General features: G+C 41.3%; 3 protein-coding genes across 8 annotated transcripts in view; 1 reads left to right on the top strand and 2 right to left on the bottom strand.

Moving 5' to 3' along the window:
• Gcnt3 (glucosaminyl (N-acetyl) transferase 3, mucin type) overlaps positions 1-2,630 on the top strand; it is a 10,295-nt gene extending 7,665 nt beyond the window's left edge. For all 4 annotated transcript variants that reach the window (XM_032910371.1, XM_032910370.1, XM_032910372.1 and 1 more), the window contains one exon: positions 832-2,630. In XM_032910371.1, coding sequence (XP_032766262.1) covers positions 885-2,198 — 1,314 coding nt within the window. In that variant the 5' untranslated portion in view covers positions 832-884 and the 3' untranslated portion in view covers positions 2,199-2,630. The remainder of the gene's footprint in view (positions 1-831) is intronic.
• A 13,389-nt stretch (positions 2,631-16,019) lies between these two features.
• Gtf2a2 (general transcription factor IIA subunit 2) lies at positions 16,020-28,964 on the bottom strand. 2 transcript variants are annotated; one of them, XM_032911440.1, is made up of 5 exons: positions 28,851-28,964; positions 24,856-24,974; positions 23,574-23,678; positions 19,171-19,297; positions 16,020-16,323 (listed from the first exon to the last, which is right to left on the bottom strand). In XM_032911440.1, exons 2-5 carry the CDS (start codon positions 24,925-24,927, stop codon positions 16,298-16,300), a joined length of 330 nt encoding a protein of 109 aa, XP_032767331.1. In that variant the 5' UTR covers positions 24,928-24,974; positions 28,851-28,964; the 3' UTR covers positions 16,020-16,297. The 2 variants fall into 2 exon arrangements, with proteins under 2 accessions (XP_032767331.1, XP_032767332.1); XM_032911441.1 differs by lacking the exon at positions 28,851-28,964 and adding an exon at positions 25,147-25,318.
• Positions 28,965-29,608: 644 nt separating this feature from the next.
• On the bottom strand, positions 29,609-50,655 carry Bnip2 (BCL2 interacting protein 2). 2 transcript variants are annotated; one of them, XM_032911437.1, is made up of 11 exons: positions 50,434-50,655; positions 45,097-45,203; positions 44,452-44,519; positions 43,467-43,643; positions 41,481-41,657; positions 40,421-40,523; positions 39,307-39,438; positions 37,956-38,042; positions 37,755-37,853; positions 37,047-37,082; positions 29,609-34,340 (listed from the first exon to the last, which is right to left on the bottom strand). In XM_032911437.1, the coding sequence occupies exons 2-11, from the start codon at positions 45,144-45,146 to the stop codon at positions 34,289-34,291; spliced, it is 981 nt and encodes a 326-aa protein (XP_032767328.1). In that variant the 5' UTR covers positions 45,147-45,203; positions 50,434-50,655; the 3' UTR covers positions 29,609-34,288. The 2 variants fall into 2 exon arrangements, with proteins under 2 accessions (XP_032767328.1, XP_032767329.1); XM_032911438.1 differs by lacking the exon at positions 37,047-37,082 and having other exon boundaries at positions 50,434-50,654.
• Positions 50,656-71,779: the final 21,124 nt, after the last annotated feature.

The raw sequence follows: 71,779 nt of genomic DNA, 5'->3' as shown, positions 1-71,779 counted from the left end.
CTATGTAGCCCAGGCTAGCCTGAAACTCACTATGAAGATAGGTTTGAGACAGGGTCTCTCTATGTAGCCCAGGCTAGCCTGAAACTCACTATGAAGATAGGTTTGAGACAGGGTCTCTCTATGTAGCCCAGGCTAGCCTGAAACTCACTATGAAGATAGGTTTGAGATAGGGTCTCTCTATGTAGCCCAGGCTAGCCTGAAACTCACTATGAAGATAGGTTGGCTTCAAACTCAGAAGTCTGCCTGCCTGTGCCTCCTGAGTGCTAGGAGGTGTGAGCTACCATGTCCAGCTATTTAGTGTTTCTTTAAGGATATTTTAAAATGAAAGGTTAGCCAGAGACAGGATCTGAGTTTTGAATGATATGGGATGTGAAGAATCTTAAGGTAGAGATTTACAAACAGAAGCAAGAAATGTTGCTTCCTCTTAAAGGGGCTTGAGTCTGGAACTGACGGCAGAGTCGATTTTAGGTCATTTGTTTCCAGACCTGGATAACAGTTCATTCTAGGGCAGCAAGGGCTGGGAAGGGGGATGAGGGGTGGGTACTTCCACCAGCTAATTGCACCTTTAACTCGAAGAGCCCAGCTCCGTGCTTCCCTCTCTCCAGAGATAAAGGTGGAACTGGTCCCCGTGGCAGTCTGGGCTGCCTGCTTTGTAGGGCAATTTTAAGTCTCCCCCAGTAAGCCTGGTGGATGGGCTCCTTGCCTGGTTTTCACCAAGCTATTTCTCAGGAGAAGAGATCTCTTTTGCCGTCAGAAGTTTGGAGTTGAACTTTGACATTCCTGGGACCATGTTTAGTTGGTTTATAACCAGAGACTCTTTGTTCTGTTTAGAGAGCCCACCCCCTCCTCTGCTGGGCGAGGCTTGATGTTTCCCACCTGTGAAGATGGTTTCATGGAGGAGGTTCTGTTGGCACTATCATGGGTGGACCCTGGGCTGCTACATGCTGCTGGCTATCATTGCCCTGAAACTGTCCCTCAGATTGAAGTGTGATTTCGATGTCATGGATCTGGACTCAAAGGAATTTCAAAGCCAGTACTGCAGGGACCTCCTGTACAAGACCCTGGAGCTGCCAGCAAAGAGTTCCATCAACTGTTCAGGGGTCATCCGAGGGGAGCAGAAAGCGGTGACCCAGGCTCTGCTGAATAACCTGGAACTTAAGAGGAAGCGGCAGTCCTTCACGGAGGCCGACTACCTTAGCATGACGGCAGACTGTGAGCACTTCAAGACCCAGAGGAAGTTTATTCAGGTCCCGCTGAGCAAAGAAGAGGCCAACTTCCCCATTGCATACTCCATGGTGATTCATGAGAAGATTGAGAACTTTGAAAGGCTGCTGCGAGCTGTGTACACCCCTCAGAACATATACTGTGTCCATGTGGACCAGAAGTCTTCAGAAACTTTTCAGCAGGCAGTCAGGGCCATTGTGTCATGCTTCCCCAATGTCTTCATAGCTAAGAAGCTGGTGTCTGTGGTCTATGCTTCCTGGTCCAGAGTGCAGGCTGATCTGAACTGCATGGAAGACTTGCTCCAGAGCCCCGTGCCGTGGAAGTACCTCCTGAACACCTGTGGGACAGACTTCCCCATCAAAACCAACGCCGAGATGGTCAAGGCCCTCAAGCTATTGAACGGGCAGAACAGCATGGAGTCAGAGGTGCCACCTCCACATAAAACGTTCCGTTGGAAATATCACTATGAGGTGGCAGACACACTGTACAGAACCAGCAAGGAGAAGGCCCCGCCCCCTAACAACATAACCATGTTCACTGGCAATGCCTACATGGTGGCTTCTCGGGACTTTATTGAACATGTATTAAGTAACTCAAAAGCCCGGCAACTGATCGAATGGGTAAAAGACACTTACAGTCCTGATGAGCACCTTTGGGCCACCCTCCAGCGTGCCTCATGGATGCCTGGATCAGATCCCTTGCACCCCAAATTTGACCTATCAGACATGAGATCCATTGCAAGACTAACCAAGTGGCAGGACCACGAGGGAGACATTGAGAATGGGGCGCCTTATACGTCTTGCTCAGGAATCCACCAGCGGGCTATCTGTGTTTACGGGTCAGGGGACCTGCACTGGATACTTCAGAACCATCACCTCTTGGCCAACAAGTTTGATCCAAAGGTGGATGACAATGTTCTTCAGTGTCTAGAAGAATATTTACGTCACAAAGCCATCTATGGGACCGAGTTATGAGACTCACTGCAAGATGATTGTTACCTGTGTGGAAGGAAAATGCCAGGACCTACTGGGGCAATGTGGGGTAGGCAGCTGGGGCTCAAGACTCCATGTGTCCCTCAGGATGAGGGGCTGCAATTGGACAGTGGGTAAGTAGACCTCTGCCCCTTGTGAGCTGTTGCTGGTGAATGTGGCCGTTCTCCAGTTCTTTCCCCAACAGGCTTTCTTTAGCTTCCTCACAGAGCTAGGAAAAGAAATACTGTTATTTGGGAAAGTGACGGAGGGGACATGTGGCCAGGGACTCTGGATTCTGGCTGAAGGCTTCCTGTCAGGTTCTCTACAGAGACTTTGTTTCGAATTCCCCTGGCTTGGTCTTGGGAGGGGAACTTTAGTGCAAAGAGCCCTCCTCTTTTGTATTGTTAATTTAAAATAAATAGCTTCTAAACCAAAGTCCTACCCTTACAGTGTTGTCCATGAATTCAGAAGTAATGTAAACAGGTAAAATGTGTGAGACATTACTCGTACGTTGAGGACAGTTAGTGTAGTGGCTGGTAAGAAAGTCTCCGTAGCAAGCTGATGGCTAACGGAATCACAGAGCTAATTGTCTTGTTACCGAGAGCCTTCCTAGTTTTGCTTTCATTGGTAGACTGAATTTTCCATAAGGGGAAGAACAGAGTGATTTAACTAGTTTGCTATTATGTGTTTAGGAGAGAGGTAGCTTCATGGCCAAAGCTTAGCATCCTGTACCGAGCAGCCAAATTCACTGGAGTTCAGTTTGGTGGGGGTGGGGGTAGAGGCTGCACTGTTAATGCTTAGGCTGGGGAGTAAAAGGAAACCGTTGTGCTAACCCAAGATGCCTGAGATTCTGTGTTTAAACCTCTTAAATCAAAGTTTCTTGATTTCATTATGTAAATATCAGGCTCACTATTTGCCACTTTGTAGATTGTGCGTTTCCCTGTGGGGACACAGGGATGTGTGTAAATACATATGTACAAATGCTAAAATATGTAAATCTACAGGCACACATTCCCCAGTGAAATCACTTCCTCTCTGAAGACCCAGAGCTCATCTTTGGCCAGCATGCATTCTATTCTGTAACCAGCAGGGGGCACTAGAAACTATAGGCAGAACCTTTGACTTGGTTTAGCTGACTTTCTGTGTGTGTCCCTGAAGAGGGGTTTATGTACAAATCAACTTGCGTAATTTGAATGAGGCTCCCATCGATATGTTAGACTGTCAACAGGCTTCTTCATTTCAACCGTAGCCCTTGTCCCTTTTACAGTTAGTGGGTGATGGGAATGTCTTTTTTTTTCCCCCTTTTTGGTTTCAAGGAAGGTTTCCCCATATAGCTGACTGTCCTGGAACTCTGTAGACCAGGCTGTCTCCTCCCCAGAGCTGGGATTAAAGGGGTGCACCACCATGCCTAGTGGAATTTCTATTTCAAAGTGAGCAACTTCTTCTTCTTCTCTTTTTTTAAAGATTGGCCTCTGTGGGTATGGGCATTGTCACCACAAACTCACCCAACACCGCGATGTTAAGCCTTTGTTTGCAGCCTTACCTCAGAGGTGACTGTCATGAAATCTGCTGCTGGCAGCTGTGATTATTCCTGGCCCTTCCCTCAGGAGGAAAGTAGAGGGGTTGCTGGCCTGTGGGATGTGTGTAGAAACACCTTCCTGAAGACACATATCCTGAGGAGAGAAGCCAGATTCTTCAGAGTCAAGCCTCCCCCAAAGCTTTGGTAATAAACGGAGCAGCAGCTTTTCCCAGAAATACATTCAAGCTACTGGGCTGAGGGCCTGCAATGTTTTGGTAATTTTCCCAAGCATTAAAATTTTCTCTAGAAAGTATGTCGGGTGGACGAAAATAGTTTGTTCAATAGGATGAGGTCATCAAATCAGAAGGATCGAACTTCACCTGGTTTGTTTGGTGTTCTTTCAAGGTCACATGGGTAAGCCAGCCCATCTGTTGCTCTTTCCTTTTTGAGTCTTCTCTGTTCCATTAACCCTTCTCTGGAAAGGGAAAGCCCCGGAATCAATTGGAGCTTTATACTTGTGGCACCTTCCAAGGCTCAAGTTTCCTCCTCATTTTGATGTACGGCCATCCCTGAGCTGTGTTCTAAATAAGTTTTTGCTGCTTATTCTATTTGTTCTCAGTTTAGTGAACATTTATTAAGAGAAGACAAAGCAGTTGTTAACTTTGGGGCATCTAATTTAGTTGGAGAGGTCAGATATGCTGTTTAAAAATGGAGAGAATAACATCTTGCCCATGGGTCTAGTGCTCCTAGGTATTCAAATGCTAAATTCTGTACCCCAAGATGTGGTTGCCCCGAGATACGCAAATTCCCATGTACATCAGCTTTTGTTGTGCAAACTTTGCTTGTCCATTTAAAGTTAATTGGTTAAGTAAGTTTAAACAATTAAAATTAATTGTTTAACTAACAGGCCAGAGCCTGTGATTGGGCAAGATAATAACATTTTTCTGCTCATTCTTTTTGTTCTTGGTTTAGGGAAAGTTTATTGAGAGAGAGAAAAAAAAGCAGTTGCTAACTTTGGGGCTTCTAATTTTAGTTGGAGAGGTCAGATAAGGTGTTTAAAAATGGAGAGACTAACATCTTGCCTGCCTTAAAACACCTTCACTGACCAAACCAAAGGTCTATCCGTATGTTTCTCACTCAGTTGGAATTTATTGGAAAGGTAGAACATGTTATGATTCTTCATAAACCTTGATGTGCTGACAACCAATAAAACAATTCATTCCACTCATGTGAACCGAGTCCTTGGTGCTTGCCACACATTTATTCATTTGTGCATGGAGGGAGGCATGGCAGGACACACACAGGGGATGGCTTGGGCGTGGTGGTCAGGGGACTGTTTGGGGAGTAGGTGCTCTCCTTCCACTGTGTTCATTCCAGGATTGAACTCCTGTTCGAGGCTTTGTGGCAAGACCTGATCAGTCACCTGGCTGGTCCCACGCATTGTTATGGACACTGGGAATACAACAGTCATCAAAATGTGAAAGTTCCCACACTTACATTATCCATTAATTATTAAAAGTGCCAAGTGCTAGAGAGAAATTGAAGGGGGTGGTAGAGACCTTGGGAGAGCAGGGTGCAGCTGTACGAGGACCTTTCACATTTTATAAGGTGGTTGAGGAGGCCCTCAGTGAAAACACCATTTTCTAGTAGAGGTCTGAAGCAGGCTAGGGACAATCCATGGAGGTTAATGAAAGAAGAACATTCTAGGCCAAGAGGAGAGACTTTCAAAGCCTCGAAGCAGGATCGCCCAGGCCAAATTTCAGAACATCAAGGAAGCTAGTTTGCATGGAATGGACTGGAAGGCCAGTTGGATACCTACTAAAGAAAAGGGAGTGATCAGTTTAGCAATTGGGCAGCCCCATCGATTTGGTCTCTGGGGAGTGTCTTCTGGGCTGTGTGGGAGTGTCAGCAAAGGACTGTGGGCCTTGGATCGGGCTGTGGGTATGTCTGTGGGAGTCAATTCAGTTAATTGGACCCAATCTAATCTAGTGTCAGTGGCACCACTCCTTGAGCAGGAGGTCCTGAGCCATACAAGAGTGGAGAGATTTCTGTACTCCTAGAACTCAGGAGGCAGGGGCAGGGGAACCTCTGTTGAGTTTGAGGCCAGCCTGGACTACATAGCAAGTTTCAGGCCAGCTGGGCAACATAGTGGAATGAAAAAGGAAAGAAAGGAAGAAAGAAAAAAAAGGAAAGAAAGAAAGAAAGATGAAACATTGAGAGCTAAGACAGTCAGCCAGTCAGCCAGCAAGCATTCCTGCTCTGTGTTCTTCCTTGTGGATTTGATGCCAGTAGCTACCTAAAGTTCCTGCCTGGCTGGCCCCTAGTGATGAACTGTAACTAGAACCGAAAGCCAAATAACCCCTTCCTCCTTTTAATTGCCCTTTTCACCCTTTAATGGAAAGGGTGTTTTATCACAGTCAGAAATGAGAGGAGGTCAGGGCAGATGAAGACGTGGCCACTGGAAGGAAAAGTGTGATGGTGACCTCGTGACCTTGATAGAGATCAGTGTGTGTGGCGTGAGGAGGCAAGAACCTGACTGAAGGTGATTTGAGGAGAACGCTGGAGCAAAAATGGGTTAAAAGGGTATAGATAAATCACCTGAGGGGTTTTGTTGTAAGCTGAGGAGGAAGGAGATCCTCCGCTAACTGAAGTTATCTTGAACTTTTGAAAAGTGATCGTGTGTTTTTGTGTTGATAGGGGAGATCCAATCAGAGCAAAAATGTGGGAATCCTGGAGAGGCTTGCCAGAGTGCCAGGATGTGAGGAAGAGAGGGATGGCTAGTGAGCAGGATAGAAGCTTTATCTTCAATGGAGCCAGGGACAAGGCCCCCGTAGGACTGGAGGCAAAGCGGGTAGACTTAGCCATGGGTAGACGGGCAGACGTGGTGGGCTGCCCATACAGGTGAAGAACAGAACACTGGAGTCTTCTTCCTCAGTTACTCCCCACCTTCCCTGTTTGAGACAGAGTATGTCACTGAACATGGAGCTTGCCAGCTTTGCTAGTCTGGCTGGCCAGCAATCCCCAGGAGTCCTTCTGTCTCTGCTACTCCAGTGCTGGGATTAAGGGTGCATGACACATCACCTGGCTTTTTATAATGTATGGGTTGGGAATCAAACTCAAGTTCTCATGCTTTCCAGGCAGGCACTTCACCAACTCGAGCCATCTTCCTAGCCACCCATCTCATTAACACATCATCTGAGGTATAATATACATATATTCTATACATATAGAATATACATATAGAAAAATATATATAATATACATATAGAAAAGTACAAAACGCCCATATATGCCAGAAGAAGTTTTACAAAGTAAACACACCTGTACAAGTGGAACCCAGGTCATGGAATGTAACATGACTCACAACCCAGGGTACTTCTGTGCCCTTTCCATAATGAATTCACTACACCATGTTACTTTCCTATCGACTGGGCACACGGGTTCTAATTGCTTTACAGTCTCACCGACATGTCCAATATTCTGCCTGTCGGCGCTGGAGGAGAACGGAAAAGGGTATCAGCAGCTCTGAAGCTGGAGTTCAAAGTGGTTTTGAGCCACCTGACATGGGTGCTGGGAATTAACGCAGGCTCTCTGTGGAAACAAGGCATGCTCTTAACCACTGGGCAACCCTCTTCAGCCCCAAAATATAGTCTTAAAGGCAATTCCTCCTGGTCTGGAATGGCAGAAGCACCATAGACTTAGAGTCGAAGAGCATTCCGTGGGGAGTACACAGGGGTCCAAGGGGCTGCCCAGTAGATGCTTTCAGCGTGTTGGAAGCCGCTGCGCCTTCTGTAAAGTAAAACACCTTGCTTACCCCCCATCCCAGGAAGATTCCACGTACTCAGAAAATAAAACATTTTATCACGTCATGCAAAAAAAAAAAATAGACATGTGAGTTCTTACCAACATAGAGGCATTTTTTCTTTTTTTTCTTTTTTCTTTTTTTCAGAGCTGGGGACCGAACCCAGGGCCTTGCGCTTGCTAGGCAAGCGCTCTACCACTGAGCTAAATCCCCAACCCGAGGCATTTTTTAAAATGATTTAATAAAATAAATTGATCTTGGAGTCCCTTAGACTCTAACAGTAGCAGACAGCAAACAGTTGTGTAGACTGTATTGTGATATTAACATAATATGGTACTGGAATAAGCAAGCCCTCGGTATTTTATGCTGCAGAGTATACTTCCCGGTGTGTAAAGCCTTGTAAGAAGCTTTGAAACAGAACTCAGTTGGTAGGACACTCCCTTAGCGTGCATGAAATCCTGTGTTGGATGCCCAGGGTCACGGACACCAGGTGTACTGGTGCATACCTGTCCCTCGGGTGGTGGTTACTATTCAACGACTGTTTTTAATACCCACTTCTTACACTTGATGTTTTCTGAAATGGTAGACCCCAAGTGTGTGTATGTATATGCATACACACACACACACACACACACACACACACACACACACACACGAGTAAGAGCCCGTGTTAATCCAGTGGGTCCTCACTCCATTCCACAGAGCATGCTGCCCCTTGGTGAGCCTCAGTGATTTAAGCTGCTTCTGTAGTTTACCAATGCCACAAAGGATAGCTGGGATATTTTCATGCATTCATTTTTAGCTGGTAAGGTTTCACGGTCAGTTTTCTCCCCGACTGAGTTTTTGGCCACAGAAGCAGACTTCTATCAGGATCTCCCTTTTTTCCCTGCACTCATATGAGGAGTTTGGACCCAGCCTTGAGCGCCATCACCTTGAACACTTCTGATTGGTGAGCTGCATCCATGACCAGAGCGGGCCTCTTAGCCAGTGGATCTTGCTCAACTGTCTGAACTTCAGGCTCTGTGATTTGTTGTGGAAGATACCCTCTTCCGGGGCCCCCATTCCTGTAATTATTCTCCTAAACCTAATTTAAGATCTTGTCTGAGCATTTTTAAATCTCTCTTTCCTTTTGGAGCATTTCAACTTTGTCCTTTGTATTTTTTTATCCACAAAGAACATTAAACGGCTCCATGATGAGACAGGTGTGCAGAAGCTGGGGAGACGGCTCAGTGAGGACCAGGGTTTGGATGGGGGCGGATGGATCCAGGGAGTCTGGGTAAAGTGGAGAGGTTAAGGTTCAGAGAAGACCCTATCTCAAGGGAACGAGGTGGAGAGTACTAGAGTAGGCCATCTGACTTCCTCTGGCTTCATGAACATGTACTGGGGCACACACCCACGCCCCAAATGTGTGGCGATGCACAACAGTGACCCCAGCACTTAGGTGGCAGAAGCAGGAGGACTTTTTTTGAGTTTAAGGTCAGCTTGTTGTCCTACATAGCAAGTTTTAGACCAGCCCAGGGATCTCCACAGGGACATAGGTCTTCCCTTAAAGGGTAAAATAAATGAAAGAAAGGAAACAATAAAGGAAAAAGGAAGGGAAGAAGAAAGAAAGGAAGAAAGAAAGAAAGAAAGAAAGAGAGGAAGGAAGAAAGAAAGGAAGGAAGAAAGACAGAGCAAGCTAGCCAAGCGACTAAGATTTCCATGTCTAGATTTTGAGGCCTCCTATAAGCTATGCTGATTCTCCAGGGTGTACAAAAATGAAGTGTTTTCTACTTCTTCTTGTCATGTATTTTGATCTCGCCAAACCCACATTTCCTTATTATGCTGCAAATGGTCTCCTTAGTTGAGACATGTGTTTATACACAAAGTATGCATATGCCTGTGCATAGTTTCTCATATACCTGTACATTTATGATTTTCAGAATGTGTTAATGAAAATTGTGAGCACTAGGTTTAAGGACTATTAAGAGATGAAGTATTTACTACTGTGGTGGTTGGAATGAGGATAGCCTCCATAGGCTCATATGTTTGAATGATTAGAAGTTCGCAGTTATCGGAACTGTTGGGGAGGACATAGGTGTGGCCTAGTTGGAGGAGGGTGTGCCCCTGGGGGTGGGCTTTGAGGATTCAAAAGTCCACAGCCAGACTCAGTCTTGCTGCCCCCCTCCATCCCCTTCTGGCTGTAGATTAGAATGTAAAACTTTCAGCTACTGCTTCAATGCCATGCCTACCTGGTCCCTGCCATGGTGTCATGGACTCACCTTCTAAAAGTAAGCACCCAACTCTCTCTCTCTCTCTCTCTCTCTCTCTCTCTCTCTCTCTCTCTCTCTCTTGCTCTGTCTTTCTCTCTCCTTCTCTTCTTCCTCCTCCTCCTTCTTTAAGGAAATTGCCTTGATCATAATGTTTCTCACAGCAACAGAGTAGTAACTAAGATACCATCACCTCTGACTCAAGGGGGATGACCACAGATACCAACCAATCACTCAGCAGTTATTAAAGCCACAGAAAAGGCAATTCTTTGTCTGGATCTTAAGTAGCATGCGTCCAGATGATCTCAAAAGCACAGCTTTCTTTACCTCCTGAAAGCAGACAAGCTAACTGTTTTTCCCTTGTGCACTGATGACAACTGAGCTTCAATCCGTGAAGCCTTGTCTTGTGCAGCCTCTTGTGTGACCCTTTCCTCTAATTCCAGCAGAGCCCCCGTTAGCACCAGGAGAAGTTAAAATATCACAGGGCTGGCAAGATGGCTCTATAGCTAGAAGCACTTGCTGCTAAACCTGACAGCATGTGTTGATCCCTCAGAGCTACATTGTAGAAGAAAACAGGCTTCCACACGCTGTCCTCTGACCTCTACATGCCAATTCACAGGTGACCTCCACATTAAATAGAAATGCAATAAAAAATACACTACACTGCAGAGCAAGTGTTGATCACACGATACGAAGTGTATAAAAACAATCTGCCAAGGCCAAAGCAGGCGAGTGTTGTGGCTAAGCCTTACACAAGAATGCCACTCACAGAGGCCACTCTGGCTTCTGAGCAAAACCTCAAATACAGATCATTTCACCACACACAGTTCTATGTAGAAATCTGGATTGAACTACACTATACACTTATTCTCATCATTCTTAGCCCATGTGATGCCTTGTAAGAAGCTACTGAACAATCGGTAAGGGCCTGAAGAGACCTCGGTAGGTAAAGTGCTTGCTGTCTAATAAGCATGAAGAACACTTGACCCTAAAGTCCACTTAACAAGCCAGCTGTGCTGAAGTCCACCTGTAATCTCAGCACTAGAAGAGTAGACAGGAGGAGTTTCAGGACTTGCTGGCCACCTAGTCCACATGGCACTACAGTGCCACTACATGGCAAGTCTCAGGTCTCAGTGAGAACCTTGTTTATTCATTTTTCAAATGTGGGCATTGTGGGTGAAACTCGGATCCTCGGGGAATGATCTTTTAATACATTTATGAAAAGCTATTTGGCTAAATAGTTCTGCCAACTTAGTATCTCTCAGTAGAGGGGAAATAATGACCTTTTTCCCCCGGAGGTGTCCTCTCAGTTCTCAAACAAAAGAATTCTATTGAAGCAGTTTTTCCCTTTGTGTGTGTGTGTATGTGTGTGTGTGTGAGTGCAATACAGTGCTTGTGTGGGTGTGTGCATTTACACGGAGGCTGGAGGCTGACAGCGAAATGTCTTCCTCAATTCTTCATTTTTGAGACTATCTTACTGAATCTGGAGCTTGCTTCTCTTTCAAGACCGGCTGGTCAGCAAGTTCTAGGAATCCTGTCTCTGCCTAGCCAGGGCTGGGATTACAGGTACCCTTCTAGAGGCTTTTGTGTGGGTTCTAAGGATCCAAACTCTTGGTCCTCATTTTGAGCAGAAACAAATTACTTGCTGAGCTATTTTCACAGTCTGGGTTGCACATGTTTAAGCAGAAGTTTTAGCAAAGCAAGTACTCCAGGGTGCTTGGGGTGGGCATGTTCTGCACTGTGAATTTTAAAGTTGTATGAAACACTTAAGAAGTCCATTGTCAAGAGCCATAACGGGACAAGCTGAATGCTAGCAGGTGATCTTCCTGAGATGGTCTGCTTCGGATTATTATACAATTATAGGAGTGACAGATTCACTCCTATAAGGCAAGGCTGTAAGAGAATTCGTTTTAGGAAAGATTCCCGCTATTAATATGCTTTTCCTGTTATTATTAAACTTATATAACAATCACTAGGTAATAGCTCACCTCTTTGGAGCAGATCTCTGAAGATGTGATGCTATGTAGACAAACAGATGACATGTCTTAGTGATGATACCATAAGAATTCCTAAAATTATATCAAAAAATTAAGCTTTTTTTTTTTATAGTGGGATTGCTATTAGGTCCTTTTCTGATAGTTCAAAACTTCAGAGAACTCTGTCAGTCTCCCATGTGTCACCAGTTAATTGCTCTTAGATGGTAACCAGACTTTCTCCTACTCAGAGCACATTCCAAGAGGTTATAAAACAAGTAACCAAAGGTCATTAAGAGGGAACTAATGATTTATTATAGGTACTAAAATATTGACTAGGTTTATCTATACAAAACCACTAATAACTTAGTTATGGCTTTAAACCTTCAGTGAACCTGTGGAGCTGTGACAGGTGATGGATGTTTAGCCAGATAATTACTCCTAATGGATAAGCATGCAAACACTCTCTGCTGTAAACTTATATTTCAATTTATGATTTGGTTTTGTGTGTGAACTTTTTAACATGTGACCGTGTATTCTGAAAGATGTTTAAGTGTTGAGGACAAAGAGAAGAGTCAGACCTGAGCTGAGAGGAACTAAACTGAGAAGAATTGAGCTGTGAGAGGGAACTGAGCTGAGGAGAAGTTTTTAGACAGAACTGAACTCAAGAAGAACTTAGAAGTACAGGCATAGCATTGGGAGGAAAGGCATTGGGAGTAAGAGTATTATTGTGACATCAGGAGTAGAGAGCAAGTAGGAGAATGCAGAGCAGAATAACTTAGAAACTATAGGTAGCACAAAAAATACTAAGAGAGCATTGTGCAGAATGCAGAGAGTAAAAGGAAAAAGGAAGTAGCTGCAGAGAGCAGAAGGAGTAGGCAGGTTTTTCCTTACCATGGAACAGAACAGGTCCTTTCTTAATAATAACGCAGGCTTAGTCTTATTAAAGGAACAAGCTTTTTTTCTTACAAACTCGGGTTTACCTCATTTAGCAATAAAAGGGTAGAAGCTTTTTCTTTCTCTATGCAATAAAGATTGGAGCTCATTTTTCATCCAGAATGAGTGAGTGCTTTCTGCACTGGTGCTTGGTCTTTTTGCTCCATATGCCTAGGTAAGTATGGATGTGTGTGTAAGTATGTGAAAAAATAAAAAATACAGCCAAGAAGTCAGAAGTTTAGAAATGCTATCTCACCCCTAAAAAGCCCTAAATACCTCAAATTCCAGACCCTGCTCTCGGCCAGTGAGTAGATAAAAGGTCATATTTCTTGAGCCTGCTAGAACTAGATAAAAGTGCTTAAGGCCCTTAGGTGACCCTGACCTAGTAAAGATAATAGAAAGCTTCTCCCAGAAACTAGCTGACCATATAGTTAGATTACAATCTTAAAAGCAATCGTGAGACAGGAAGCTTCTCCTTGTGATTTTTCACTGGTATTCTCGACATTTTCCAATGACTCCATCCTTACCCTCTTGGGTTGTGGCTTCTTCCTTTAAATACCTCTTCTCTCAGCTACTCGTGGTCGAACTCCTCTGCCCCTGTGTGGGATACGAGTCTCGACCCCAGTGCACTGGTTCCTATCTATAAACCTCATGTGATTACAGCAAAGATGGTCTTATGTGAGTTCTTGGGGGATCGGGATCGAGTCATCCTGAGACTTGAGTGAGGGTCTCCCCACTCCAGGAGTTTTCATATGTAACTGTGAGAATGCATGTAGGCTGGGCCTTACTAGTATGAATTGAAATGTATAAATTCACACACATAAATCTGTTTGTGAACTTTTGTGAGTTAATGCTATTTGCTTATGTAAAGGTTTTCCCTTCTGAGAGTGTTCTTTTCTCCTGGTTCAATAACTGAAGTTTATTGGTCCAAACTCCCCCTAGCTCCACAAGCAGAAGGCATCTGGACAAAAGGGAAAAGGCTCTAGCAATTAATCCTTTACTTAATCTCCTGCTGTTTAGGATGAGGTGCTAAGTGCCAGAGACTGCAGTTTCTGGTCTCAGAGGAACACAGAAGGTAGGTCAGCTACAGTAGCATAGTAACTTAGATTTAGATAAGTAAACTTTTTATTACTGTACAACAACCCTAAATATTTCATAAGACAAAGTCTTAATCCCGTATATCTCATAAGACCAAGTCTTACCTGCCTCCGAAGCTCTTCCCTCTCCTGCCTCAAGAAGAACCTACAAGTAGACACCTGCTGGGGCTAGTTCCACCCCTACCCCCATCCATACTAATGAATGTGCCTGTGGTGGTTTGAGTATGCTTGGCCCAGGGAGTGGCACTATTAGGAGGTGTGGCCTTATTAGAGGAAGTGTGTCACTGTAGGGCTTTAAGACCCTCCTCCTAGCAATGTGGGAGCCAGTCTTCTGTTTGTCTTCAGAACAAGATGTAGAACTCTCAGCTCCTTCTTCAGTGCCATGCCTGCCTGGACACTGCTACGCTTCCTGCCTGATAATGGACTGAACCTCTGAAACTGTAAGCTAATCCCAACTAAACCCTTTATAAGAGTTGCTTTGGCCATGGTGTCTCTTCACAGCAATGGAAACTCTAAGACAATGCCCAAATTATGGTAGGCCAGATCTCCCCTACAGGGTATATTTTTCATGATCCTCTAGAAAAACCTACAAAGGGAATTGTGTCAAAACCACAACATAGGGGGCAGGCAACATGGCTCAGCCACAAAATGCCTAACCTTTTGTATATTCAATCTCCAGAACCCACATAAGGAAGGAGAAAACAGACATCCTAAGTTTGTCCTCTCACCTCCACTTGTATGCTATGGCACACATCTGCCTTTGATGCCTCCAATTACACACACAACATCAACAATAAAGTCTTTAATAATTATAACGGAGACAAAGTCTTTTTTAGGATGTGACTCCTTTATTTGGTCACATGTACCACTTAAGTTTTGGTAAAGCAGGAACCACTTATCTGCAGCCTTAAGAATGCTTAACATTGTGTCAGGAATGTAGCTACCAGAGTCATGGCTATATCTCTCTTGGTGACCTGTCTGCCTTGTCTGATCTTTGTACAGTTTTGGCTATTGTCTCAGTCAAAACAATAGCATTATGTAAAACAAAACTAATGCCTATGATAAAAGTTGGGGTCAGGGTTTTTATATCAGCTTGTCAGGCTGTACAAATAGGACCAGGTTTGGCTGTCTTTTAGGTCCCTTTCCCCAGCTCTACTGATACTAATTTTCATCCTGATGTGTTAGTTCAAGTAGCATGGGAATGCCAGATGTTCACTTTTACTGAGTGATAAGGGCCACTTCTTTATGTGAGGCCTGGATAAGCCAGCATCAAATCCATCCCTCAATCACCCGGTATCAATCTGCCATTCCAGTGTCTATAAATAGTCATGTTCTTCATTGTATTTTCCTAGTTTGACAAAGGACACCTTTTTTCCCCAAGTACACAAAAATGTAGAAACAGATGTTGTATATTTATACTAGGACTTTAACAAAGACCTGTGTTTTGCTTGCATGTATATATGTATATTCACCATATGCATGCCTAGAACCCTCAGAAGTCAAAAGAGGGTATTGGATCCCCTGGAACTGGAGTGACAGTTAGTTGTGAGGCACCAAGTGGGTGCTGGGACCAAGGGTCCTCTGGAAAAACAAGTGCTTTTTTTTTAAGATTTATTTTATGTATATAAGTATAGTATGTCACTGTCTTCAGACACATGAGAAGAGGGCATCTGATCCCATTATAGATGGTTGTGAGCCACCATGTGGTTGCTGGGAATTGAACTCAGGACCTCTGGAAGAGCAGTCAGTGCTCTTAACCACTGAGTCATCTCTCCAGCACCAGAACAAGTGCTCTTAACAGCTAATTCATCTCCCCAGCCCCAGGATTTTGAATAAATATTAAAATTCCAGTAATTGGTAAGATGTAGATCATTTACCAATGTATAATCACTGATAAGGGCCAGGTCAAAAATAAGTGACATGACACCTAGGACTGCTGTTTGGTTCTACTATACTAGTTATTTAAAGTTCATCTCACTCCCCTAGTTCTGGTTGCTCACACCAACAATTATCTTTGAATACGTTCTTTGGAAAAAAAAGTGTGTGAGATTTTCTTAGTAAAATTCCACCCACATTCAGGTCTGCCTGCCCCCCCCCCCCCGTATGTTCAATATCAGATAAAATTACAATTGACAAGGTGAACAGGAATTTTTTTTTTTAATCAAAGGACAACTTTTCCAAGTCCCTCTTCAATTTATCGGGTATTTTGACAACTTCCTGCTAACCAGCTTCAAGTATTACTCACAACAAGTTTTAAAACGAGTTTTATTGAAGAATATGCTTAGGAAGGCAACCGCTTTTGATTTGTCATTAAAAAAAAGTTACATTTCTTTATGCTGTGTACTAAAGGTCATTTAAGAGAACAGAGTCACATGCTTCTCTCTGTGGAACCCTTGGGTAAGTATATATAGCACAGTGTTGTTATTTCTGCACCGTGAGAATAAATAAAAAAAGTCTCTTCTATGTTTCTCTTCAAAAAGTGATGAAAATAATAGAAGGTGGCATAAAAAAGCCCAATTTCTCTACTCATTCCGTGGTATTGGAACCGGTATCTAGAAACAGAAAAGAGATCAAGTCAAGGAGTGAGTCCTAAATATTAGTACTTTGGGAACAACTAGGAAAGGGACTAGAAGTGGTTTGTGGAAGGAGGAGGCGGCTAGTGGACAGGGGCACTCTGGAAAGGCCTGCCAAGGTCAACAGCTTCCTTCCCAAGGCAGAGATAAGATACAGCCTAAGTGTTTGCTGTGGGCTAGTATAAACAAGTTTTTTCCAGGTCACATCCCGCTGGGAAATACAGCAACCCTCTGTGTCTGTCTACGTTGCCCTTAACTCTGCTGCTTTAGTGGAAACACAGCTTAATTTTAGGATACCAATTTTTAGAAGACTGAACTTAATTTTTGAAGGCCAAATTATATTTTATCCATGTCTATGATTTCATCTTTTCCTGTGGATACAGAAAAAATGGAGTCCACCACAACCATTTCTTAAGCATTTAAATCTTGGTTGAGGATCAATTACTATGGTTTCCTTTAAATGAACGCAGCTCCCCAGTGGCCACCTAACTGTGGTTGACACAGGTCATTTGCACTTCTTACTGTCTGAGGCTGGAATACTATCTTGTATCTTTAAGCAAGACCAGCACCAGGAAGTACCAGGCAGAAGGTCCTGGGAGTTAGCACATTTATCCACACCAGGCTCTTTCTGCTATCAAGGTGGCCGGAGGCTTTGTTGTTTGGTTCACATGAGTGAGTCTGACCTTCTACTATGCACTTCTCTCCTGCTCAGTACAGTAGCCACTGGTTAGCAACATGTAGCTGTTTAAAATGTAAATTAATTTAAATTAGCTAATGAAATGAAATAGGATGAAAATATTTTAGTTGCCCTACTCACATTTTAAGTGTTCAAGGGCCATGCGTGACTACTAAGGATGCAGACAGAACATCTTCATTATGGAAATGATGCTCATCACCTGCTTCTTCCCCAGGGCAAGGACTGAGCCTAATACTTCATACATGTTGAGCCCTCTATTAATATGCTATCTCCAGCCCTCTTTTTACTCTTTCAAGACAGGATTTCATTTAAGTTGCTCAGGCTGGCCTTGAGCTCACTCTACAACTTAGGCAAACCTTGAAGTTGTTATCTCCATTTCAGCGTCCCAAATAAAGCAGATTACAGTTCTGTGCCACCTGGCCCATTTATATCAATTCAATTAATGCATTTATTCTATGGCCTAATAAACACTTAAAAGCTTAAGGGTTAAAATGATGTTATTAGCTTAAATTACAAGAGAAAATACATGAAAATATAAATTATTTCAAATATAGAAATGTAATCTTGTAGTGCAGGAAACAGTACCACCTTTGTAGAAATGAAAAATAAAATGGTGATCTAAATGTACATTGTCCCTAGCAAAAATAAAGTATCATAAGCATCTGTTGGTCATACAAAGAAGTCTCTACGACTACAGCTGAGGAGCCCTGGCTAGACTTCTGATGTGTAAGTCAATATGTGGTGCTAATCTCCTGGACCTTTTGTCATCTGTGAGAATTTTTTAAAAAAGACCTGAACAGGTGTGGTAACATGGCGTTAATCCCAGCATTTCAGAGGCAGAGAAAGGCAGATCTCTGAGTTCGAGGCCAGTCTGGTGTACAGAATGAGTTCTAGGACAGCCAGGACTACATTGAGGAACCCAGTCTTGAAAAATCAAAATCAATCAGTCAAAAAGGCTGAAAATTTTATATAGCCATCACGAATTATATTAAAAAGAATAATCTATGTGAAAAATAATGCATGTATAAACATATCTCTGTGCACAGATGCATTACTATAAAAATACATTCCTAATACTTGAAAATCATTTTACTTATGAAGGTGAACACTTATCTGTAGAGGTGGGACATATATGGAACTTTTCTGTATTCTCTACATTTCTTCAGTGATTAGATATTTCCTTAAAATCCAACTATAACTAGGCAGGGTGGCCCATGCCTTTAATGTCAGCTCTTAGGAAGCAGAGGCAGGAGAATCTGAGTCTGAAGACAGCCTGGTTTACACAGTGAGTTCCAGGCTGGTCAGAGTTGCAGAGATCCTGTCTCAAAAACTAAAACCAAAACAAACAAAATCCACAAGAAATGGGGACATTACTTTCTATATTTCTCTTTGCCTTCCTTCTCATGGCTCCCTCCCTTTTATATACTCCAGGGACTGGTACTTTAAACACAAGCTGCTTGGATTATAAATTAAATTAAACCCCCAATAAAACAGGCTGGGGCATGACTTAGTATTAGACACAAATACAGCAAGTACACGGCCTTGGGCTCTATTTAAAAATAAATATAAATAAGCGGCCATGAAGCACCAGGTAGAGGTGTGCCACTTTAACAATGTCTGAGGACCTGAAACACTTCAAGGTCTGATATGGAAAATTCTCTTGTATAAAGTGTGCAAATCCGAAAAATGAGTATCTCATATTGTAGCTGGGAGGTTCATGATTACTTTAAATCAGCTTTAAAATAATTAACTTCTTATATATAAAGTGTAAGGTTATCCAGCAACACAGAAATCTTAAGATAAATGGTCAAAACTACATTACTTTCTTAAAGAGCAAGGTGGCAGTGAGAAACCTAATGACTGCTTCAAATAAATAATGGAAGGAAATTTAGGAAGTAGCTTATTTTCTTTGCACATGAATCAAATCTGTGTTAAGTGTCTACGTGTCACCTGAGTGTACAGATGAAAGGTCAGTAAGAGGTCAGATATAGAATCCTGAAGCTAGGTTTTTAATCTGAGGGTCACCTGGCCACTTTCCCTTGAGGTTTTCAGAGAGATCAAGATAATTAAAGAGCAGAAGAAAATATTTCAACAAAGTTTGCTTTCACAGTAATTAGGTGAGTACTTACTTTTACCATCACAGGCTACAATTTTCACTTTATCCACTTTAATAAGTTCTGTCACCTCTCTGAATTCAACATCATTCAATACAAAAGTCCAAACATTATCGCAGAATCTGTATGTATTTAGAGAGCCCTTTAAAACAAAACATTGAGAAATGCCATGAGAAGCCATTGTTTTCCCTCCTGCTTTATTTCAAAGCAACTCAAGAAAGCTCAGCTACCAAGTATATAGCTGCTAAACACAATGTGCTTAGCTTAATATGTTTAATTAATTACTTAATTTCATCTATTTAGAAAAAGCAAGAGAAAACCCTGATAAGTCAGCCCAGGGAAGAGTTTAAAAACATTTTAGCTAGCCAACTATTTTTAGTACTCTAAAACAATTTGCAAATTACTTACCTGAGAGGAAAAGCTGTATGAAAGCTTGAATTTGTGTGTCTACTGCCCTCTTGCGGATAAATTATGAAAATTCCACCATTTGCGTTCTCTCTTGAGAAAGGATCTGGCTAAGAGCCCTGGCTAACCTGGAACTCACTATGTAGACTAGGCTGTCCTGAAACTGTCTACTTCTTTCTCCCAAGTGTTAGGATTAAAGATGTGCATCACTACACTCTGCTCATTTGATTAAAAAACTTTATAGATATATGCATATGTCTATGTGTTTGATTCATGCTTGCCTGAATTTAAATGTATGTACTTACCAAACCCATTTTTTTTTTTTTTTTTGCAAGAGCAGTAAGTGCTCTTAGTCATTAAACTTTCTCTACAGCCCTCACTTCTGACTTCTTGTTTTTTAAGACGGTATTTTACTACGTAATCCTGTCTGTTCTGAAATTCAGTATATAGACCAGACTGGCCTCCAACTCAAAGAGATCTGCCTCTGGAGTACTAGAATTAAACACATGCACCTGGCTCCATTTAATATCTAAGACTCCATATTTCATTGTGTGTTCGTTTTCTAAACTTGTATAAAAGCAGAAATTAAAAAAAAAATTAAGCCAAATTCTATTACTGGCTCAAAAGTATTACTATTATCTATTCTTCGAGACTACTTCTAAATCAGTTTTTTTTGTGACTCTACGTAGTGTCATGCTAGCCTGAAACCAGAAAATTACCAATCTGTCTATCTCCATTTCACCATATCCATAGCTGTCAAGTTCTGTTAGAAGTGCCTTTTAAAGTCTCTCCATTTCTAGCCATCCCTTGTTAGAACTGTAGTAGAGCTACTTTGACCCCTCTGATTCAGCAGGCTAGGAGGCATGGTTTTCTGCCTCTAGCCTCATTCCTTGGTAATCCACTGTTCATGTCAACACCAAAAAGGCAAATCAAATGTGGTTAACAGTCCTTCATGACATCCTAAAAACATTAGCGCAGAGTGTGTACTTGTTGGAGCTTATAGTTTCTTTAAGGTCTCCTTCACACCAGTCCCTCCTGAAGCACTGTTTTCTGGAACTTCCTACCCTATTCCCCCTACAGCACCACCACTCCTTTATCTGACTGAATCATTCTTCACGACTCAAGCCCTTTGAACTGCACACCTGCTCTACTCCAATGTGTTCTCCTAACACTGCTAACAGATCCGTTTCAACTGTCTGCTTGCTGAGCTGTGCTGGTAGCAGAGAGCTTGCTTTCTTCTGTATTCTTAGAGTCTACAAATCTCGTACATGGTACTTACTCATGTCTACTAAGTTTACAACCATCAGTTTTTAAAAAAAATCATCCTTATGTTTAGATTCAATCAGTTTTCATCAATATGGATGATACTTTAGGACTAATTTAGAATTTTTTTGTTTAAATGTCTTCTGCTTAATTTCACATGTGAGTGTATGCATGCATGCATAATTCATATTAGGTTTGGATTCCATTTTGTTGGTGTTTAAACGAATACTTTTTTTCATACTTAAAATATTTCCTTCTATCTAAGGATATGTTGCTGCTCCTAGATAAAAATCTAAACCAAAACAACAACAACAAAGAAAACAAGAAAAAAACCAACACCCCCAACCCAACCAAACAAAAACAAAAACAAAAACAAAAAAAAAAAATCAAACAAAACAACAAAAGAATCAGCTGCAAAGGACAGTGGACTTTTACTATGTATAATTTTTAGTTACTCAGATATCTGTTTTTTCTTGTATTTCATTTAAGGCTCAGAACCTAGTATTTCGTCTATAAGAACTGGAAGAGGAGCTCCATTTTAAATGATTTAGACTCATTCCTTTTGTTTAAAGAGTTCCTTGTAACGTGAACACTTGCCTTTGGCTCAATACTGATTTTACCAATGGTCTTAATAGAGTCTTTTACTACATATACACAATAGGTGGCATCTGCATTTCTAAAGTTAAATCAGCAATTTAAAAATTACAGTACTCATTTGTAGAGACAACAAAACCACTAAAGTAAAAGAAACTGGTGAAAGGAGGAGTATTTTTCTTGATCATTTAAATGTTTTAATGCTTAGTGTTGAAGCTCAGTATTATGATGTTTAGGTAGCCATTTCTTCTATCTACGGACAGACATTCTCGTCAGTGCATACAGAGACTTTTTAAAAGCCTCGTGTATATATATTAATTCTATGTGAATTTACTGTATAAAAATCTACGAGTTATCTGCTATTTATTTTTGACTTTTTTATTAAGAAATGTCAACATGTAAACTATTAAAGCTTTAGTTCTCATATTCAAAGATTGTTTTAATATCACTTATACAGAATTTACTTAAGGCTTTGAAATCAAAAGTTGGCTTATATGTTGGGTATGATGACTCTATTCCTAAAACGAGTAGACCTAATCTTATTGGTAGCAAAATTATTATATATAAAAAATACATATTTATATTTGGTCAAGCAATGTGACTTGGAAAATTAAGTAATGGCAATATATTACCTCTTTGCTACTAAGCTAAACAGAATGCTTCATACACAGTTAGCTGTAACCCAGGGGCAGGGTATAGAAGCCTAGGCTGCAGCAGTAGTAATGGAAAAAGAAAAAATAACTGGAAAATTAAGACCTGGTCAGGGCACCAAGCCATTACAACTCTTGGAAAATCGGTAAGACTCATAAAACACCATGCATGAGAAATGAAAGTGTCCAATTAACTTCTGCCAGAGACCTACACTAGATACTTCTCCCAGATTTCCAGGTCTTGGAACTCTTACTACCTCTGATAAGTAGTCCACAGTAACTTCCAAACAGCCAAAACTCATGTAGTTTAACATGGATCAATTTAAAATAAAAGTTGAAATTTTAAAATGGGCAGATTACTACGAAAAACTGTCAGAAGCTCTACTGTTAAAATCCAAGAATCCACTTGTCAAATTTTATACTATTAGAGACAGGACACTCCCCTTCTCACTTCTTTGAGTCCTGGCTATCCAAGCACTCAGTCTGTAGACCATGCTGGCCTCAGAGGCAGAGACAAAGGCAGAGGCAGAGTGCTATGATTAGAGGTATGTGCCATTATGCTTGGCTGATACCTTTTCATTTGACTGTTTATGCGTGTAGTTTGTAAATAAGTAAAACTGATAAGACATTTATATATAACATAAACATATTTTAATCTCTTGAGTAAAATATAAGTCAAATAGAGACTGTATCATGTTTACCTTTGCATTTTCAGTGCCTACAACCCAATAGGCACTTAAATGCTTAAAAAATACATTCCTTTGTATTTTATCAACAAAACACTCTTCTTGCCTCAACACTGAGGTTTTCTTAAATGTAAAGTAACTCTTCGGTTCTTTTCCTGTATTGGCCTTCATATGCTTTAAATTTATTTGTATAGTAGGGCTGTATATCTTGTAACATAGTGTAAGAAATTAGAGAAACATAACAGGGTAACAGCAAACATCTTTGCCCACAATGCAGCTCTACCGACATCACATGGTAAACAGTTTTGCCACATTTTGCAATGAGTTCTTAACTCTAAATCACCATAATATTGAGAGTGGTATTTGGTTCAAAGCAGAGATGATCCAAAAGACAGCCAGCCACCAGAACAGACTTTATAAGCCAAGCTATCTAAGGGCAGGTGGGAGGTGACAGGAAGACTCCACAGATAGCCACGCTGTCCTGAAGAACAGGGTGTGGAACTTAAGAATCACTCATCACTTACCTTCCGTCTCGCAGCTGCTAGTTTCAGGCCTTTGAAATCTCAGTAATTCTCCAGGGGGGAAAAGTCAAACATATATAGGAAGATTTGTGAAACAATAAATTAAAATCTAAAAGCAATTCTGTATCACACGGAATAGATGGACTTAGTACAGCTGACTTAAAAACAGCAAATCATTCAACTACTATAGAACAAGTTCCCAAACCAGACTAGCCAAATCTTCCTGCTATGATGAATTAAGTCTAAGTAAGCTTTCAGAGTTAACATGTAGACTTCCAGATACAGGAAAATATCCTTACCCTGAAATTGACTCTGTTCCTGACTCTCTGAGCCAATGCTGAATTTATAGCTTTATCAAACTGAAGTAGAACTTGAAGGGCAAGCTGGGGGGTGATCTGTTGAGACTGAGAGAAAAATGAAGAACATAAAATTTGCTAAGGGAAGAACATTTAAGACAAAGCATACTGATCATAGTCTAAAAGTAACATAAGTTTATCAGAACTGTGAAGAAGCAGCCCTTAGTTTCCTGTGATAAGGAAGCAAAGCCTGACAATTACTGCCCTATCTTGACAAGAAAAGGAAACTTGTGGTGAGTTGCAAAGCCAAAAAAGATTTGCTAATTCTTCAGTGGCTAGACAAAATATTCAACAAATGGGAAAACAAGTTTTTTCTTTCTTTTGTTTTGTTTCAAGACAGTGTTTTCTGTGTAGTCTTGGTTGTCTGAGCACTCATTCTATAGACCATGCTGGCCTTGAACTCCACCTGTTTCTGCCTCCTGAGTGCTGGGATTAAAGGAGTGCACCACCATTGTGCAGCTAAGTGTTTTCCTTAATAAAACATGAGACCTATATATAAAGAACAAAACAAAGCCAAATCATACCAAAGTCTATATAATAACACCAGAGCAGATGGGGCCAGGCATGGCGATGCACAGCTGCAATCCCAGCAGGTGGGGGCAAGCGCAGGAAGATCAGAAGCTCTAGGCTATTCTCTCTCTCCCTCCCCCATCTCTCTAAATATTTATTAATTTTTATGTATATGATTTGTCTTTATACACACCCAAAAAAGGGAATCGGATCCCATTACAGATGGTTGTGAGCCATCATATGGTTGCTTAGAATTGAACTCAGGATGTCTAGAAGAGTAATCTGTACCCTTAACTGCTTAGTCATTTCTTCAGCCCTTCTAGGCCATTCTTAACTACAGACCATTCAATGACAGCCTGGACCCTGTCTCAAAAAACAACTTCACTCCTAAACTTCCCTCCAGACCCCAAGAGAACATAAAAAGAAATACTTAGCACTTTCTTAGTTGTATGATTTGAGTAAGATTAATTCTTCTAAAATTGAAATAGAAATTCAAAGTTCTAACTCAAATTTCAAAGAACTTTATAATATTGGGCAGAATTACTTCTAAAATGATATAATTTACCTTTCTTCTAAATTTGAGATGAGAAGACTACTTTCAGGGATCATTTTTGTAGTTCATCATTGAACCTCAGAAGGGAAAACCATTAATTTTAAAATTTCTTAACAAAAAAATTTGAAGATGTATATAGACCATGTTTATGTCTGACCGCACCTGTATGAGCTCATCAAGGCTCTCTTGAAGACTGTTCCCCAAAGTTGTATTTCTGTATAACTGATATGCCATGGCTTAAAAGGAAGCGATTACTTTTTCTTCAGGCTTGCATTGATGTCCTACAAATTTAATATAAAAGACCAACTTGTAACAATGTAAATTGTATACAATAGCCTATCACTTCATGTATTCTAACATGGAACTATGAGAACTCGATTATAGATTACTACATTAATTATCTTATAAGTTCAAAGAAGTTGATTTTTCTGATTTTACCAGTATAGTATTTACCTTTAATTCAGTATGCTGACATATTCATTAAAATGTACATCTTTATTTTCCCATAGGTTTCTCTTAGTTTAGAATTTTCCACATAGCATACATTCTACCTGCAGTCACATAGTGACTTGACATCTATAATTGGGACCTTTATTTTTCTGTTTTCTTAAAATTCCATTAGAATTTTCACCAAAAGGATGGCACTATGATAGGAAACAGAGGCAAGATGAATAAAGATGAACAGGTCCTAGAATCTGGACACACAAAAAATTTAAATTTTCGTGTAAAAAGAAATAATACATTGTAATGATGTAGGCTGCTTGAGTTGGCTTAGAAAAGCTCCCAGTCTTCAAAGGAAAGCTACACTAGGATGGGTAAAGGTGAGAGGAGGGTAAGAAAAGCCACAGAAGTGTGAAGTGTAAGGTTTGTGGAAATCTCTGAGTAGAAAGGAGCAGCAGGTGAAGCTGAAGCAGAGGCAAGATAGTTTGCCCCACAAGAGAGCTGAAGGCAACAAAAAGCCCTTGAAAAAAAAAAAAAAACTTCAGGCAAGAAAGGTAGAAAATCTGGCTTATGGGACCTGAAAGGGGTTATAGGAGTATAGACTTAACACATTTATTGACCTCATAGTACTTATAGTCCAGAGATGGACGGGAGACATATTCAAACAATCATTATCAGATAAGACATGGTGAGGCTGGAAAGGTGGCTCAACAGTTAAGAGCACTGGTAGCTCATCCAGAGGACCCAGGTTTGATTCCAAGTACACACATGGCAGCTCGAAACCAACTGTAACTCCAGTTCCAGGGGATCTCACACACATACATGCAGGCAAAACACAAATGCACATAAAATGAAAATAAATCTAAAAAACAAACAAACAAAAACCAAACCAAACGAAACAAAACAAAAAACCCTTCCTGAATCCTAAGGAGTTCCCTCCCATCCAGGAAGGAGTACCATGAAATTTAGCAAAACTAATGACCAGTAGGTCATTATACTTGGTCAGCAACTGACCCAACAGATCACAGAATCTGGGTTACCACTCTAAGTTCTTTCCTCCCTGCTCATGGAACAACCGTACTTTGTTTTCTTTGACAATTCTTCCTCAGCTCCCTGACTTCCTGAATTACCTACCCTAAGGCTCCAAAGTCTTCCCTTCACCTGCTTCCCCATTCGTTATTCCATCTAATCCCGTCTATGTGTTGATGACTTCCAAACTTGTATCTCTTTCCCTCATTTCTCTCTTTGTACCCATATACAGAATGATCTACTCTACATCGAAACAATTATCAAATAGCTAAGACACCTCTCCTACAGTTAAGAGCAAATGCAGAAGACCTCTTGCAGAAAACCCTGGTTCAGTTAGAGGCACCTGCACTGGGCAGGTCTCAATTGGCTGTAACTCTAGCTCCAGGGAATCCCATGTCCTCTTCTGGCCTCCATGAGCACCCACATACATGCACTCAAGTGCACACTCACACAAAGTTTCACTCCTATCAATAACTAAGGCTCACACATACATGGTACTGTCTTCATCTACTGTACTAGATGCTACAGGAAGATGGGGAAATCTAGTTCAGCTATGTATGTACCACTCAGAACAATGTATGTAGTATGCATTCAAAAATATTTGAGTGAAAACAATTGGCATGTCAAAGTTCTAATATAAAACATTAGAAATACATTTACATGGGCATATTTCTACTTTACTGACAAAATTAATGAAAACTAGAATCGTAAACTGCATCCACCTATTCACTTCTGCCTGCACCCATACACTCAGCCTTTCTGTCAGATCTGTCATTATAGTCAACATGCTTTTATCTGCATGCAACTTTCCACCTATCAGGCCCCTTTCTCTAGCATACTTGAAGATTTTGTTTAACATTTCAAGTGATTCCGTTGATAATCGAACTTTCCCTTTTTTCCATCATTTCTATCTGCAAGCAAACTGGCAGCTCCTTCTCTCACTGTAGATGGAGTAACAACAACAACCACTCACATCAACTGCCCTGATGCCTACATTGTATTCCTCGGATTGGCAAAAGTCATTCCACGGTTTTCCATTTTCTCCCCTGCCCTACCACCACCACTACTAAACTCACACCAAGCGTTAGGCTCTAACTGTATAAAACTTGATGCTGCAGGTAACCAATGGTGCCCTAAGGCTGATCTTTACTAGACTGGAGACTCTGACACAAACGACTTCTTATGGTTACAGGATCTCTGCTTGGCACTTCACTTTCGAATTTTGAGTTGTCTTCTTAGATTCACTGATTCATCCTGCTGACTGACCTTCTTCTCTAGGCTTGCTTGTCTGGATCTCTGCCTCCTGGGTGCTGGGATCAAGGATGTACACCACCATGCCTGGCCCTTCCTCCATTCTTTACAATCATAAGACAGTATTTGACTGTTTACTATTTTTGTTCTAAATACATTTACGAAGTAAATTTACATTCATTTCTTATGACTTTGAACATCAGCTGGTGATTCCCAATTCCACACATCCTCCTACGGATTCTCAATTCTGGAACTAATTTATTCAAAACTTCTATGTGTCCTTTGTATCTCAGCTGAAGTAACACTATACTTCTACTATACTTCTATGGTGTCTCAAAGTCACATAAACCATAAAGACAGTGCACTTCCTAGCAAATCTTGTAAGGGTAACCTTCAAAATGAGTCCAGAATCTAACCATTTCTCAACATTCCCATTATTACTTCCTTGCACAAGTTATTTGAGTCGTGGTGTCCAGATTTCATTTACTTTATACTTGTCCCCGACATCTTATGATTTACAGTGGGTTATCTTTTGAAACTATGGACAAGAACCTGTTTTCCATCAACTTCCATCAGGCCTGACGATCTGGCTACCCTTTATGTTTGGTTTTATCTACTTTCCACCTCCCCTTGCACTCTTAACTGCCCTGAGCACGACAGGCATGTTACTGCCTCTGTGATGGCTGTTCTTTTGCCTGAAATGTTCTTGCTCAGCTATTAATTTGGCTCACACACAACTCCTATAGTTCCCACTTAATTGCGCCTAAAATGACCACCACACTATGAACTCCAACATCCAACATGAAACTTCTCCAAACCCTTTATCTCGCTAACATTGTTTTGATAGCACCATCTGCCAACAAGTTGCATAACGGTCTTATATTTATTTTCTGCATAAAATGTAAAGTCCACGAGGGCATGAATTGTTATGTTTTGTTCACTTGATGTAACCTGCAGGCCGAGAACAGTACTGGATACTGGACCGGTGTCAAACAAAACATTTAGTTCGCTGAAGGTAAAATGCCAGTCAGTAGGTGTGTGTGGAGAAGGTCCGAAAACAGTCAGATAGATATAAACTTTTAAAACAGGCCAGGAGGGAGCCACGTCACGCTCCATCTGACATCTAAGCATTATTTAGAAAACAGCTAACAGCGACTCCAGCGTCTAATGAAACTTGCTGCCTCGGCCATCTCCAATCTTTTAAGGTAGCGACAGCTGCAGAACTTCCGAGTCTCATCCTCACTGTGGAGCTGGAGCGCAAGCGCTGTGTGCTTGCCTGGTCTCAGAGCTAGACGCCGGTCTACTAAGCGCGGCCTGAGGAGAGGAGGCTGCTCCCGCGCGGCTGTGTCCGCCTGGGGTCGGCTTCCGGCGGGCGCAGTGCCCGGTACCGCCCGCCCCGCCGCGGCCTCCCCGCTCCCGGCCCCGTCACCGCCTACCTGAGGGAAGGCGCTTCCGCCGCGGCGGTAGCAGAGCCAGGTAGGGAGCCCGCTGCGACCACCTCAGCCGCGGAAACCGCAGCCCTGTGCCAGTGACCCGGAAGTGCTCGCGCAGCCCGGAGGTGACGCCACAGGAGCACCGCCCGCCCCCACCTCAGTTTCCGAGAAGGGGCGTGGTCTCTCCCGCTGGCGCTGAGGAAGCAGAGTCCCGTGAGGTGCTTGTCAAAATTTGTGGCTGCAGTGTAGTGCAGTGAGAGGTTTGTGACTCATTAATCCTTTTTAACTTGGAAGATCTGCTGCATAAACTTTGTGCCCAATACAAAAGCAAATACGTGGATATTCTTACTATCCAGAATTTCAGATTCTTTTCCATATTAGCCCGGGCACTTGGTTTTCTGCTTTCAAAACAGCAGCTATAGGCACTACAAATGGCCAATTGAGTACATGAATTGTGACTTTGGAGTCAGTGCAAACACCCGAGGTCTGGGAATTAAACATGTTCTCCTTTGTATCATGCTGTAGGTTTCCCCTTTTAAAATCATATCCTTGCAATACAAACTAGCTAAACAATTTGAAACTATGGAATACAAATCTGATTAAAGTTCAAATAGTGTTAAGATTTCCAACAGGTTGACCTCGTTATCAAAAGAACCAGAAGGGTCCACACTGCAGGGTTGTAAAGGCCTGATACTTGAAAGCTTCATCAGGTAATTCAGTATAAAAAGTTAACAATTAAAGATGAAAACAAGGCACAGATGTATATTCCAACTAATTTATTAAGATGCATTAATATTGTGGTAATACGTGTAACAAATGAGGACACACCACTGTATTCCGAACAAGTCAAAGGAAGAGAAAATAGCACACTTTGCGGATGCTAAAGAGCTGCTTCTCACTGCCTAGAACCAGAGCCGTTTCTCGAAGACAGACAGACTGAATTCTCACTGAAATGACAGCACTAGAGTCAGTACTATGTAAGAACAGCAAAAAGGTCACAGTGAGTTAATTTTGTCTAAGTGACAGCATGTGAGCTCCTAATGAAAATTGTTTTGAAGTATGAAGCAAAGTGCAACAGTGTTTGATCAACTCCGAATTGTGTTCTACATGAACAGAACCCCAAGGACTGGACAAGCTGGCAGCCCTGAACACCAATATTTACTAGCTGGGTTTTCATGAGTAAACATTGTAGCAGCTGTTAGGACATTAACCTTTGGAAGTCTATATACGAAGGTAGGATGGAGTATACAAATACACAAAAACTTCGAATCCCAAGTTTTAATTATTGCAGGAAATTTAAGGCAGTTATCTGAAATAGCTTATATCATTTTAAAACTAATTTTAATGCAATGTGTTACTCCACCATCACGCCCACCCCACCCCACCCCACCCCCAAACCCAGGGCAGGTTTCACTCTGTACACCCGCCTAGGTTGTCCTGAACTTGCTAAGTAATCCAGACTGGCCCCCAACTCCCAATCCTCTGCCTTAGCCTCCAGTGTTGGAATCACATGTACATGACACCATGGTAGGTCCTAAAATGATTGGTTTTCGCCTGGTGCTTGATCCTAAAATGTTCTATGTGAATTTCTCAAAGTATTTTAAATTTGGTTCCACACCATTACATATTATATATAATAGCAACAAACTGCCCTATTCAAATTAAAGTTACCTCTTACTGTTTCACATCCTGTTTTGTTTCAATTACCATTAAGAACTTAAAAGCTCCATTACTGTCTTCTGCCATCCTGATTCTGAATTCAAAATTTAGGATCTCAGAAGGGGAGCTGAAGGTAAAGGGGTCCTCTGACAGGTCATTTGTACCAGCTTAGAACACAGCTTAAACCTAGTTTCTTGATGGTCTTAGCAAGGCCCGCTACCCAATTCCCATTTTCTAGTACAAAGTAAACTCTCACTAGTACAAGTGTTCACCTGTGTATAGATTTTTCTTATTCCAGTCCTCTGAGATATGACTGATCAATGTCTAAAATACCTAAGGAAAACAGGGGTGAGGGGAGTGAGGGGAGACAGCAGAACAAAACCAAAGCAGAATGGAGTGACTACCTCTGTTGTCAACTATCTAACAGTGTTAACAATTTTTCTACATTTTGAGACAGGGTTTCTCTGTGTAGACATGGCTGTCTTGGAACTCAGTCTGTAGAATTCAGAGATCAGCCTGCCTCTGCCTCCAAAGTGCTGGGATAAAGAGTGTGCACCACTATCTTCCAGCAACAATTCTCTACTTAAAACACGGGACAAAGAATGCCAAAGCTACTGTCACCTTTCATAGAGACCTACCAATTCCATCAAGAAACTGGCCTGCTCTGCTACATGTGTCACAGTGCTAATTCCCAGCACACTTCATGAGATTGTCTCTTCAAGTTCCCTGAGCACTCACATACATGGCTGCAGGAACATGACACAAGTTCTCTGGAAGAATACTGTCAAGGAGCTGGTGACACTTAAGTCATGACAGGTAGCACAGAAGCCAACATTAACGTTACCAACTGTGAAGGGTGGGATTGGTCTTGACATGGACACTGTAGCTGCTACGCCATTGTTCAGACCTGTTTCTGTCTGAACATGCAAAGGACAGGAGAGTATCATCCCAGGGCTACCAGCAGTTTCCTCATCAATCCATGCCTTACATCTGTTTCTGTGTGGAAATGGGAAATGAAACCACTGGCAGCCATACAGAGTACGTCCCTTAAGAGAGCATGTAGGTGATAACCAAGCCTTTATAATGGCCCATTTTCTCACTTATCTTCTAACTCTGCTTAGCACCACACTTCCTGGCCCCTCTTGCCCCTGGTTAAAGGCTTCAATGTGAGGTGGAAACCTCACAGCTTCCCTTGGTGCTTTTTCAGGAACACAAGAAGAACAGAGTTACATTATTTTCTAAGAAAAACTTGATAAAAAGGGGGCAGTCAGAGCCAAAGTGTAACAGAGATGGTAACAAAAACCTGAATTAAACCTGTCAAATTTAGCCAAGACTCCTGCAAAAAAAGTCAAAAGAATTAAAAAACGTCAAAGAATTACTCTATGCATTTTCACCTCAATTAATCATGAAAATTAAAATATGACTGGGAAAAAGTTACATTGTACCAATTAAATATCAACTTAATATGGCTTTTCCGCTAACCTATTTATCACCAGCTGTACAGGTATGTTTACGTTTACTGTGGGCACATCTCTATACCACATTCATTCAAGTGCAGTTAAAGCACTGTTCTCCTTCTTCTTCAGTCAAGGGCTTGCTATGTAGCCCAGATAGGCCCCAACTTAGAATTCTGTTTCAGACTCCCTAGGCAAGGTATATGTTATATTAGGCTGTTCCTTGTGAATTTTATTCATTTTTAAAAAAAGATTCTGTGTATGTGTGCATGTGTATGCAGATGCCCAGAGGCCAGAGACTGAAGCAAATCCCCTGGAGCTGGAATTAAAGGCAGCCGTGAGCTGCTGCTGGCCATTGGTGCTGGGAACTAAACTTGGAAGTGTTCTTAACAACTGTTGAGCCAGCTCTCCATGTTCTAACTGAATATAGGCTACTTTTAATTTTTAAAAAGACCCAAAACAAACAAACAAAAAAAACCCCAAACCAACCATTTCTGCAAAAAGTAAAACACAGTAAAAAGCTGAGGTTATAGTCTGTATTTTGAAACTGATGATCTTAGTACTTAATGTGGAAGAAAACCAAAGACAAAGCTCAGTCCATTCTGAGACAAGGTAGGTGAGAGGCTCCGTAAGCCACTGTATCTACAAGCTACTCGCGACTCTTGGGTAAGTTCAGAAGGTTGTCCATGCAGCTATGTAGGCCAGGCTGCCCTTAAATTCATGCCACCATGCCTGGTGTTATATAGTTATTCTCAAAGTTTCCTTCATCAACACAAGCAAAATGGTTTTGGCTCAATGCACTGCAACAACACGAGTCCTGGGTCTAGACTGAGGTTGTGGAGAAATGTTTTACCCACAAAGTCCTCCAGCTTGACCATAACTGGTTTTAATCCAGTAGGTCAAATTTATGCCCAAGAAGGACAAAGAAATAAAGAAAAATTCCCTATTGCAATAGAAGCTTAACCCTAAAAACTGCAGTGGTGAAGGTCATGTGCTCAGTGTGGGAGGAAATAACCTAAGCTTAGTTTACGCCTGTTCAATGTTATTTTGCTGGATCACTTCTGTAAACAGCTTACATGATGGGCTGGGGGTCGTGAAGCTGATAGTGCACTAAACATACATACACCAGGCAAGTCCATGACACAAGACTAGACAAATTTGTTGTTTTAGAATGACTTTTAGACCCTGGTTGGAGGCACAAATAATATTTATTTCAACGTTCAGTCAAGGTACTTAACCACATGAACTAAAGGCTTACATACAGCGAATGCCATCCCGGGTGCACAGCAGCACTTCAGCACTTACAGAACTGACCCATGGACAGCACTGTCACACCATCCAACAGCAGCGCGAATGCCCATCTGCTTAGGCCAAATACCACTGTGGTCGAACAGCCGACGAGGACGTACTCTGGTAGAGTGCCCCACTGTGAGAGCATGCAATAGCGTCATCTGCTCTACAGATGCAGCTACCATGAATGCTCATCGAAGCCTCTGCACACCTCACAGCTTCACACACACGACACCACTCAGCTCACATGACTGAACACATCTTAAGAGCTTGCTTTCTTTTTAGAACAGTTCTGACTTTGGGTAAAGTACAGTGTCCCTTATATACAAATATATAATAAACCCTAACTACTAGCTTTTCAAAATCTCTAGTTCTGGTTCCAACATGTCTTCAGAGAGGAAAACAAGTCATTCACCCACCTGCCTTTCCACCACATTAAGATACAACGTGCTTTCAGGTGAGGAGAAGCTCAGGCTGCTACTACTGCCCAGACCACATGCATGACCTTAGGTACTTCTTGGCGTCAATTTACCTGCCCCTGCTTTAGGACAACCCAGCCTAAGTTACCCAGGAAATGTATCCAACCATTTACAAAAACAAAGTCTTACATGCACTTTACATTTAAAATCGTGGTCTTATTTACTTGTACATATTCATCCACGAGATAGGTACACACTAAAAAATATTGCCCCCAAACATAAAAATATATATTATTTCTTTCCTTTGTCATTTATGTATATAAATACTTTACTGAAGATGCATCATTTCAAATAAACAAATGTAAAAATTGTTTTATATAAAGTGTAGTTTTTGCTATTTAGCAATATAAAATGATTACAATATAATTAGTCATTAAAGAGCTAAATTCAACAGTTGCAAACCATGACAGCAGTGAACAGTCCCTTGTACAAGAGTTCATTTGGAAAGAAGTCAAGTAAATTTTGTAACAGATGACATAAACCCTTGAGCCAGCAGTGCACTAGGATGCACTACAGCCCTGCCCCTGGTGCTCTGTCTCCTCCGGGACGGATTCGGAACTTACTGCTCACTCTTTGGTGGTTCCTGTTTCCCATTAAGCTCTTGATCAACTCTGTTCAATGAAAAAACACAGCTAATCAAAAATAGTCATGACACCGGCAACTGAATGACTTCTTTCTGAAAACTACTACTTTTAGCAGATTATTCTGTTAAAAAAAAAACGAAGCTTTGCAAACAAAACATAGTTAAAAAACAAAAACAAAAACAAAAAAATCAAACAAACATTTCCCAAAAGGAACAGAATTTTTCTAAGCAACAGGACACTGGCAAGGATACAAATGTTGTCACTACTTCTTTAACGACCACAGGGTACTTTATGTTTATAGCCATAAACATCCTGACAGCTGATGACTTATAACTGCATTACAGCAGGAAGTTTAGTGGGCAAGACTGCTGACAGAACATCAACTCTCTCAAAAATGACTGTTAACTGAACTTTAAATATGTCACTTACATCACCAACTGACCAATGAGCACTTTAAAATCCAGAACTAAACAGTGTATTACACAATGGCACCTATTGTCTGGAATTCACTGGTACACTGTGTGTGAATGCTTTTCATTTATTTTGACAGTAAGCCATATGGACTCAACATTCAGAAGTATCTACACGAGTTAAAAAAAATCTCATTGGATTAATGGTTGGCTGGCCAGAGGTACTACGAAAATGTAGGCACACGGAGATGAGAAGATAATGTGGGAACAGTACTGACTCTGTAGTAGCCTGAATGGCTGGTGTGGGATATGTAAGTCACACTAGTACACAGAGCAGGGTGGCCCTTTTCACACCTGTTTCCATTCCTACAATCACCTAAATATCTATCAATCAAAAGTAAAATATATTGCAAAAATCTTTTGCAAAAATATATTACCTTGGCATCAAAGATAAGTCTTTTTAAGGAAGGTCTATGATATACAACTGATTTTTTAAATATGAACTACTGTTAAGAAGTAATTGTAGGCATTGTTGAAGTATGACAGTTGCCTGGCCACAGGACACCACATTCCAGAAAGAAAACAGGTAAAACATTTAAAAGGACTATAGACTATACTTAATCCTTAGTTCTTAGCAAATACTGGGAACACCTCTCTGGGTTTCACTTAACAGATGCTTGCCATATCCACTATCCTAAGTTTGTCTTAAACTTATTTCTGTATTTAGAGCTAATTAAACATTTCCAAATCATCCTTTTAATGACCAAAGGAAGTTTTATAAGAATTAAGTGCTAAGAGACATCTGTAATGACCCTGCTGAGGACTGAACACAAGCAAAATGGGAAAAAATCCAAGATAAATGACTATATTTATCTTTTAGCAGGGGAACATAGATTAAGGACAGGTGAGAAAGCAGAGGGGATTCCAAGGGAGGAATACTCAGGATGGAATGCTTTCAAACAACGGAAGTAAAACATTTAAATTGTACTTTTTATGTGATGCCTGAAATACTTCTGACAGCAACTAAATACTAAAACCTTTTTAAAGGGGCATTTCCTCAACAGGGGGGAAACATGTAGACCAGGCTGCCCTCAATTCACAGAATCTGCCAGTCTCTGCCTCTCAAGTGCTGTGACTAAAGGTATTTGCCAGCACCAATTCCCAGTAAGTCATTTTAAAGTCTAGAAGGGAGGTGGCTTCTAACTACTATCTATAATTATCGATGATATTTGAGTTTCATCCATTTGTCAGGCATATACACAGCACTGCCTAGAGAGAAAAGCAGACTCCATTACTCAAGCTGCTTACGTACTGCTTTACACAAGATCAGTGAATCTTGTTGAAACTGTAAAGTGTCACACAGAAATAACTCTTAAATGGTTAGCTGAATTCTCACCAAAAGAATCAAATTGTTCAGAATTAAGACTATACTAGCAAAGACTCTAACTAGCCCACAGAGGTTAAAGGAACACATGGGAACCTCTCATATTTGTCTCCGAGGTCATAGTAAGTCACAATTGCTAATGCTGCTGTTAAAATTTAAAAATAAACTCATTAACAGTGGGTGCGGTGGTAGAGCCGCAGTCTCACATTGGACACTGAAGCCCTTCTGTGAAAGAGAGGCCAGCCTGAGACAGAGTTAAGACCAGCTCCAAAACAAAACAAACACTCCGGAACTAAACTATGAATAAATTAGGCCCAAGGCCTATAGTTTTCTAAACTACTATATAAAACAGTAAACTATTTATACTCTGCCTTTCATCTTTACACTAAGACATTAACAAATGAAAGGTTGTTACACTCAAAGCAGAAGTGTTCAGAATTAAATTTAAAGAAGAAAGCAGAGTGTTTAACTGTTAAATGGTACACTGGATTTTAGGTATTTTATCACAGGTAGATCTGACTGGTTAGCAGGCTATTTAAGCATATAAAGAAAATCAATGTTGGTTAGCTAAAGAGTATATGCATTGCAAATATAATCATCCGCCCAAGCTGCTGCTGGGAACATCTGTATACCTATTCCACAAGCAAAATTCGAGGCTTCAAGGACCTGGGACTTTAACCAGGGCTCCCAGTCATTTCTCTGGGTTCAGCATCAGTATTGAGACCAGCACACAGAGTGGGAGGGCTTTGATGTGAACAGGCTTTGAGCATGCTCATACAGAGCAGGAGGAGCTGGGGTTCGCCCTGTACTGGGTTCTGGGCGACATTTATATTTACAAATGCTATTCTCTGTTTGCGAGCTAACCAACGAGCAGCAGGGTTAGTCTGTGCGATGCGAATGGACTAGTCTAGATGCAACCCAGTCGAGGTGTGCATGTACCTTTTTTGTCTCTTTTTAAACTTTTCTTCTTCATACCTTGGTAGGGAAGAGTTATTTCAGTAAATGCACATTTTGAGATTAAAAAAAAAAAAAGACTGAACGTGTAACTATGTAGGCACAAGTATGAAATGCTAACATTTTCACATGATGTAGAAAATAAAAATCAACTCGGTAAACTCTGGTTTGGGTACACTTAAGCCTAAACCTTAAGACCAACAGTAAGAGAAACACTTCCTGCACCACAGCAATTCGATGACAAGTGTTCACACCAAGAGTCTCACCAAGTCTCTTAGAAGGCAGGTGGATGTGAACAATGAAACAGAAAATTCTAATTTCTGGAAAATATTAAGACCAGGCTGCTTTAAACAACAACTTGTTTCTTTAGCAATAGGAGTTCCTTCAGTAACACAGTAACACGATAAACTCGTGAGAGTAACATGTCAAGTAGAGAAGAGACTCTACAGGACTGCCTCCTCAGGACGTCATCTCTCAGACTTAAACAGCACGTAAGGTACAGAAGGACTCATGAGCGTAGTCCCCTCCGGTTATGCAAACCTGGTGCTGCAAGGGGAAGCTGTGAGGGAAGGCTGTGGGACAAACAGGTTCTTCCTCTACTTCTTCCTTACAGCCCTGTGTTCTTGAGCACAGTGACAGAGAAGCAGCCCTCTTGCCCAGATCCAGGAAGAGAAGGAAAGGAGGGAGACGTACTGTTTGATGCACTCTGGTATGCCGACGTACTCCATGGGAACAAGCTCCGCCAGTTCAGCCAAATTAAAGACGTATCTAATCTTCTGACTGAATTTTGAACTGGGGACAAAACCACAAACAATACCCTCAGGACTTGTGACACATAAAACTGACATTTAAATACAAGGAACTTTTTTTTAAAAAGGACTCTCAGAAAATTACCTGATAAATGGTCTTGTAACAGCCAGAAGTGTTCGGATAAACCAAGAGGGGTGCACAATGATTAGAGACTTTAGGTTTTTCCTTAATCTGGAGACAAAAAAGAAAAAAAATTATACAAATTTCTACAAATTGTAGCAAAAAGTTAGACATAAATAAGTATAATGCAAGTCTGTACAAAATAGATGAAAAAGTCAGCAAAAATTTTCATTTAAGTATAACACTTCTAAAGATAAGAAAATAGATTCTTGAGTTCTAAATATCCCTCCTACTCTGTGAAATAGAATTTATTTAATTTGTCCAAATTCATGTCTCATTTTGCCTGCTTTCAAATCTATCAGCACACACACTGAACTGCAAGGAAAGAGCTGACACTCAACATGAAAGCAACCGTATTTTTCTGTTCAAGTCTAGGGAGAAACTGACATTTGCTTCAAATACCATGAAAAGCACTAACTTGTAAAGGGGGATGGGGCAGGGAAAACCAAAGGAATGAGCACAAGAGTCAGACCCAGTAACATTTTTGAGATTTAAAAATTTCACTACAAAGTAAAAGCCTCTTTTTAGATATTTGTATGTATTTAAAAAAAAATCTCAGAAGATAGTGAATATGTTTGCATGTAAAAAAAAACCTACTAATGGGTCGGGGTAAACCATTTCAATCAACGAGGGTAAAATTGAACCATTAGCAAGATTAAAGTCGCTCCACTGGTGTGGATAATGACTCTCAAGAGAACACATTTTTAGTGTTTGTTCTGAAAAACTATAGCTGGATGAGTATCTTTAAAAAACCTGAGAGTTGGGGGATGGCCTAGAAAGTCCAGTGCCTATAGTGTAAGTATGGGGCCCGAGCTATCATTCTCTAGAACCCAGATAAAAAAGAAGAGAATGGTGTGGCAGGTTTGTAATCTCAGTGCTGGAACTCTCTAGGTACCTGGCTTACTAGCCTGGTCGGTGAGCTCCAAGTCTGAGCTAGAAACTGTCTCGACAAACCAAGAGGACAGCACTAGAGTAGTAAGCTTAGTGACTCCTGGCTTCTACACAGAACTTGTGCACTGCCCAGGCCCCAGAGTACAGTACACAGCAGAGGGTGAATATTAAATAATGTGTTCCAAATGGCATAAGAGAGAATGGAGAGCAATCCCGTGTGTTTTGAAGAATTAAAGCTACTCTTACTAAAAGCAGACTCAAGTTATTCGCTATGACATTGTTCAGTGTCATCTTTAAAAAAATAAAAACATTCACAGGTTGACAAGTACAACTGAAAAATCAATGTTATCTTTAAATGCCAACAGAAAGTATACTTTAATCTAATAAAACTACTATAAAAATCTCTCAGCCAAGTCTACATCACCGTCTGTCGATTTGCTGGTAGCATCTCCTGAGCCATCCCAGACTGGGCATTTTCCTTCGCGTTGTCGCACCATTTAAGTAAATGATCATGTAGTTCTCTGCTACCAACAGCTCTAAAGTGCCAATAACATATCTATAAAAACAAATTAAGTACATGTCGTAAACATCACCTTCAGGACTGAACAGGCTCCCAAAGGAACACAGTTCCCTTCTTCTTCCACAGTCAGAGCAAGCACCAGCAGTAGGTGATGGTGGGACTGCTTAAAACAAAGTCACAGCAGATCCTGAAGCCTGAAAGGCACTGTGTGTGGGCAGGGGGCAGGTGGGACCAGGCACGGCATGCTCGGCTTTTCTCTGTGTATGCTCGAGAGCTTCACTGTACAAAATGGAAAACTGCACTAAGCCAAGAAAAAGAGTGACTAGGTCAAGTCTCAGGGATGTAAGTAATTTAGTCATATAATTTTGAGATGGTCAGTTACCTTTTTAAGCAATGTTTCCAAATACTCAAGTTGAATAAGATAATCTATAATAATTTTAAAATGCAACTTTTTTCTACTGAGTTGGAAAATAGTTTCATAATGCTAAAAAAATAAAGACCTGGGGACTCAGAAATAGGACGACTTATGTATGTTGTTACTGCTATTGCCTGATGGAATATATATATGCCAGGCCAGAGCAGTCACCCCCCTGTATCCCCAGTTCTTCCTGACATTTTATTTCGCGTCAAGGTCTCATTAGGTTGCCCAGGTTGACCCTAACCTTGATCTGTATATAGTTTGGACATGACGTCAACTTGTGATCCTTTTCTCCCCTAACCTGCTGAACAGCTGGGATTACTGGCCCGTATTATCAAGCTGGCTTCTTGCTTTCTAATTTTTACAAGACTTGCATAAATTATGAGCCTAATCAGTTCAGAATTCTGTTCAAACATCTTGTTAAGATACAGTTACTTAGGTGGGCAGTAGTAGCTCAGGCCTTTAATCCAGCACTCAGGAGGCAGAGGCAGGCAGATCTCTGTGAGTTTAAGGCCAGCCTGGGCTACAGAGTGAGTTCCAGGACAGCCAAAGATACACAGAAATCCTGTCTTGAACACGGGTCCCCAAAGCCATACTTACTTAAAGAGATTGTCCATCAAATATCTATAGTTAGGCTGACCACTCTCAGGCATGAAACAGACAGCAAATACAACAATGGCATTTAAGCCATCCCCATAATAGCCTGGGAAGAAAAAAGAAGGGTAAAGTCTTTGGCATAATTTTGCTCTATAGGATTATAATTTTTAACTATGTATATGTGAATGCAGAGTTTCCTGATGAACGATGACATTGATAGAGAATAAGCTAGACCCCGACATGGATGTAGCTAAGAAACATGCTGAATGACAAGAAACACACACTGAGAAACCAGTCACACGACATTTCTTAAGAGGCAAAGTTGACCACAGGCTAGATTGTAAGTAGTGGTTATTAGAGAGGATGGACTCACTGGAAAGGTGGAGAGTCATAGACAAAGGGAAATGTTCTGTATGAGTGTGGATCGTACCTATGTGTGCATACATGTATTTTGAATAAACTGAGACACACACAAGCTTTTGTTGAAACTCATCCAACTGAATTAGTTAAGTAAACTAAGATAAGTGTAAATGTTTGCAAAGAAGGTACTGGATCCCATGGGACTGGAGCTGCAGATAGCTGAGAGCTGTCATGTGGGTGCTGGGAATTGAACTTGGGTTCACTGGGGGAGCAGCCAGTAATCTTACTGCTGACCCATCTTTCCAGTTCTCTATATATAATTCTTAGTTGTCCTTTTATCATTTTACTTCAAACCTTTTATACTCCTTGGGCTGGAGAGATGGCTCAGCAGCTATGAGCACGGGCTGTTCTTCCAGAGGACTCAGATTTGACTCCAGCAATCACATGGAAGCTCACAACCATTTTCTAACTCCAGTTCCAGAGGATCTACTGCCCTTTTCTAGCCTCTACGGAGACACGGGATATCTAAGTGGTGGTGTCCAGACATACATACAGGCCAAACACACATTTGCATTTAAAATCCCCAAAGTGGTAAACCTTTTTCTTTCAAAATAAGCTACTATCTCTAGATACATTTTTTTTGACAGCATTTAGATTTTGGAAACAGTATCTAAAGATCCAGAGGATCCGCCCTAACCCTTACCTCCATGGCTAATAACTTTTTTGTAGGGTTCGATTGCCTTCATGTCCACTCTATGGTCCTGCTCTCCAATCCTGAACATGCGCCAGCGGCGTCCATCTTCCTTTTCTTCTGTAGCTGCGTATTCAGTAATTGAGCCTTTCCTAATGACTTCAGTAGTTTTGGGTTTGGGAAGATCATCTGTTAAAATAAAAGGCTTTTGAATCACAAACTGTTGTTTACACAATAAAAATCAAAATTTATGTTAACCACTTTACTATCTAGATTATTCCAAGTTTTCTGTTTTCTTATTGGTGTCCTGTGTGGCTCCCAGGCTAGCCTCGCATTCATGGGCTCAGGTGATCCTGCTTTAATCTCCCAGCATCTGGGAGTACAGGTGCACATCACCACATACAATTATTTACAGAGAATTTAATATATAAGCTGACATTATTACTTTTATAACAAGAAAAGGCTTGTTCTTACTTAAGGCCAATTTATGTCTTTAAAATCAGCTTACTTGAACTTTCTGCTGCCCAATTCAACAAAGCACCACGTTAGAGTGCAACATTTACATCAGGCTTAAGAAAGACAGAGCAATCAAAATCTCACTACCTCGTGTGCCTTTCCAGATTTCATTCAGGACAACAGTGCCCATTAGAGTTACTAACGCAGCTTACTGCTAGTAACTATCTGAGAGCCAACTGCCTTTTTAGCACATACACTAATTATAAAACATTGTAATACAAGATAGAAAGTGGTTAACAACTTAGTGATTGTTTTCCCTTTGATCAGTTTTATAAAGCAGACATGTACTTCTGAAGAACACATGCAAAAATTTACACAAATTAACACCAGCCAAAGCTCCAATGATTACGTATAATTTATGTTTGCAGATTGCGGTTTAGTTGATTTAAAACGAATGATTTTCAAAACTTTAGTACGATAGTCCTTACCAAAAGATGGGGGGAGGGGAAACCTACTGCATGTTAGTTGTTTCCAAGACAAAGCTGTTAACGGAAAATATCCTTCCAGGAAATGACTACAGCAGCGTTAAGGAGAGAAGAGACAAAACACACAGGCAGAAAACTATTTCAGTGTCTGTATAAAAGATTGCTTCTTACTGGGCTGCTTATTGAACCAGTAAAACAGGGAAGGGAAAAAAAGAACAAAAACTACAGAGTATCACTCTTCATTACCTATTGTCTACCTCTTTTAAGTACAGTTTTGTTGCAAAATTCACTTTAAAGATGAAATGAAAAGATTATTAACATCTGTCTAAAATCACAATCAACTACTGCCTAATTCTAGAAAGCACACACAGCAAAACACACGCCGATGCCTCCGAACACTGAATAGTAGAGCAGCAGTGTCAGATTGGGGCTGAGCACTCGCTCCTCAAGGCACAGCTTACAGGTGCAGCTGTCCTCAGCACCTTCTCTGCCACGCTTACATAGTTAGTGTTATTATCTGCGACAGGATCTATGTAGTCCTGAATGTCACTGAACTCACTATGTCGACCAGACTGGCCTAGAATTCAAGAGATCCTCCTGCTTCTGCCTCTGGAGGGCAGGGGTTAAAGGGCTGTCCCACTATGCCCAGCCCCATAGGTGCTTTTTAGTCTATTTTTTATGTCTCTTTGAGGACTTTTTTCCCCTCCTCGATTGACTGACAAGAATATACTAGAATATTAGATAATACTTTGGAAGCAACTATGAAAAATCAAAACTATACAATATTGGGGAAGTAAGGAAAAACAAAACTAAACTAAAAGAAAGCTACCTGCATAATCTAGTCTTGAAAACTTCAAGTATTTTCAGAATCTTCTACTTTAGAAACAAACTTAGGAACTGCAGAAAAAATAACATATTTCAAACAAAATCCTTCAATGGACTTTAGCAGGCTTTATGTTAGATTTGGCCATATCCTATTTTTCCTAAAGAGAACACCATGGTAAACACTGTGTAATATAAACATTCATCCACAACACTCATATAAAGAGTGAATTACCTTCCCACTCAAACTCATCACTGTTCTCTGATGGGGTGTCTAAGCCTTCCAGGTCAATTTCTCCACCTTCATCTAAATCATCTGACCACAGAGAGTCTTCACCAGGATCCAAGGTCAGGCTGATGTCTGGGGCCACCAGTTTCTTCCGTACTTTGTTTCCATTAACTTCTAACGAGCCTGAAATGGGAAAACAAGGAAGAAGACTGGACTACTCAGACATTTTAGTCACTTCATTCTTCAGAAAAACACTTAAAGGAAATTCCAAAGTATTAATTAATAAAACCTGGTTGTGATTGCGGCTGCTGCTTTTATAAGAAGATACATTGTGTTTGTTTTAATTTTGTGTGTATGGGTGTTTTGCTTGCGTATTATGTCTGCATGTCACTTCTATGCAGTGCTTGAGGAGGCCAGAAGAATTCCTCAGATCCCCCAAACGGCAGTTACAGATGGCTGTGAGCTGCAATGTGGATGTAAGAATCGAACCTGGGTTCTCTGTAGGAGCAGCAAGTGTTCTTAACTGCTAGGCCATCTCTCCAGACCCAATTTATTTTTAAGTATGTGCATACATGTGTGTCTATGTGTGGGTGGATGCACCTGAGTGCAGCGCCCAGAGTCCAGGAGAGGACAGTGGGCTCAGGGAACTAATTATAAGCACTGTGAGATGTCTGAGTGGACTTGGAGAGTGGCACTGTCTCTTCTTAAAAGAATTATTTACGATTATTTCTTTGTCAAGAGATCAAGAATGTACCAATTTCCTTTGAAACAACAGAGACAGACTTTATTGTCATTTCTTATTAAATAGTCTCTTTTGCTCCTTGTAAAAATTTCTAAAACCAAAGGTATATTATTTTATAAAGTTAAATTTCTCAAGAATTCCAAAATTTGCCCTTTGACGCCATCTATGGGGTGGGATGGGGGGCTCAATGTTGTTGGTTTCTCTCTATATATGTAAAGAAATGTATTCAAAAGTAACACAAATTCTTACCAGGCTGTCTGTCTGGATCAGTTACATCTAGTATATCTGCTTCAATGCTGTCATCTTCTGGTAAAGGTCTAGAAGACATAGATAAGCTCTTTATCCCAGAAATTAAAAATAACTCTTTTGAAGCTCAAAGATCCATTAAAATGTCACGATTATAAGGACTAAAGCTATGTTTCAAAAGTTCTACAAACCAGTGTGTGTGTGTGTTGCAGTCAGAGAAAATCTCAGATGTTCCTCAGGGGCTGTCCACCATTTGAGACAGCATTTGTCACCAGCCTGGGACTAATTACATGGCCCAGGCAGGTAGGCCTGGGGATCTGGTCTCCATCTCCACGGTGCTGGGGTTACAAGTGGACTCTACCAGCTTGGCACTCCATTCACTTTTCAGAGAGCTGATAGCCCATTCCTCCAAAAACCTAAGACTTTAGCTTAAAGCACAGCTCCCTAAAAACCTGAAGCTGAAATGATTCAAATAAATGTGAAAAGATAAGTCAGTCACATATTTGGTAGAAAATAACTTTCATCTCCTAGGATCCAGTGATCACTGTAACCTTCTTTTTAAAGAAGCCCAGCATTCATGAGCTGACATTTCATTAAAGGAATTCTGATGTTTTGGTCCAAATCTGTTTAATAAAAAGTACTGCTCACATTGGGAAATCTTCATCCTGCCATTCTTCCTTCAGTTCCACACCTTCCATCCTCAGCCTAGACTCGATGTCAACTTCCAGCTCCTGGCAATCCAGGCAGCCGAGGTCCTGGGGGAGAAAGAAGATGAGCACCAGCTTGATTTCCACCTCTGCCCTTCATCTGCTGCAAAGGTGCAGCAGTCTCCCCTCCAGCTCACATCTCCACGCCAGCAGCCACAGAGGCTTTAGCTCAGTGGTCTGGTTATGAGACTTGACCTACTGCAGATAGACAAATGGCGTCTCTACTATAGAATAATAAATTGGCTGTCTGCCCTCTGCACAGGGGTGGATCCTGAAGCACAGGAGTGCGTTCCATGCACAGGCACAGACACAGCCACCGGAGCCCAGCGCTCCGCAGTGTTTACGGCTCCTTCTCACCTCTGCTAGCCACTTAGTCTACTCAGTCTGTGGAGCCTGTCCAGTAGCAGACTGTACTGGTTGCTGATGTGCTTCCTATCTGTGCCACGCCCTTCTCATAACTCGGTGTCCGATCTCCTGATGCTGTCTGTCCCATATGCAACTATCTATTTTAATTCATGCCCTAAACTCTAATCTTGCTTTTTTCTGCACCAACTCACTTTCTGTCTGACAGAATAATTCAGCTGAAGTACAGTATAAGTCATGAAGAGAGGCAAGAGAGATGGCTCAGGGGTCAGTTCCCAGCACCCTCATGACACTTGAGACCCCAGTTTCAGGGGTGCTACATACCCTCTTTGACCTTTGAGAGTATGGCATGCATGTGGCACACAAACATGTTGACAAAACACTCACACATAAAATAAAAAACAAACAAATCTTTAAAAAGTCATAACTATCAGTTGGTAAGAAGTTCAACAGAAGCAGGTGGCAGATCACTGACACGGAGGCACTCTGAGTGTTAACTCGTTTACATCAGAGTAATACAGAGCAAGTTCCTACAGACAGCATTGACACAGTTCTCAATCTCTCAGACACATCCTTGCCCTTCAGGTTAGACTGTCTTCAAACTTGTGACCTTTCTGTTCCAATCTCCTGAGTTCTGGGACTACAGGTATTGGCCAGGATGCTACCTTTGAATTTTTCTTAAGAGCCACACATCATAACTGGAGCTACAAAAATAAATATAAACAAAAACAAAGTAGTAGTTCCGAGTGGCTGACACAGAGAAAGGGCAGCATGCCCAAGCAGCGCACCCACGTCCTTCTCTAATACCCGATTTTAAAAAACCATGTACCAAACAAAACGAAACACCACCCAAAACCTTTCTAATAGACGAGAGCCATTCACATTCATATCAAATGATATTCTAAAAACAAACTAAAGGAAATTAAATGCTTGAATTGTTAAGTTTCATACAGCAAACTAAATTCATTCCTCAATGAATGACTAGAGTCTCTGCCTCCCAGGTTGAGTATTTACTTATACTTGGGAAAGTCTCAAAGGGCTTACAATTTTACAAACCTTTTTATTATAATGGGAAGAAAAGATAACGTGCTGACGTTCTGTTACTGAACTACGTGCAGGTAAATAACCACAACAGTTCCCTCGGTCTTGTCCCGCCTTTCTCCTGGGTACTGGGGGTGGGGTGGGGAGAATTAGAATATTCTGGGTATCTTTTTTAAATAACCAGAAAAAAAAAATCTCAGAAGTAACAGCAGGAACTGGCAGTTGTAATCAATACATTAACATCAGCACAATGCTCAGCACATCACGGGGCTTCACAGTGGCGATGCACCAGAACTGGGCCAGGCCTTGGTCAACCCTTAAGTTTCTTTTGCTTTCTGAATTATATAAATAGTTATTATGAGTTTCCCTTAAAAATGTTATGAAAATACTTTTTGGGAACATAAATACATACAATATAAATTACTGTTGGTAAAGTTATTCTTTACTTCTCTTATTACTTCTTACTCTTAGTTGAAAACTAACTCCTTCAAAACTGCCATGAAGGCTCAGGCTTGTAATCCTAGTACTTTGAGGCCTACAAGAGGATTACTGTTGAGACTGAGACTAGCCTGGATATCTATGTAGCTAGACCCTTTCTTAACACGACTAAAACCAAACAACAAAAAGGGGGCTCCTTATATACAGGGTTGTAATCCCAGCTCCCTCAGAGGCTGAGGCAGGAAGAGTGCAAGTTCAAGGCTACCCTGAGCCTTTACGTAAGACCCTGTTACAAAGTAAACCTGGAGAGCGGTGCTGGTGCTCAGACACTGCTCAGCGCCTGGGGCCCTGGGTTCCATTCTCCACAGCATAGGCAAACATGGAAGCCCAACTCCTTGAGCCCTTGCAGCCAACTTCCTCAATTTTACTAATGTTCTCAGTCATGTGCTGGTCACACACATTATCATGGATTTTTAGTTATGGGGAGGGACGATTATCAGGCTAGTTTAACAAAGAAGGAACAGAGAGAAATAGACTAACTCCACAATTTCACCAAGAACGTCGGGGGTAGCAGACTAGGTAGATGAAAACAAAGCCAACAATCGAGTTCTGTTCTTGGAAGCACTTTATCACCAGGCAGCAGAAGGAACAGGAAACAGCAAGAAAGGCGTTGAAAAAAGCGTTAACTGCCCTGAGAGAATCTGGATGCCTCTGACTCCCAAGACCACTGCCTTCCCAGCTTTGCTTCTAGAACTCTAAAATGTTATAGACTACAGAAATAGTACTTTAATACACTACTTGGCAAAATAACATACTTCCACAGAAATAATCTGTATCTGGGCAGCTTGTTAGGATATCTTTATGCCAGTTATATGAGGCAGTCATAATGAAATCAACAGCCTTCGCCCCTAGTCAGGTTAAAAATCAAAGATGATAGACTCCTCCCTATCCAAACAAGCTAGAGAAGGGAAGCTACAAGCAGTTTAGGAAGGTGACAGAATGAAGTATTAGGATCCTATTTTGACCTATGTAGGCTGTGACTTGATAGTTTTCATGGTAACTTTACGGTTACATACTTTAAACACTGCTGCTAAGATAGGTTTAAGTAACTGCTGTGCATGCTGAGAGCAAACACAAAGGCAGAAGCCTGCACTTACACGAAAGGTTCTGCTTCCTTTACTTTCATTTATTACGGACAGCCTATATGCCCACACAAAAGTCCACAAAAGTCCCTGGAAAAATCCTTCATACCTGCTTGTCATTGTTCCCTTTAAAATTCTATCTTTTAAACACACACACACACACACACACACACACGGGCACGCGCAAATGACAATTTTTAGTTGTGGTTCTGTCGACTTTATTTTGAGGCAGGGTCTGTCTTCTACTTTCTTTGCTAGCTCCAAGCTAGCTGGCCATAAAGTTCAAGAAGTTTCTCTTGTCTTCTCCTCCCATCTCGCTATAGGACTGCTGGGATTACAGCTGGTTTATGTGGGTTCTGGGAGTCAAACTCAGGGGTTCAGGGTTTCTAGGCAAGTGCCCTTACTCACTGAGTCATCTCCCCTTGTAGGTTTCAAGGACAAAATGCTTCCACACCAATGTTCACACACACATACACACAATCAACAAACTAGAATGGTGCTAACTTCTCTCAAAACTATAAAAACATAACATAGGATAAACACCTCTAAGAATAGATTTATTAAATTATCAGTGTGCAGAATGTACTGGAGATGTATTGACACCTTTAAGTAGACTAAACTCTAACACCCTATCTCAAAGAGTCTGCTTGTTAGAAGCTGGTTACAATGTTAAGTCAGGACTATCTGTGATAATGCTTGCTTCGTGGGATGTAATCTTAACACAAGAACTGACCAGTGCCAGCCAAAGCCACTCTTGGTCTAGAGACATAACTTTTGTTCTCAGACGCCCTCTTCTCTCATTGCTACAGAGAGAACACACAGAAGCACTGCTCCAAAGAGTATTCTACCTTACTTCTATACCCATTCAAAACTGATGCGTAGTTAGGGCTTCTACTGACCAACAAATGTGGGAATGCAATGTTATTAGCCCTTAACCTTAGACAAGAGGGAAAAGACAGACCCCACATCCCAATTCCCAGACCTATAGCAGATCTGTCCATGCAAATAGGTCTGTAAAACCAGATTTGGGTATACTTAGTGTGAAAGGTATACCCAAAGATGTGACTATGTTTATGGTAACTTAGTTCCTACTCCATGCACACATGGGCCACATTTCCTAGTTCAGCAACATCAAGCTACAGCTAGAAAAGACCTAATGACAGCATTGAGAGATAGAGAAAGACTGATTAAGAACCAAGCAAAAAAATGTGCAAGGCAACCAAACACTGGTAACTTCAAGTATGGGTGACTTAATTAAATAACTTTAACTCTAAATTTGAAGAAAACATCCACTCAGGAATTACAGAGTTTCTACAAGTGAGGGCTGGAGGGATGGGTAAGTGGTTAAGCAACCTTGCTGCTCTTCAGGGGACCCTGTTTCAGTTCCCACCACAACAGCCTATAATTGCCAGCAGTTCCAATGGGTTCCAATGCCCTCTGCAGTCGCATGCCACAGACACATTAAAAAAAAAAAAAAAAACTTTTGAGGAAAAATAAAAGAGAGAAAAATTTTACAATTAAAAGATTCTAATAAATCATAAGAAAACGCGCATTTCATTGACGGTGGGAATTCAAGTATGAGGGAAAACATCCTGATGAAAATAAAAGTGATGCTAAAGAAAGCAATACTAAGATGCAATCGCAAATGGAAGGCACTAGAAATACCTTAATACTGCAAAAGCTGTGTCCTCAAAGAGTTCCTAGGACAAAGGAAGTTTCGAAGCAATGTATTATAGATTCAAATAAGTTTCTGCTTGAACGTGAACAGACCTAGTTAGAATTCTTCAGTGGCATCAGATGCATAGAGCAATCCAAAGCATCCGGGTCGGTATTTAAATGAAGAGGTTAAGTGTCAGAGAACAACCAAGCATCGGGCATTGACGTACACACCCTACCCTAGGTATCACACTAAGGAAGGTTTAAAAGAGCCCTGATGATTGATAGTATGCTGTCTGTGTATGCTGTCTGCGTCCACCTCCCCGAGGCTATGGGGTGCACTACACGCCCAAGTTTCTTTGTTCTGCTCCGGACTGACGCCGGTTAGGAACACGGAACAAACGTGGCTAGGGGAAGCCAGGAACCGGGAGGTTCCGCCCCAGGCTCTCGGCCACAGACGGAAAAGGAAGGGGACGCAAGACTGGCACCAGCGTCCGAGGCAGGGCGGGGCCCGGCAGCGCTCGGACCCGGAACGCGAACGCGACAGTCCTCGGCCGCCGCCCCCGCCTGGCCTGGCGGATTCTCTTGCAGCCCTCCAGCTGCGCCCTACCCCGGCCCGCTATCCCGGCCGCGCTCACCCCGGAGGAAGCCGCGGCCCCCTCGTCCTCTTTGCCCCTCCAGGCCGGCGACGTGGGGCTGACGGCCAGGTCGCAGAAAGTGGCGCCGGGCAGAGCCCGCTGCCCTTGGTCGGCTGTGGAGACGGGGCCCAGCTTTTCCCGGACGGTCTCAGCTGCAGTCCCGGAGGCAGCAGCTGACCCGGATTCAGTGAGCACGCTGCGGCGGAAGTGACCACCTCCGGACCGGCGCCGGGCGCGGCTGAGGGAGGAAACAGGGGCGTGGCGTTATCCTAAAATCCCCAGCGGGTCTCCTCTCTGCGCACGCGCAGTTCTGAGACCCTTTTTTTTTTTTCCTGTCCCGGGCTAGCTACAACTTTGGCTTGCTGCTGGCGGGGGAGGAGATGGGCGTGCTTTCTAAGGCTCACGCACCTTCTGTTTCTACAGAGACATAACCTTGCTGTCTGAAAGGGCTAGTAGTTTCTCTTTGCCTATACTTGACATTATGTTAACTATATTACAAAGTGAACGAAAAGGGGGGGGGGATAGTCGATGTCTTATGAAGGGTAGCCAGGTCCTAGAAGAATCTACTTTGATAGAATTTTCCGACGTGAATAGCTTTTCTCTCCAGTAGTGCTTCGGAGAGTAATAAGTACCCCCCCCTTCCCAGACTCTTCTCTTGTGTTCTGGGTTGGCCTTGAATTTCTCCCAGTGTATCTGAAATAACCTTGAAAAATAATCCTCCTGCCCCAGTCTCTAGCGTGCTAAGATTATCAACATGATTGTTACCACATTGTGGCAGAGACAGAGACAACATAGGGCTTCCTGGCTGCTAGGTAAGCACTCTATTATCTGAACTCTCCGCCCCCTCACCCTTTAAAATAGCAGTTCTCCACTAGTGGATCCCCTGGGAGTGTGACAAAGGAGCCTTTCTTGCAGGGGCTGCCTAAGAGCATAGGAAATATCAGGTATTTACATTACGATTCATGACTGTAGCAAAATTACTGTTCTGAAGTTGCAACGTAGTAATTTGGTGGCTGGCGGTCTCCACAACATGAGGAACTGTATTAAAGGGTCCCAATATTAGGAAGGTTTAGAACTATTGCTTTAAAGCATGCTTTCCCCGATTATTTGTGGATCCTATCTTGATAACGTAAAAAAAATGAAAATTAAAATGAAGCCAATAAATGTAAAATATTTTATTAGCACAGTCAACAGTCCTAAAATTGGCTGTCGTAAAAAATTTCTCAAAAGATCTCAATTTCTGTACTTTTTTGTGGGGGCCATTAAGAATTTTTTGAAGAGCTCCAGTCTATGAGCTGTACTTTTAAGGAGCTTCAAGGGACTATTAGTTTGGAGGACATAGCCATCCCTCTTAGAAGTTGAATGTGCTCAATCTGTCCAGAGGTCTAGTAAGTAACTATTTGGGCAAGTCTATCAGTCCTAAAAGGAATGGTGAGGTCAAAAATATTTTAAATTGACCCGAAGCACAGTACTTTGCAGATACAGTTTAGATCTGTTCCCTGTTGGCAGAGAGTTAAGCGCTCTGTGAAGTACCTATAAAATAGGGGGGAAAAAAAACCAATGCCCGCCTCACAGGGCTTTAGAGACAGAACAGTACATATTTATTAGACGGACGCTTGGAATGTTGTTATCATATGTGATAAGGATTATTATTTCCCCTAGCAATTTTCTTAATTGCTAGAGGGGAAACAGATGACAAACTGATCCACAAAGTTTTAGCAAAACCACTTGACCACTGGAAGGAAGCATTTTCTCCTCAGTTAACAGATTTTTCAGAGTTCCAATTTGTATTTCAGTTCTGCAGTGTGCAGAGTTCTCCACACGGTGGCAGAAAATCACTTGCAACCATGCCAAAGAGTGAGGTTTTTGTGGTCTTTAGTTTCTTCATTTTAGTAACTTAACATGAATAAACTTGATTCCATGTTTGGTTCTGAGTAAACTATTCTGCTACATTTTCCTTTAGTGAACTATTTATACTTATTGTTGAAATATTAAAAACTATTAACTAAAAAGAGAATCATTATGAATGATAGTTTTCAGATTCGAATATACTTTCTAAAAAAATTAGTGAATGTAGTTTAATCAGATAATTTGGTTTATAAGTTTGTTTAAAAAACTTCAAATTTATTTTTAGGATCTTATGCAAGCACTCTACCACTGTGCTACCCTTCCTCTTTTGTTTGGAAATATATCAGGAATTCTTTTTCATATTTGTAACTGAATTTCATCTCATTTATTCATCCATTCATTCATTTATTCCAGTTTTAAAAGACAAGGTCTAGTGTATCTCAGGCTAGCCTCCAAATTGCAGTATAACTGAGCCTGTCTTTGAACTCCTGACCTTCCTGCCATTATTTCCCAAGTATAGGGATTGCACCCTGTGCTTAATTTCCAACATTTATTACCAATCTTTTATTTACCATTCAAGTAGTTCCATATTTCATATTTAAAAACATTTCAAAAATGTTCAAACAATCAGAAAGAACGGACTGCTAACATTTTCAGATAATACATTTTCAGATAATACATATTTTTCTTTAACTTACATCTAATACCTTTAAACCAATTGTATCTAAATGTGTTAAATACTGTTTCAATCCCTGTGTTTACAAACTTTGGAGGCAATGTTTAATAGTTTTTTAAAAGCTTGTTTTATGTGTATGACTGTCTGCATGTCTGTTTGTGTGTGCTGTGTGTTTGCCTGGTTCCTGCAGAGACCAGAAGAGGTTATCAGATAGCCTGGAACAGGAGTTTTAGATGGTTGTAAGCTGCCATGTGGATGCTGGGAACGGACTCCAGATCATCAGCAAGAAAGCGAGTTCTCTTAACTGCTGAGCCATCTCTCCAGCCCTGGGATCTTGGCATATGCCTTTGCTGTCTATTCCCCCTCTCTGCCTGGCCTTCTCTTTCAGGGAAGCCTGAGTGAGTTACACTTTCCACTCCACGGCACTCAGCTTCTCCAGTTGTTCTGTTCAGCTTTGTGATCTTCTGTTCCCACCATCAGTTCTTCTCCCCTTGGGACATGTTGTGAATCTGTTCTAAAAGGACACATTGTATTCCTTGAAATTACTTTTGTGCGTGGTGAAAAGGGCTGGAAAGATGGCTCAGTGCATAAGCGCACATACCGCTTTTGCTCCCAGCCCCCGAGTCAAGGGCTCACAGCCAACTATAACTCCCTCTCCACAGCTACAACATCCTCCTCTAGCCTCCCTGTGCACCTGCACATTCCCATGTGCTCATAGCACACATCTACATATATACACATAACTAAGACTAAGTGGTCTTTCCACACTGCCGTCTTGGTGTGCCTGACAACACTGACTGATACTCTCAGGTATCAACGATGCTGCAAAGAGAGGCAAACACGGGACCATTCTCCCAAGTCATTGTCAGGTCCCTAACTTTACTAATGAAGCATTATTACAGTAGCAGGTTTGAGGCCATTGATGATCTCAGAACTAAGAAAATCACTGTGAACTTCACAGGCAGGTTAAGCAAGTGTAGAGGGATCAGCCTCAGATCTGATGTGTGGTTCAAAGACTTAGAGGGCAGCATAATCTGGTCCCACCTCATAGGTTTGGTCTTATTGTCCTGACTACCTTAGCTGGTCTCAAGGGCTGTGAAGAAGCAAAATGGAAGCACACAGGAGGGAAAACCAGGGAATATTTTTTCCAAGGTTCTAAAATATACATAAAGTGCTACAAGAGAATAAATCTTTTTTAAAAAAGAATATAGTCACACAGCTTTCTCTGTGATATATGGCAAAATCAGGGTTATTCATTAGAGGAAGGAAGTTTTTCACAGAGACAGTTGTCTACAGAGTAGCCCTGGGAATTCCTTCTGGTTGGGTGAAGTTCCTTGGGCTAAGGGTAATGAGTGCACATGTGAGTGTGTGAGTGTGTGTGTGTGTATGTGTGTGTGTGCACGTGTGTAAATGTGTTTGTGTATTTGTCATCTGTGTCTCTGTGTGTCCATGTGTGTGTCTGAATGTGTCTGTATGCATGTATGTATGAGTGTGACTACGTGTGTGTGTGAACTCACCTGAGGTGTCCTTTCTCAGCCTCTACCTTGTTTCTTTTTCCAGATTTGTTTGTGTGCCTGGGTGTTTTACCTGCACGTAAGTCTGTACACCATGTGTGTGCTTATGTGTGTGCTTTAGAGGTCAGAAGAGAGTGTTTGATACCCTGGAACTGAAGTTAAAGATGATTGTGAGCCATCACGTGAGCCAAACCCAGGGCCTCTTATGAGCAACAGTCACTCTTAACCAGTGACCCATCACTTCAATCTCAGTTACTTGTTTCTGAGAAGAGGCCTTGGAACTCATGGCTTGAGCTGGTCTAGGTGTCCCGTGAAATCCAGAGACACTCTCATCTCTGCTTCCCCAGCAACGAGATTACAAGTGTGTGCCACCATGCCAGCTGTTTACATTGCTGCTAGGGATTGAACTCAGGTCCTCGTGGCTCTAACACCAGGCCCTTTACCAATAGAGCAGGCAGTCATCTCTCAAAAGTAAATGCTGTTTTTTCTGATCCTCACACAGGCACCTTTTTTTTTTTTTTTTTTAATTTCAAGTCATTCCCTCATTCCCTACTGATATCTTAGAAGTGAATGCAATCCCTTTATTTCTACTAGAAGGAATGTCTTATTCTGCCAACAAGGCCCCTCTGGAGGACTGGTTCTAACATGAAGCAGTGCCTAGATCCACTCATAGATGCTATTCAGTGCCACTCCTAGATCTGCTCTTCAAACCTAGGGCCAGAAAAATAAGACACAGTGAAGAATTATATATTGAAATGATGTTAGAATCATTCCCATTTCATGAAGCATAAGATGTATTTAATAAAAAAAGCATATAAATTCAAAATACACTAGCAGTTCCCACACAAATTTGGAAAAACCCCACAAAATACCCTTTTTTTTCCCACATAGACTGAAGTTTTTTTTGCTGGTAAAGCTGAGGATAAAAGTGGATATAATTGTATATCCATTTAATTATTCATAAAGCCAGTCTGAAATGCATATGTATTCATACATATTCACTTTATAAAATCCAAAAATGAAACCCAGCAGCAGTTTTACTCGGGCCTGGTGAATGTTTCCATTCTATGATGAACTTGTCAAAGAAGTTGTTCCAGAGAGAATTTGTGTACTCCTGTTTCTGAAAGTCAGATTGAACTGTACAGAGCACCCTGTGTGCTACTCTCTATCCCAGAGAGTACTGGAGAGAACCAGTAATGCACATTTTAAAGAGACATCCGCATGCTTACGGTTGGATTGCAGCCATTCCTAGGGAGCACTAGGCTTGTGTGTTCGAGTATTTTAGTACACTGGGTCTTAAGAAGTTGCCTCGCTCAAGAATAGGTAGGCTGTGGTTTGAGGTTATACAAGTGTGAGCGTTCAAATTTGAGCATGGCTATGTTTGTTGAATATGCAAGAGATGGTCCTCATCATTCAGTGAGGAAAGATTAACAGGAGGTTCCATTACCTGTCGCAACTAATAATGGGACCAATCAGAATTTATCTTCAACATTTTTGGTAAGAGGTTTCTGTGGGTCTAAAAGAATGGGGCTAGGAAGATAGAGCAGTAGGTAAAGCGCTTGCTGTATCAATGCGGAGACCGAAGTTTGGGTCACCAGCACCCAAGTAAATGCCAGGTGTGGTGGTATATACCTGTAACCTTAGAGCTGGGGACGGACACAGGCAGATCTTGGGGGCTACTGGCTCCACAAATGTAAGCCTCGGGTTCAACGAGGGACCATGCCTCAAAAAATGAGGTGAAGTACAATTCAAGAAGACACCCCAACATCTCCTCTGACCTCTATGTGAGCGCACATGGGTGAGCACATGGATGTCAGTGCACATGCTGGTACAGTCACACACACACACACACACACACACACACACACACACGGATAGAATGAAGAAGGGACAGATGCAATTTTAAAACTATATTTCGTAATATAAAATCCTAAGGTGGCATGATGTTGCAGGACTTTAGTCCCAGCATTCAGGAAGTAGAGGCAGGCAGATCTCTGTGAGTTTGAGGTCAGCCTAGCCTGTATAGCAAGTTCTAGGACAGCCAAGGCTACACAGACAGATGGTGTCTCAAAACAAATAAGCAAGCAAATCCCAAGGTTTGATAAAATACAACAACTTGTTATCATAGCCACTGTGTGGGCAGAGATCTATTTAATTGGAACTCATTTACACTGACCCTTCACTTTGATTTATTTATTTAATAAAAAATACAACAACTTGTTATCATAGCCACTGTGCGGGCAGAGATCTATTTAATTGGAGCTCATTTACACTGACCCTTCACTTTGATTTATTTATTTAATGTCTTCAGACACACCCGAAGAGGGCAGCAGATCCCATTACAGATGGTTGTGAGCCGCCATGTGGTTGCTGGGAATTGAACTCAGGACCTCTGGGAAAGCAGTCAGCGCTCTTAACCGCTGAGCCATCTCTCCAGCCCAACCCTTCACTTTGAAACAGAACCCAAGACATCGTGTCCTAAACAGGAATCAGTGCAAAAATTAGAAAAAAATCACTCCACCTAATAAGGATGAAGACATGGTGTCACGGCGACCAGTTCATGATGGAAATAACGGTTAGTTTGAAAGAGAGAGGTAGACTCCACTCTTCTTAAAGGTATGAAGTGTTGGTAGCACTATGAACATTCAAAAAAAAAAAAGTAAATTAAAAGGAAAAAAAACCCAGAAAAGATATAGAGTTTGATTGACTGCTGCTGGAACAGATGATTTTAGCTGAGGCAGAGCTTTCTCAACTCTGGTCTAGTAAGCATGGAAACTGATTAACTAAAGTCGACTGTTTCCGGATTGCCTATGAAATCCTCGCCCTGACTGACACAAACCTGCAATACTGTTGTTCACCGGAAGGTTTATCTTCTTTAGAATGTGATCTACCTCTGCTTTGGGAAAAGCAAAGCACATTGCAAGATACATAAGCAACTGCTGCATTGATTGGAGATTTTATGATATTTAGCCAAAAAAAAAAAAAAAAAAAAAAAAAAAGCATTAACATGCTTTGTGGATTGAAGTGTAGGTATCAGATCATTCATTGCTGCACTGGATAAATGGCCTCTAAGTGTACTAGGAAAGAAACTTTATATCCCACAGTAGTACTCTGAAAGAAAGATACTTTATATCCCACAGTAGTACTCTGAAAGAAAGATACTTTATATCCCACAGTAGTACTCTGAAAGATATTTTATATCCCACAGTAGTACTCTGAAAGATACTTTATATCCCACAGTAGTACTCTGAAAGATACTTTATATCCCACAGTAGTACTCTGAAAGAAAGATACTTTATATCCCACAGTAGTACTCTGAAAGAAAGATACTTTATATCCCACAGTAGTACTCTGAAAGAAAGATACTTTATATCCCACAGTAGTACTCTGAAAGAAAGATACTTTATATCCCACAGTAGTACTCTGAAAGAAAGATACTCTATATCCCACAGTAGTACTCTGAAAGAAAGATACTTTATATCCCACAGTAGTACTCTGAAAGATACTTTATATCCCACAGTAGTACTCTGAAAGACACTTTATATCCCACAGTAGTACTCTGAAAGACATTTTATATCCCACAGTAGTACTCTGAAAGACACTTTATATCCCACAGTAGTACTCTGAAAGAAAGATACTTTATATCCCACAGTAGTACTCTGAAAGATACTTTATATCCCACAGTAGTTACTTTCTGTTGCTGTGATAAAGTACTGTGGTCTAAGAGACTGAAGGGAAGAGAGACTTCGTACAGAGGGAGAATCTGGAATGGTGGGAGATGCATGGCAGCAGGTAGCCAGATCAGATAGCTGAGAGAGCACATCTTCAAATACATCCAGAAAGCAGGCAGAACTAACTGGACATGAGGCTTAGCTGTAAACCCTCGAAGCCCACCACCAGTTACATACGCCACATAAGAGATCCCAAATAGCACCACTAACCAGGGACCAAATGCTCATAGCTGTGTGCCAATGGGAGACTTTCTCATCCAAACCACCCCACATCCCGAGAGTAATGCACTCAGTAGAGAATCTAAGGAATTATTTGTGTTGTAAAGCATGGGAGCCAGGCATGATGGTGCAGGTCTGTAACTTCAGTGCTTGGGAAACTCGAGGCAGGAGGATTGTGAAATCAAGGCTACCGTGAGCTACATAGTGAGTTCCAGGCCAGCTGGTTTTATAGTGAGACTGTCAAAGAAAAACAAAACAAACAACAAGAAAATGGGCTCTTACTAACGGTTTTCTCCATGTGTATGTGTGTATGTATGCATGTGGAGGCAGAGGACAGCTTTGGGTGCCGTTCCTCAGGAGTAGCCTACATTGTCAAGGTCATTGTGGCTTGCTAAGTTGAATGTAGACGAACTTTAAGGATCCCTTTGTCTCTACCTCTCAGTGCCAGGATTAAGAGTGCCACCATACCCAGCCTTAAACAAACAAAATCCCCAAACAACCATAACAACAAAACATGGGTTCTGGGGTGTCGAACAGATCCTTGTACTTTCAACACAAACACCTGACAAGCTGAAGTATCTTTCTTGTCCCCTAACAACTCTTTTTAAAATAACGTTCATTACAACTTGAGGGAATATGAAAATCGTCACATTCTTCATTTATATAGTTCTCTTACAACGAAGCTAAGCACTTCTTCCAGCACAATTTCTAAAGTACCGTATTACACTTGTTTGGAAAAAGGAAGAAAAATGTCCTATTTCAGAGAGGCAGACAGAAACACAGTGTTCATACACACTTACGGGATGGGCAGAGATGAAGGGACAGGTTCCCTTGGAACATTTAAGACATCCTTGATATCTAAACTTCTAGACTTGGCCTCAGGAAGTCACTCATACATGTACAGGACTATATATATGCTTTATATTTGTGTGCAGATTGTGTTTAGGTTATGAGAGAGTATGGAGGGGAGAGTTAAACCAGGAAGATAACTATACTGGATGGTTTTGTGTGTCAACTTGACAAGAGCTGAAGTTATCACAGAGAAAGGAGCCTCAGTTGTGGAAACGCCTCCATGAGAGCCAGCTGTAAGGCATTTTCTCAACTAGTGATCAAGAGGGGAGGGCCCAGCCTGTTGTGGGTGGTGCTATTCCTGGGCTGGTGGTAGTCTTGGCTATAAGAAAGCAAGCTGAGTAACCCAGGGGAAGCAAGCCAGTAAGTAACATCCCTCCATGGTCTCTGCATAAGTTCCTGCTTGAGTTCCAGTCCTGACTTCCTTTGGTGATGAACAGCAATATGGAAGTGTAAGCTGAATAAACTCTTTCCTCCCCAACTTGCTTCTTGGTCATGGTGTCTGTGCAGGAATAGAAACCCTGACTAAGACAATAACTAATGCCTGAAATTACTCAGTTAGTCTTTCCTTAATTAGTTATGACACCAATCCATGTTAAAATGCATTCTATTTTATATAAAGGTTTTTGTGCATAATCTGCTGAAGTGAAAGGTGTTGGGGTGAGAGAAGACATTTTAGACCTTATTTTGATAGTTCCATATGGCACTGGGCAAGTTGTGTAATTCTCCATCACCTCTCATTTCCCTGCTATTTATGAGGTCCTAAAGATTTGCTTTTCATCTACTTTGGCATTTTGTCAAAGGTAGGATAATCTCTCTCTCTCTCTCTCTCTCTCTCTCTCTCTCTCTCTCTCTCTGTGTGTGTGTGTGTGTGTGTCTCGGAATTTGCAAAATGCTATATAGATGTTCAAGTATAAACATCTGAAAAAAAAATCACATCTTGTATGTCTATTTTTCCATCTTTTTCTGGACCCTTGGGGCTTTCAGAGTCTGAAGCACCAATCAAAGAACATACAGACACTGGACCTAGGCCCCTTGATACCCATCTGTAGCAGATGCTTAGCTTGATCTTCACGTGGGACCTGAACAACTGGGTCGGGGGCTATCCCAAAAACTGTTCTAATAGCTGGACTGCCTTGTCTGGACTCAGTGAGAGAGGAGGCACCTAGCTGTGCAGAGACACGGGCACAGTGAGGTGCCAGGGCACAGGGTGGGTACTCAGGCAAGCCTCACCCGCTCAGAGAAGGGGGGGGAGCATGGGGGAAGGGTTGTGGGAAGGGGAGAAAGGGAGGGAGCAGTGAGTGGGATGTAAAGTGAATACGTAAAAAAAATTAAATTAAAAAATATGGTATAAGCAACAAAAAATCCAAATTAATGCACAATTTCATGTCCCATAAAAAGGAAGATGCCTTAATCTGAATATTTATATGTCATATTTGGAGTTTGCAGATTTGATCAGTGTATTTGACAAAGCCCATATATGGACACAGAGTCAGGAAACATCACTTAGACTCCAAACTAATCATGGAAGTCATAGATTCTTCCCCATTCCTGACCCTGTAGCCATCCCCTAGACCAGAGAGCAGGCCGTAGCCTGAGAGCCAGATATTCTCGGGGAGTCTCAAGGGCTCTTAGTCCTTGAACTAGTCATTTATGATTGAGGACCATCTGAAAATAGGGAGTCCCTTCGAAATCTGGTTTATAAGATTATTTCTTAACGTCCCACCTCAGTGTTGAATGACTCAACATATACTTTTTTCACTTTAGTAATTTCTGCTTAGTTTGATTATTTAAACCATTCTGTAGTAAATATACTTCTATGCACTCTGCTGTATACTTTTAAAGTATTAAAGTGTTTATATTTTTTAGGTTCTACCAAGTAATATTTCCAAAGGTGTTCCAGGGATCTTTTGGTTAAATTAAGGGATCGATGTAAAATTACATTTCTTATTTCAATTTATTTTAGAAAACAGAACAGCACAGGCTGTGATACTGATGGCCCATCTTCTCCCACACACCCATAAATTGGTTTGGTGTTTAATTTTTGAGCTAGGAAAGAATAATTCATTTTTATCTTCATTTAATTTTAATAGTCAAGGAGTAGCCTATAGAGATGGAATAAATTTAATCCTTCTGCAATTAGTGTCAAATTAATTCACTCTGGACTCGAATAACTGAAGACATACAGACCCTCCCACAGGCTGACAGACACCTTTATCAGGTTTAATGTTTTATGTAAATGACCCCACTTGAAAAGCTTGTCCTGCTTCTTCCCTCCTCCTTTGCAGTCCCTGCTAATTGTTTTTAAATAAACTTTCAGTATTCTCTCCGGACTAGAGTGTTCATGGGGTTCACTGTGGGATCCCACAAAGATGACGCCTTCTGCTGTTGGCTTGGCATCTTTGGATTGAGAAATTCAATTTCCTCATTCTAATAAAAGTTCCCAACCACATAACTTTGGCGGGATGCTCCAGTGAAGACGATGTGGCCAGACCTCAGGAGGATTGAAACGGTCAGGCTGTGCCTTGTGTGCAGTGAGCAGATCCGATTATTTTAAGCAGCCATTTATCTCGCACAACACGGTCCATCTGGATCATCCCTGATTCGTTACCCAGAGATGACTTTTCTGGGCAGGAAAATTTTTATCTCCTAGAGAGAGGCCACAGTACAAAGGACTACCAAGAAGGCAGCATCTGAGATGGTTCAAACATCCTCCTCTCCTCTAAAATCAACAATCAGGGTCATACGACTAATATCTGTATTTGTTTTATAATTAGCCAACTTGATAAGTGAAGACTGTGACAGTCAACTATAGCGCCCCTAATTTCCGTCTGCCGTATGTAAGCGCATGCGGGCGGACACTAAAAATGACGGGAGATTTTTAAAAAGATAACTTAGTTATCTCTTGTCAGGTCACTATTTAATGTTGCTTTCTGTATTTGCTGTGATAAGCATTTAAATCTGTATATTGGTTGATAAATCATTGTTTAGGAGCGCCTAAAGGGTTCAGTAAATGGTATGAAATTGCCACAGTGTAATAAATGGTTATTTGATAATGAATGAAATTGTTTGAAAAAACTGTTAAAATGTCAAGTTTAAACATATATATCATTACTCAAAAGGAAGGCAAACATGGAAACCACAGTGACATCATAAATATACTGCAATAAATGCATTTATTTATACCAGGCCAGTTATAGGTACTTTGTATAAATGTGTACAAATTGATATATGAAGTTAATTTCAATCTGTAAAAGTAATTGCATTGGTTTAACTTATTTAACTCTCCTTACAATAATATTTATTGCAGCAAAAGAGGTAGAGAAATAAATGATGATAAATAGATAAAATACATAGGCAATGGGAATTGTTTTACAGTTTAATTATACTGTCACATAAAATTATCACACAAATACACTAACTCGACAGCAAAGATACATTAAAACTCTATTATCCAATGCCCCGAACAGTTTTTGTTGTTGGTGGTATTCATTTCATTTGCACATTTAAAATTATTTTATTTCTTCTACATGCCTAAATTGTCTATTGGGGAGAAAAGAATATTTTGCAAAATAAAATAATCATCATTGGCACAATGTTTTAAAGATAGATGTTCCGTCTAGGAAATGGTCAACAGCTCACATTTCCCCCGTAGATGAAACACTGGATGGAGGTAAACTCAGAAAGGCACAGGAGAAAAGTTAATTGAGTTGTATTTGGACAGCGCTTACAAAATAAAATAATTAGCAGCTGTCTATCTTAAATGCCATCATGTTTCATTTGTAGATAAATAGTAACTGCAAAGATACATGGGTCTTACAAAACCAACTCGAATGTTTATTTCTTAGCGTTGATCTCCTGATGGGGTGCTGCCAATGTTATGTGGATTCTCCTCAGAGATAAGGCCTTCCTGTCCTCCTTGGCTACTTTGTTGTTATTGTCCACCTCCACACTGGGTTATTTTGTTCTAAGTTTCTGTTAGCTAGGACCTGATGTCATAGTATCTGCTAGACATTTGAAAATGCAGCATCAGTGTCTATAACTGGTATCTATTTGTTTTTTTTTTTTAAAGTCACACATTTCATAGTTTCTATACTAGATATGTTTGGGTTATAGAGCAAGGTGATTTTATTCATTCTGTACTAGGCTGGGGGAGCCAATAATTCTAGTGCTTGGGAACTGGAGGTAGGAGGATCAGAAGTCAGAAATGCAAGGCCATCCTCAGCTCTGTAGAGAGCTTGAAGCCAGCCTGGGATGCAGGAGACCCTGTCTCAAAGATACTGTATTTATTCTACAGTAGAAAAATAAAAACTTTATATTTGGAAAGTGAACAGAAAAGCTAAACCAGTAGAAGAAAAATTTACTGGCAGAATAGATGAGAACTGAAAATAGTATGTTATTGAAAGTCTGAATGTCTGATACAGTTGATAACATCACCCAATTCAGTAATACATACAATTTCTTTATGTGAGTCAAACACTTAGCCATGGACAGTAAGCTAACTTTTTAGATGATTTTTAGTGCTAATAAAACAAAGCCATGTTTCGTCCTCATTTTTCTCAGCCATTCGACTAGAAGGCAAAACTGAACATTTACAGTGCGGGGTTAAGTAAGATGTCAACACAGTGACTGCATCCTTACAAACTGGATTATTCTTCAGAGTTGTTATAAAATGTCCACTAGGGAAGCCTAGGCTATACATGAGAAGTTGGAACAAAGTTTTCTTGATTATAATCGATCCCATGAGGGATGACCTGAAATGAATTATGTGTTCCTCTACACAAGTGATTCTCAATCTTCCTTCCTAAGTTTTACAGTTCCTCATAGTGTGGTGACCCCACACCCCCCGCCACCATAAAATTGTTGGGTTGCTACTTCATAACTGTAATTTTGCTACTGTTATGAATCATAATGCAAACATATGATATGCAAGATATTTGATATGCTACTCTCAGAGGGGTCTTAGTCCACAGGTTGAGAAATGCTGCTCTACGGTAATCTCTGATAACTCTGGGTGATCTCTGCTATTGGAGCAGCCTCACCTACGGGTTTTCGTGAGCCATTATGGCACTGTCTGCTGTGTATATATTTATATGTTCACACACACGTTCTTAGATTTGTTTATATGTAGGCCTAAATCTTTCACCAATTTTTCCCTTAAGAGAATTAAGAAGTGGCACAAAGGAAATGTAGTTATGACAGCATTTATGAATGAAGAGCTTAAAACTTGAAAAACAAGAAAGTAACAGAACATTAAAGTTTTAGCTTGCACATCTCTCTTTATTCCAGTTAAAATGTCTCTTTAATAAGTCTGATCTAATGATGAAAAAATGTAAACATAGTTCTTATCAGAGAGAGCCACATCTGATTTTCCGGTAGGATAGGTGACGACTTAATGTGTGTTTTAAATCGGAAGGGTCTCTAGGCTCATTTTGCCCTCCACTTCATGAATTCATTTTCAGGAGGAAAGGAGTAGACATTGAAATAGGTGAAATACAATAACAGAGGTAATTCAGACATGACAATGGGAAAGAGAGAGGCTCAACGAGAGATGCCGGGTATCAGATATTGATGAGTGTGGACACGTGAAATGCTATTCTTAGAATGGCTTTCACAGTCCTATAAATTAAAGAAATAGACTCTGCACATTAGGGACTTCAGAAGGATATGTATATGCTAAAAATATGATCCTTTTACTGGCCGTTGCCACAGAAAGGATCATAAGTAATGCCGGCCATTCTTAGAACTTAGAATCCATCATTTATCATGCTCCAGAATGGCCTGTTGTATATAATCATTATTTAAGAAAATATTGAACATGGGGATGTAGTTATTGAAAACACCGTTAAGCTGAGGTTCAAATTCCTCTCTCCTCAAAGGGAGTGGTATTTAGTCATCGAAAAGCACATTGTGCCTCCAGCCTGAATAGAAAGAAAGGGAAAACAAGAGAGCCGCACAGATCGGTGGAGATGCTCGCACCTTCCCCAACACAAGAGCTGTCACCATGCTGAACTGGAATTCTCTCTGCTTTCATTTCTAAGGTCCTGTGGGTGTTAACGCATCGACTAGATTCCAACTGCTGTCACTGCCCCCTCCCACCCTCACCCTGACACCACCTCTCATTGGTCACACATTGCTCAGCTGTGCCATTTAGATCCCAAGGAAGTTCTGTGTGCTTGTGGATGAAATCACAGGAGATGGATAACACCTTCCCCTCACTGAGGTTAGGGTGGAGCGGTCTTACAATCATCCATCTAGCCCTCTTTATTCAGAAACCGTGTTCAGATCAGGCCAAACCTAAACAGGAAGTGACCAACCGCACCTGTATTTCCTGTACATGGAATGAACAAATGAGAGAACACTCCCACAGATCTTCCTAAGGTACCTGTCATAGGTACCTATGTGTGGCTGTAGGCAGAGGCCATTCCAAGGGATGTAATACAGGAGTAAAAATGCCCAAAGCCCTGTGTTTGAGTGGTCTCATACTTTTTTTATAACTTTAGCGTGGGAACTGGAGAGGTGGCTCAGTGGTTAGGAGTTCTTGCTAGTTCTTTCAGAAGACCCAGGTTCAGTTCTTAGCAACCATCTGTAACTCCAGTTCCAAAGGCTTCAACATCCTCTCTGCCCTCTGAGGACAGCAGACATGGTAAAGATACATACATGCAGGCAAAACACACACACACACACACACACACACACACACACACACACACACACACATACACATTTAAACATGAATGACCAAAGGAGAGCAAACAGAGTGGAGGAGCAGAGACGCATACCTGTGGACACCCAAGGTTAATGTCTGGACTCCCCCTTCATTTCTCTCTCACCTTATTCAGAGTCAGCATCTCTCATTCAAACCAGAGCTTGCAGATATGGCCAGTCTCCCTAGCCAGCTTCCTCTGGGAATTCCTTCTGTACTTTCTGAGGCTGAAATTGCATGCGGTTGCCATGCCCACCAAGTATTTCTATGGCTTCTGAGGATCTAAACTTTGTTTCTCATGCAAGTAGGACAAGTGGTTTAACCACTGAGCCATCTCCCCCCACCCCCAGGTCTCCCCATTCTCTCATTTAAGGGAAGGGCCTATTAGGATTAGAGCTCCCTAGAAGAATGGGCTCCTTGCAAATTGGAATGTGTGTTCTGGGCTGAAGGTAGGAGGAAGCCCTTTGGTACTGACAGTGGGATGAGGGTATCTCCATCCTGTGAGATGCCTCTGTTACCTTGGCAATTAGCCTTGGCATCCATATATTCACAAGAAAGGCAAGAATAATTCAGATTGATAACCAGAGTGACATTTAGGGCATATATCCATGTAAAAAGTAAAATCAAATATTGAGGCAGTTATGATAATTATCCAAGCTAAGATATTTCTTTCTCCCTTATATGGATGTCTTATGAAAAATTTGGAGGGGGGGGTTGTGATTAACCAGCTCATTACTTTAATTAACCACTTCATTATGTAAGTGTAGTCACAGCTTTAAAATTATTTATACTGTTTCTTTCTGTGTGTAAATGCAAAGTAAAAATATTAATTTATGAATGCGATCACGTCGGTGATCGCTCTGCATTAACACAGAACCAGCAATTAGTGCATGCAAATCAGCTAAGACAAGGTCGCCTCGATCCTCTTCAGAATCCAGGAAGAGTTAATTTGCACAAATGCTCACTCCTGGCCCATGTGACGCTTCAAAGTCACGTACTTCTCTGGTGAAAGTCAGAGACCCATCCTGCTTGTTGTGAGCCTTATGATCACTCTGAATGCCCTGCAAACACAGGAAATAAAATGCTAACAAACCGTCATCTAGAACCTAAAATTATATTTATCCAGATGGATAAAATTAGGGTGGGGAAGAAAAGAGTTATGGCTTTTCTTTTCTTTCTTTTTTCCTCTTTCTTCCTCTCTGTCTCTTTGTCTCTCTCTGTCTATCTGTCTCTCTTTTTGAAGGTTTCCCCCTCATTTGGCAAACAAAGATGACATCTATAGCTTAATTAGCCCTCACAGTGGCATTGGGGGTCCTTTCTGGTCATCATACCTGGGCCTGTTTTTGTTTTTTTGCTTTTTTCTAAGAGGTGTAATGATCCCTAGTTAAATCGGCAGCCTCCATGGGAGTAGTACTTATAGGATTTGAATACTCGTCTACTACCATATATTGTAGAAGGCAGAGGGGAATAATGACCCTGGGACCCACAGTTAGAAGAAATTCTGCTATAGATAGATGTCTGATATAGAGTGTTCCTTCTGTACCTTGAATGTCAGTGAACACACACACATACACACACACACACACACAGAGAGAGAGAGAGAGAGAGAGAGAGAGAGAGAGAGAGAGAGAGAGAGAGAACAACGCCCTTGAGCTGTGGAAGCAGCTAAAATTGTTTCTTTTTTCAATTAATTTTTAGTAAAAATTTTTCATATAATTTAATCCTATTCCTTCTCCATCCCTGATACCTCCCAGATCACCCCCATCTCTCTACCCACTCAACTTCATGTTCCTTTTTTCTCTTCAAAACCAACAAAACAAAAATCAAAACAAACAAAAAACCAATCAGACAAAAAAAAAAAAAGCCAAAACAAAATATAATGAACTCCCTCCCCACAATAACCATGGAGTTCGCTCTGTATTGGCCAACTACGTTTGGGCATGAGGTCTGCCCTAGAGTGTGACTGGTGTATCCAGTGGCACTCCATTGGAGAAAACTGATTTTCCTTCTCCTAGCAAGTAACAACTGCCAGCAGCTTTTGCTTAGGGCTGAGACTTCATGTCCACGTCTCCTCAGTGGTGGGATTTTGTAACCTATTTGAAAGCGACCTGCCCTGACATCTGTGGCCACTGTCATTACTTGGATTCTCCACTCTCAGTATATTCCGGGCAAGTCACTGATGGGGTAGCCTCACTAAGATAAGGTCTACTTTGGAAAGGCCGGCTTCAGTGGTTGTGGCAGAGGCAGATCGGTAATGAGCTCTCCTCTCCTGCATGTCCGTGTTTCCGTTTTTGTTCCTCCTCTTAGCTCAACACCTTGGCTCTGCCAGGAGCAGGAGAGAGCAATATTGGAAGCAAATTAGCCAGCCGTCACTTCTTGCCAACACATTGGTGGGAACCTCATCAAACAGAGACTAGTCTCTGGGTTCCAGCCATATGCCAGGCATTTCACAACATCAGGGGTTTGTTCTGTTTTCTAAGTGTTAATAACATTGTTTGTGGTTGAAAGATCTATTGTGGCCAGGGCCTTTAATCCAGGTAGATCTGTGTGAGTTCCAGTGCAGCCTCATCTGTATAGTGAATCACAGGCCAGCCAAACCTTTAAAAAAAAAGAAAGAAAGAAAGAAAGAAAGAAAGAAAGAAAGAAAGAAAGAAAGAAAAATGTTTCCAGATCCTCAAAGCACAAAAAAAAAAGTATACAGAGCAAACTCCCTCAGGCCCTTGGCTATTTTCCCTGCAGGCCCCTGATGTCACCAGTTCCCTGCAATATTCCCTTCCACAGACGCTTAATCTCATCAGTTTCTTTAGAGCCAGTTTTGACAGACAGACACAGAGGCGTACATTATCTCCTGTTCTTTTAAAGGCACTGCCACTGATGTGGGGGGGGGGGCATGAGCCTCAGCATCGTGGTACATTGGGGAACATCGTGGTATATTGGGGGACATCTTGAGAGTACTCAGATAATGCTTGAGGCAGGATGAAGACTCGTTCCCTCAATTCTCTTCCTTTTGCCAGAACATTCCTCTCCAGCCAGCCACACGACCACTCCAACAGTCCTCAGAATTTTCAAAGCCTTTTGAAAATATTCTTTCACTGGCTGTACCTGCTTTTCCTTTTCTGGGAAGAAGGGGGTCCACTTCCTGTGCCTCCAAATTCTAGTTCAGTGATGCTTACTGGTTCCATTCAGCCATTCATTTGATTCACTTGCTTTCTCTAGTCTATTATCCGTGTGTGTGTGTGTGTGTGTGTGTGTGTGTGTGTGTGTGTGTGTGTGTCTGCTACAGAAACACCCATGTGCAGGAGCATGTGAAGAGGCCAGGAGGGATGCCAGGTATCCTTCCGTCTCTGCTACTCTCTACCTTTTTCTCTTGGGACAGGATCTATCACTGAACCACAAGCCAAGATGGTGGCCAGATAAACTCTCTTGTTTTTGCCCCACACATTACTGAGAGGTTGTGGGCATGTGAATAGCCACTTCCAGCTTTAGATGAATTTTGGGGACCTGAACTTAGGTCCTCATACTTACACAACAAGCTCTCTTACTCATCTGCTCAGTGTGATAAGCATTTGATGGTTGAATTAAGAACAGTAATATTAAGAAATTAATTGAAATTGCACACTGGGGTGGTTGCTAAACGATTGTTTATGAGAGAAAATCATAAAGTAAAAAAGAATCAGACCAGTCAGATAGAGAAAAAGAGCTCCTAACCTCTGAGCCATCTCCCCAGTCCCATTTGTTGTTTTTAAAATGACCAAAAGGTGGGGCTAGAGAGATGACTTATGGGTTAAGAGCATGTCCTGCTCTTGTTGAAGGCTTCAGTTCAGCTCCCTATACTATATCAGGTGGCTTACCAACAGCTCCAGGTGCAGGGGATTGTATGTTATCTGGCTTCCTCAGGCACCTGCATACACGAGGCACACATTAACTCACACAGGTATATGTATACTCATAAAAAAATCAACAAATCCAAAAAATGTGACTGATCAATTCCTTTCCATTCTTACTGCTGAGTCCTTGCTATGCTTCCTCTAACCCTGGTCTCCTAGCTGACCCTTCTACTTGCTTCTCTCCTCCGTCCCATCCCACACACAGCTGCTATCTTTAAGAAACATTGTCAATAGTAATTTTTTCATTGTTTCCAGTCTTGCCAAGGCCTTTGAACACGAGAAGGGACTTTGCTGTGCACACTACCAAGTCCGTAGTGCCTAGAACAACACTTGGCAGTGGCAGGTACTTAGTTATAGATTCCCGTCTTTATAGAATAGCCGTTCTGGTCGATCCCAGTGACCTAACTCATTTAAAGTGTAATTTGACCCTGTGTGGGATATGAAAGGAATCTGAGGCACACTGCTGCTCCTTAAGTGGCTAACAGTTCAATCCAAACTAGAAGGTAATTCTGTTGACCCACACCATCAGAATGACCTGGACACTTGTCCAGATTTTTTTCCCTTGCCCTCCCCAAGGCTTCCTGCATCAAAATTTCTGGGAGGTGGTGGATGGCTGAGTATCTGGAGTTAGTACACGCTTGGGATTACTCTTACTCTCTGTAAACTGAGTTAATGACTACTTCATTCAGCTTACGTTCTCCTTTTATCCTGTGGTGCTAGGTTTGACCCGATAGAGGACAACTTTATCTGTCGTGTGGACCCTAGGCATCCATCCACCTTCATTTATTTATTTGTTCATTTGTTTGTTTTGAGACAGCCTCTGGCCGTGTGAACTTCTCTATTAGGTGAGACTGTCAGCTTAGGGAGCCCCAGGAATCCACCCAGGAATCTTTCACAGCGCTAGATTTACAAGTACAGCCACCAAGGCTTGATTTCTTTCCATGGGGATCTGGGGATTGAACTCTGGTCCTCATGTTTTGTGTGACAAGCACTGCCACTGCCTGAGCCATCTGAAATTCTGGTTTGTACTGTAATGTACTGTGAAAAATTTCCTCCCTAGGCAAACACACACACACACACACACACACACACACACACACACACACACACACACACACACACACAAACAAAAAAAACAAAACCAAAAAATAAAACAAACAACCAAAACCACAAAAAACCAAAAAAGACAAAACAAAACAAAAAAACCCCAACCCCCCCAAAAAAACCCAAAAAACAAAACAAAAAAAACCAACCAAAACCACAAAAAAGACAAAACAAAAAAACAAAACAAAAGAAAACAAAAAAAATCCCAACCCCCCCAAAAAAACCAAAAACCAAAACAAAATAAAACAAAACGAAAGCAACAACAAAAAACAAACCCCGAATATGTAAACATTTCTGTTTCATCCTTTGGGCACAGTTATGTGTCATAACTTGTCAGACCAGCAGCAGCCACCTTGCCATGATGAGGAAACAGGTCAGAGGGCCACACTAGAGACTAACAAGCATTAAGACAGAGAGCCTGGGACACAGTAGCCATTGCAGACTGAGTCAACCTTCTCCACAGCCACTATTCATCCGTAAACCTCTTTTCACGTGACATACTAAATAGTCTTTCATGCAAGTCACTTTCAGCTGGATTCCTCTGTATTTGAGGTGGACACACTCCTTTAATAGAAATACAATCTTTAAGCTTAGAGAGCTTCATTCATTATCGTCCAAGTGTTTGTGAAGCTAGCTTCCTTCTCCAACTGCCCTCCCTTCAGGATTATGGCTTGAGCGATGTGTTCACGTGGTAGAGATAATGTTTATGTCAGAGCCTTCATTCTGTAGTTGAAATTTATTTTAATCTTAAAATTTAAGTGTATGTGTTTGCCTGCTTGTCTGTTCATGCAATCTATGTGCATAGTGTGTCT

This window comes from Rattus rattus, chromosome 8 (genome assembly GCF_011064425.1).
Source record: "Rattus rattus isolate New Zealand chromosome 8, Rrattus_CSIRO_v1, whole genome shotgun sequence".
Lineage (NCBI taxonomy): Eukaryota > Metazoa > Chordata > Mammalia > Rodentia > Muridae > Rattus > Rattus rattus.
Note: the sequence above shows the minus strand (reverse complement) of the source record. Positions and strands in the feature narration are given on the sequence as shown.

Bases quoted from the DNA above. Each gene is read 5' to 3' on its own strand.
- Bnip2 (XM_032911437.1), bottom strand. From the start codon at position 45,146: ATGGAAGGTGTGGAACTGAAGGAAGAATGGCAGGATGAAGATTTCCCA. The intron at 37,854-37,955 runs GTAATTTTCTGA...TTTTGTCCCCAG, and splicing joins GTTACAAGACCATTTATCAG to TTCAAAATTCAGTCAGAAGA. The intron at 34,341-37,046 runs GTACATGCACAC...TTCATTGAACAG, and splicing joins TTTAAAAAGAGACAAAAAAG to AGTTGATCAAGAGCTTAATG.
- Gtf2a2 (XM_032911440.1), bottom strand. From the start codon at position 24,927: ATGGCATATCAGTTATACAGAAATACAACTTTGGGGAACAGTCTTCAA. The intron at 23,679-24,855 runs GTGCGGTCAGAC...TTTTTCTCTCAG, and splicing joins GCCTTGATGAGCTCATACAG to TCTCAACAGATCACCCCCCA. The intron at 16,324-19,170 runs GTAAGTACTCAC...TTCTGTTTCTAG, and splicing joins TGTAGCCTGTGATGGTAAAA to ATACCGGTTCCAATACCACG.